General features: G+C 39.7%; 2 protein-coding genes and 1 long non-coding RNA gene across 3 annotated transcripts; all 3 read left to right on the top strand.

Moving 5' to 3' along the window:
• Positions 1-9,721: 9,721 nt before the first annotated feature.
• Positions 9,722-11,682, top strand: LOC126631275 ((R)-mandelonitrile beta-glucosyltransferase-like). Its single transcript, XM_050301447.1, has 2 exons — positions 9,722-10,272; positions 10,491-11,682. The coding sequence occupies exons 1-2, from the start codon at positions 9,762-9,764 to the stop codon at positions 11,429-11,431; spliced, it is 1,452 nt and encodes a 483-aa protein (XP_050157404.1). The 5' UTR covers positions 9,722-9,761; the 3' UTR covers positions 11,432-11,682.
• Positions 11,683-12,188: 506 nt separating this feature from the next.
• On the top strand, positions 12,189-34,583 carry LOC126632925 (uncharacterized). The gene is made up of 5 exons (XR_007626881.1): positions 12,189-12,562; positions 18,170-18,243; positions 33,908-34,006; positions 34,112-34,490; positions 34,567-34,583. It is a non-coding gene; the product is annotated as an uncharacterized LOC126632925 (long non-coding RNA).
• Positions 34,584-38,023: 3,440 nt separating this feature from the next.
• On the top strand, positions 38,024-39,926 carry LOC126631182 ((R)-mandelonitrile beta-glucosyltransferase-like). The gene is made up of 2 exons (XM_050301346.1): positions 38,024-38,595; positions 38,750-39,926. The coding sequence occupies exons 1-2, from the start codon at positions 38,106-38,108 to the stop codon at positions 39,679-39,681; spliced, it is 1,422 nt and encodes a 473-aa protein (XP_050157303.1). The 5' UTR covers positions 38,024-38,105; the 3' UTR covers positions 39,682-39,926.
• Positions 39,927-57,884: the final 17,958 nt, after the last annotated feature.

Here is a 57,884-nt window from a genome sequence, read left to right as displayed (position 1 = left end):
CCAAAACATTCAAACCCTTTCTCAAGCAACCTTTTTTTTTACAACAAAAGTTTAGTTTACATAAGCCAAATGAGTGATAGGTTTAGACAAATATATACAGAAGCAAAGAGGTTAAACACAGACAATTTTCACTAAAACCAGAAAATCAATATTTACATTTCAAAAGTTGATTTTCTAATTCGAAGCTTTTAGGTTGACAAGCTACAACCGCACACCTTAGTCCAACTCTTCCATTGTTTCTCGCACAGCACCTGAAAAATGTAGGGGTGACCATCACATACGATCATTTGCCCCCCCCTTGGGAGGCACCCTAGCTAGGTTTGAAAATAGATATACCATTGCACTACGTATAAAGGAAATAATTTGCACAACAAAATGCTTTGGCATGAGTTAAAATTTATTTCATGCTTATAATTAACTATAGTGGGATCCCTGCATTCCATTCGTCCTGACAACCGAACACGTGGCCAACTACCATACCTAATATAAATTCTCAAGTAATAACAACACAAGGTAGGGTAGTGAGAGTGTCCACTTACAACTTATATCACATAGACAAAAGTACCCTCCCCTTACAGTTAATGGTACAAGTGTGTTTGTAGCTTAAGGGATCGAAGCCCAGGGTAGTCACACATCCCATTTCGCTCTCAGGTCGTCATTACAATTTAGAACTACATAAATCGCATGATAGAAAAATCAAACTCTTTTCCCTAACATGCAGTTCTAACACAACAACAAAATTCAATGCATAGCTTGCACACATCCACATTTACATACATAATACATACTGAAAACCACTACTAACCAGGGTGTGAGTCCCCCTACTTGATTTTCCAAGCTTCAGGTAATAACTCATTTCACAATTGTTCACTCTGATCTCTTGATCTTGCTTAAGCCAAGAAAGTACATAATTCAAAAAAGAACATATCTATACACAATTCACATGCACCAACATAAGCTGACATGTCTCAATTCCATTTGCACAGTGCATGTATATCCCCAAAATAACCAGATCCATATTTAATCACATGAATCGCAGTTTAATCTTCCTTTCCATGAAACCCATTCAGGAGCCATATATCAAACGCCATCCAAAAACCACTACACAATTGAATTCTATAACTCCAAATCAAGTAAAATTTTACCTCAATCCTCTTCGGTAATACTGTTTAACCAGCCTTGAGACTTCCAAAACTCTCAATTCAACCATATAGCACTTCAAACATGAATTTTTCAAAGTTATTAACATGAAATCCGCAACCAAAATATAATTTCGAATCTGCAAATAAGCTTTGAATTCTTACCTTCATCTGTAATGCTCGACGTTGTGATCATAGAGGCGAAAATGGACTGTAGTTTTGATGTTTAGAACTTAACTTATGCATTTTTTTCTTTCTTCGACACCCAAAGAGAACCCATAGCTGTTTCTTCCCTTTTACCCATTTTCGAAATAGTGCAATGAACACCAAAAGATGAAGGACCATCTTACAAACACGTGTTCTCCATTTTTTTACACACACTCATTTTAACCCAAACAAACCTTTTCAAGCTCTGGAAAGCTAAATATGTATGTCTGGGGTTTTACAAACAAAAATGGTATCAGAGCATGGTTTATAACATGTTTTAATAAAAATAAAAAATAAAAATATTTGGTATTTCACAATTTTATTTTTTTGAGACATTTGTTTTCTTTCAATATACATTTTCTTGAGTCATGCATTTTGTTTCAGTTTATTGATTTTGTTGTCAAGATGCCGCCACAACCTAAAGACAACCCTTGCACACATCAAAGTGCCCCTGAAGAGCATCATGTCGATTTGCCCAACTTGTAGCCAAACCCACAAGTTAATGCACAACAAATGGCTGAGTTATTTCAAGCCTTTTTGGCTAGTCAACTAACAAACCAACGAAATAAGGAAGAAAAAGAAAGTGAGTGAGAAGCTAACTATCTCGATCGTTTCTTGAAATTGAAGCCTATGAAGTTTTGCGGTACACCTAATTTTGACAAGGCGGAGACATGGATCAAGAACATAAAAAAGAAGCTTGATATTTTGAAAGTGCCAGCTAAGAATCGAATTCAGTTAGCTACTCTTGTAATGGAAGGTGAAGCCGACTAATGGTGGGATACTGTTTGTGATCAAAATACAGATAAAGAAATGACTTGGGATGATTTCAAGCAACATTTTTATGAACGATACTTTCCGGTTGCTTTGAAACAAACAAGAATTAAAGAATTCTTTGATCTAGAGCAAGGCAATATGACAGTGGCTGAATATGTCTCTAAGTATACAGAGTTGGGAAAATATGTTAAGGCTCTAGTAGCTAATGAAAATACGAAAGCAGTAAAATTTATGTTGTGCTTGAAAGATGGCATCAGGAGGTATATTGTGGGTTAAGGCACAAAGACTTATAGGGTGATTGTAGATGCTGCTTATGCACTCGAGCAAGATCATTTCAGCTTTTTGAAGAAGAAAGCCTCAGCTGGTGGATCTGTGGGAAACAAGGGTAAAAAGAAGGTGAGAAAAGAATCTGAAAGTTCAAGTGGCAGTGGAAGACCAAGCAAAAGGCCAGCTGGCCTCAAATGTTATTCTTGTTGTGAATTTGGGCATATCAGCCCAAAATCTCCCAAAAGAGAAGGCTCTGGTTCTGTAGTTGTTAATCAACCTCAAGTTCAGCAAGGAGCTAAAACGGAAACAGTTCAACAACCACAACGTAATTAGTAGGCATCTTAGAAGACTAACCAAGGGAACCAAGGTCGAGGAACTAGAAATCGTGCACCTGTAAAAGAAAGTGGCAAAGTGTATGCTTTGACTGAAGATGATGAAGCTACCGCAAATAACAAGATGGTGCTGAATGGTACTATTATCTTCTCAAATACCGAGGCCAGAATATTGTTTGATACTGGTGCATCACATTCATTTATATATGTATGGTTGGCTAGTTCTTTAGGGTTGAAATCTGAACCAGTGACGAAACCTTTAACCCTAATTGTACTGTTGCTGGGAAAATATCTATAAATTAAATCTTTCGGGGGTGTAAGTTGATGGTGAAAGATCAAGTTCTTACAGCAGACTTGTACCCTTTAGAAAAGATGAAGTATGAACTAATTCTAGGAATGGATTGGTTAAGAAAATACCAAGCCCAAATTGATTGTGGAAGGAGAAAAGTCAGAATTGTGACCCCTAAAGGGAAGGAAATCTCTCTAGGGGTGAGTGAAAGCTGCACGACACCGAGTTTATTATTGATTAATTGTTTCAAGAACAATAAGGTATTATTATGTTATGCACTTATCGTGTCTACTAAAGAGAAAACCAATAAGTGGAGGATGATCCCTATAGTAGATGAATTTCCTGAAGTGTTTCCAGAAGACTTACTAGGTGTTCCGCCACATCGAGAAGTGGAGTTTAGAATTGATTTGGTACCAGGAACTGAACCCATATCTAAGCCAGCATATAAGATGTCACCGATGGAATTGAAGGAACTTAAGATGCAATTAGAAGAGTTAGTTCAGAAAGGATTTGTAAGAGAAAGTACTTCACCTTGGGGAGTACCGGTTCTATTTGTAAGGAAACAAGATAGGACCTTGAGATTATGTGTTGATTATCGTAGGTTGAATTTGGTGACAATAAAGAATAAGTATCCTTTGCCAAGGATTGACGAATTGTTTGATCAACTTGTTGGGGCACGGTACTTCTCAAAGATCGACTTAAGGTCTGGTTATCATCAGTTAAGGGTTCAAGAAGAAGATATTCCTAAAACAGCTTTTCGCACTCGCTATGGTCTTTATGAATTCGTTGTTATGCTGTTTGGATTGACGAACGCACTTACTGCATTCATGAACCTTATGAATCGTCTGTTTCAACCTTACTTGGATAAGTTTGTGATTGTTTTCATCAATGACATTCTTGTGTATTCTAAGACTCGAGATGAACATGAGACTCATTTGCGGATAGTTCTGTAAACTTTACTAGATAACCAACTCTATGCAAAAAGTCAAAGTGTGCTTTTTGGTTAAGTGAAGTGCATTTTCTTGGGCATGTAATTTTTGGAGAAGGAGTTTATGTTGATCCAAGTAAAATAGAAGCGGTGTTGAATTGGGAAAGACCTAAAAATGTCTTTGAGATTCGAAGTTTTCTTAGGTTAGCCGGATATTATTGAAGGTTTGTAAAGGACTTCTCCAAGATTGCAACTCCATTGACTTGTTTGATGAAAATATGGGTAAAGTGTGCATGAAGTGAAGATTGTGAATCTGCATTCAAAGAACTTAAGACAAGGTTAACTACTACTCCAATACTAGTGTTGCCAAATAGTAATGATCCGTATGAAATATTCACAGATGCGTTGGGAAAAGGATTAGGAGCTGTGCTGATGCAAAATGGAAGGGTAGTTGCTTATGCTTTGAGACAGTTGAAAACACATGAGAAGCATTATCCTACTCATGATCTAGAGTTAGCTGCTATAGTTCATGCATTGAAGAATTGGCGGTGTTATTTATACGGTAGTAAATTTTATGTTTATTCAGATCACAAAAGCCTCAAATACTTGTTTACTCAACGTGACATGAACTTAAGGCAAAGGCGATGGTTGGAGTATATAAAAGATTATGACTTCGAATTGTTGTATCATCCTAGAAAGGCCAATGTAGTGGCTGATGCGTTGAGTAGGAAAATAAGAAGTACATTGTCAAGTTTAATGTTGGCTGAAAATGACATGTTTGGAACTATTGAAGAATATGACATTGAGGTTTTGGGGGAAGGTGTTCTGACTAATCTTCAATTGGAGCCTCAATTAGAACAAGAACTGATTGCTAAACAGAAGGATGATCTAGAAATAGAGTTGTTGAAGCAAAAGATAATATCCAGAAAAGTATCAGAAGAGTGGAAAGTTTATGAAGATGGTGGCCTAAGATATAAAGAAAGAATGGTTGTGCCTAAAGATAAGAGAGTAAGAGAACGAGTACTGAAGAAAGCTCACAATACTCGATTTGCAATGCATCCAGGAAGCAATAAGATGTACCGAGATTTGAAGATAAGTTACTGGTGGAAAGGGATGAAGTGAGAGGTAGCCAATTATGTTAATAAATGCTTAATATGCCAACAAGTGAAGATTGAACACCAAAAACCATCTGGTATGCTACAACAATTGGCTATTCCAAAATGGAAGTGGGAGAGCATTACGATGGACTTTATTACTGTTCTACTGAGCTCAAATAAAGGGTATAATGGAGTTTGGGTGGTTGTGGATCGACTTACGAAGAGTGCTTATTTCTTGCCCATGAGGATGAATTCGCCTATTGATTATTTTGCTAAGCTCTACATTGAGTGGATTATTTGAATGCATGGAATCCCTAAAACAATAGTTTCTGATTGAGACCCTCGATTTACTTCACGTCTTTGGGAAAAGTTACAAGAGGAACTGGGTACAAAACTCAATTTGAGCACGGCATACCATCCATTAACTGATGGATAATCAGAACGGGTCATCCAAATTTTGGAAGATATGTTGAGAGCTTGTATTTTGGATTTTGGAGGAAAATGGAGTGTACATCTTCCACTTGCTGAATTTGTCTACAATAACAATTACCAAAGTAGTATTGGTATGGCACCCTACGAGGCTCTATATGGAAGACCTCGTCGATCACTGATTTGTTGGGTTGATATAGAAGATCGAATAGTTTTGGGTCCATAGATCATAAAGGAAACAACTGAGAAGGTTAAGCTTATTCGTGATCGACTCAAGACTGCACAGAGTAGGCAGAAGTCTTATGCAGATAGGAGAAGAAGACCATTGGAATTTCATTCTGGTGATTTTGTATTTTTGAAGGTGAGCCCTCGAAAAGGGATACATAGATTTGGAATGATAGGAAAATTGGCACCTAGATATGTTGGCCCCTTAAAGATAATTGGAAGAGTAGGGAATGTTGCTTATAAATTGGAGCTGCCACCTCAACTTGGTCATATTCATAATGTATTTCATGTCTCCCAATTGAAGAAAAGTGCTCCAGAAATTCAGCACATTAAGCCCTGGGTGGACTTGCCGTTGGAGCCAAACGGAACATATGTTGAAGGTCCAATTTGTATTCTTGATCGAGAAATAAAGAAGCTCCGAAATCGAACTGTACCACTTGTCAAAGTAAAATGGTAGCATCAAGGAGTTGAAGAAGCTACATGGGAGTTAGAATCAGAAATGAAGCATAAGTATTCCCACTTGTTCGAATGACTCTGCAAATTTTGAGGACGAAATTTATTTTAAGGTGGGTGGAATGTAAAACCCCAGACATACATATTTAGTTTTCTGGAGCTTGAAAGGGTTTGTTTGGGATAAAGTGAGTATGTAAAAAAAAAAAAAAGAAATGGAGAACACGTGTTTGTAAGATGGTCCTTCATCTTTTGGTGTTCAATGCATTGTTTCCAAAATGGGTAAAAGGGAAGAAACAGCTATGGGTTCTCTTTGGGTGTCAAAGAAAGAGCATAAGTTAAGTTCTAGACATCAAAACTACAGTCTGTTTTCGCCTCTATGATCACAACATCGAGCACTACGGATGAAGGTAAGAATTCAAAGCTTATTTGCAGATTCGAAATTATATTTTGGTTGGGGATTTCATGTTAAGAATTTTGAAAAATTCATGTTTGAAGTGCTATATGGTTGAATTGAGAGATTTGGAAGTCTCAAGGCTGGTCGAACAGTATTACTGAAGAAGATTGAGGTAAAATTTTACTTGATTTGGAGTTATAGAATTCAATTGCGCAGTAGTTGTTGGATGGCGTTTAATATATGGCTCCTTAATGGGTTTCATGGAAAGGTCGATTAAATTGCGATTCATGTGATTAAATATGGATCTAGTTATTTTGGGGATGTACATGCACTGTGCAAATGGAATTGAGACATGTTAGCTTATGTTGGTGCATGTGAACTGTGTATTGATATGTTCTTTTTCAAATTAGGTACTTTCTTGGCTTAAGCAAGATCAAGAGATAAGAGTGAACAATTGTGAAATGAGTTATTACCTGAAGCTTGGAAAATCAGGTAGGGGGGACTCACATCCTGGTTAGTGGTTTTTGGTATGTATTATGTATGTAAATGTGGATGTGTGCAAGCTATGCATTGAATTTTGTTGTGTTAGAACTGCATGTTAGGGAAAGGAGTTTGATTTTTCTAGCATGTGATTTATGTTGTTCTAAATTGTAATGACGACCTGAGAGTGAAAGGGGATGTGTGACTACCCTGCGCTTCGATCCCCTAAACCTCCAGAGGGTCTTATACAAACGGACTCGTACCATTAACCGTAAGGGGAGGGTACTTGTGTCTATGTGGTATAGGTTGTAAGTGGACACTCTCACTACCCCTTGTTATTACTTGAGAATTTATTTTAGGTATGGTAGTTGGTCGCGTGTTCGGTTGTCAGGACAAATGGAATGCAAGGATCCCACTATAGTTAATTATAAGCATGAAATAAATTTTAACTCATGCCAAAGCATTTTGTTGTGCAAATTATTTCCTTTATACGTAGTGCAAAGGTATATCTATTTTCAAACCTAGCTAGGGTGCTTCCCGATGAGGGCAAATGATTGTATGTGATGCTCACCCCTATATTTTTCAGGTGCTGTGCGAGAAACAATGGAAGAGTTGGACTAAGGTGTGCGGTTGTAGCTTGTCAACCTAAAAGCTTCAAATAAGAAAGTCAGCTTTTGAAATGTAAATATTGATTTGCTGGTTTCAGTGAAAACTGTCTGTGTTTATCCTCTTTGCTTCTGTATATATTTGTCTAAACCTATCACTCATTTGGCTTATGTAAACTGAACTTTTGGGACTTTTGTTGTTAAAATAAAAGGTTGCTTAAGAAAGGGTTTGAATGTTATGGTTTTCACTTAAACTCTGATATTTATTTGATATTAATTTTATAGGCCTTACGTATTTTAAAGATACATGAGAATTGTCATGTTTTAAGTTTGGAACATACAACTCTCATGCGCTTTTAAGATTCGTGGCACTGTCGCATTACTTTTTTTTGGGTCGTGACAAAGGTCCTCCAATCGAGCAACTCGTTTGGCAGCTGCACTTGCCAACTCGAGGGTGCGACACTTCCAATGGGCTTCAACGCCCCTTCCCTCCTTGGTTTTCGTACTTTCATGTGATGGACTCCCTTGTCCTCCGTCATTGGTAGTCTGAAGATGGCTACTCCATTGCCCTTCTATGACTCCACTTGCATTTGTTCTCTCTTCCAAAAAAAAAAAAAAAAAAAAGAAAAAAAAATATTGGCATTCCCCCTTCAAGGATGAGTTTATTTCCTCCTTGCATATATTCATCATAGAAATTTCATAATCAGAACTGTTCAATTTCTTAATGCTTAGTATTCAAATTAATCTCCCGAGTTCTTTCCTTATTTTGTGGATTCTTTCGCTGTTAAAAATTATTTGTTTTAAGGATAAGATCATACCAACTCAGAGGATCCATCAAAACTCTAAAGTTAAATGAGTTTAGGTAAGAGTAGTGCTAGGACATGTGACCTCTTGAAAAGTACTCTTGTAGCATGCCTTCTCCTTTTAGTTTGAGGGATGATGATTCTCCACTGAGCCGTATGGTGAATGATACTAAATCTTGGCTATGTTCACTCGATGACTCGAGTGTTTGTCATGTTCATCGATCTACAAATATGGCAGCTCATAAACTAGCTAAACTGGCTTTATATTGTAACTCTTTTGGTCTGAGGAACTCCCATACTTTAATTGAAGATGTTCTACTTGAAGATTGTAAAAGTTTTGATATTGAATATAATGATACCGTTTCTCTTAACAAAAATTATCTTAAAGAGAGGTATTAATAGGCGATTTTATAAAAAGCACTTGTCCGTATTCTTCTTCTTAAACCTGTTTAAATTTATTATATTTAATTTAAGCACTTCAATAACAAACACTCCCAAACGTGGCAAGGAGAAATTTTTTATTGTGACCAGAACACGAGTAGTATATCACGTATTTTCATATAAGTTGTGGGAAATTGTATTTTTTAAGTTATTAACTTTTTAACACACATATCTCACCATTTGTATAGTGATATGTGTTGTACCGCCCCGTGTTCTAGTCACATTGAAAAATCTCTCCGTGCCAAGGACTTACAGTTGGAGAGATTTTTCAATGTGATTGGAACACTGGGTGGTACACCACATGTCACTCTACAAATGGTACGATATATGTGTTAAAATTTAATAACTTAAAAAATACGTGGTGCACCATCCATTTTCCGATAACAATAGAAACTGAAGGTCATGGCTTTAACTTGGCATCTTCATTAGTGATATCGAACGAAAGAATTTATAATCTAGGCATGAAACATGGGCAGCATTTTTCTTCTGAAACTTTCTGGTCATATGGCGATTGCATATGCAGCCAGCCACACATTTCATATATCCTCATGTCCTGAGGCATGCGGGGCAATTATATTCGTTTAATATTTGCTAGCCAAAAGTCCAGTGCCACACAGTTCGTTTATTGTTTAAATATTCACAATATCATATAATTGGTCTGTGCAATGGTTAAGATATACAATAATTGACATTGAAATGGGAGGCACTGATATTATCGCAGGACACAAGCACCAAAATATGAGTCGTCATGGACACATGGGAAGAGTAGGAAGACCGTTAGAAATTATAAATGACATCCAAAGCAACGCTCTTTAGTTGAGCCTCTACCACTATAAATTTTCAGGTACGTATTTCCACTTAGCTTTGTGTTTGATATTCCAGAGAGACACAGAGAAATATGGCTTCAATTTCTTTGAGACAGAAGCCACATGCAGTTCTTGTACCATTCCCGTCGCAAGGACACATAAACCCACTGATGCAATTAGCCAAAGTCCTCCACTACAAAGGGTTTCACATAACATTTGTGCACACAGAGTACAACTACAGACGCCTCCTTAAATCCCGGGGTTCCAACTCTCTTGACGGCCTCCCCACCTTCCGATTTGTGACCATTCCCGATGGCCTCCCTGCAACTGATGCCAATGCCACCCAAGACATACCACTCTTATGTGATTCCACTAGCAAACACTGCTTGCCTCACTTCAGAAACCTTTTGAAGAAGCTCAGTTCTTCGCCCGATTCGCCTCCCATCACATGCATAATTTGTGATGGTGTCATGAGCTTCACTCTTGATGCAGCCCAGGAATTGGGGCTTCCTGCAGTTTTTTTCTGGACACCAAGTGCTTGTGGCTTCATGGGCTACGTTCAGTTTCACCGTCTCATCGAAAAGGGTCTCACTCCATTTAAAGGTATATATTAATAAAATTTGTTGAGCAGGTAATTAAGTTGGAGATAATATCAATGTGGATTATATAGTAATGGGCTACTGGACCATCTCTGAAACATTGATAAAATTCATACTGAAAAACCCAACTAGTTTATTTCTTTCCGAGTCCTTTTCTATTGATACTTGATTAAATGTTTTGCCAACTTTCTTATATATATATATATATATATATATTTGCAGATGAAAGTTATTTTACAAACGGGCATTTAGATATAGTGATCGATTGGATACCGGGCATGAAAGATATCCGTTTGAAGGACTTGCCAACCTTCTTGAGAACAGCAGACCCAAATGACATCATGCTCAACTTTCTGGTGGCTGAAACGGAGCGAACTAAAAAAGCTTCTGCTGTCATCTTGAACACTTTCCATGACTTGGAAGATGAAGTTGTAGATGCACTTTCGACTCTGTTGCCGCCTATTTACTCCATTGGACCCCTAAATCTACAACTCAAACAAATCCCAGCGGATAACGAGTTGAATTCGATAGAATCGAACCTATGGATAGAGGAACCAGAGTGTCTTGAATGGCTTGACTCGAAGGCACCCAATTCTGTTATTTATGTCAATTTCGGAAGCATCGCAATCACGACAAGAGAGCAGCTAGTTGAGTTTGCTTGGGGAATTGCAAATAGCAACAAGACCTTTTTGTGGGTTATTAGGCCGGACCTCGTTAGGGGGGAATCATCTGTGATCCCAGCTGAGTTTTTAGAAGAGACCAAAGAGAGGAGTCTATTGGCAAGTTGGTGTCCTCAAGAACAAGTTTTGAGCCACCCGGCTATAGGAGGGTTTTTGACGCACAGCGGATGGAACTCTACTCTTGAAAGTGTGTGTGGTGGAGTGCCTATGATTTGTTGGTCTTTCTGTGGAGAGCAACCAACCAATTGTAGGTACAGTTGCAAAGAGTGGGGCATTGGATTCGAGTTAGGGGATGATGTTAAAAGAGATTATGTAGAGGGACTTGTGAGAAAGTTAACGGAGGGAGGGGAGGGCAAAGAGATGAAGAAGAAAGCCTTAGAGTGGAAGAAGTTGGCAAGGGAGGCAACTACTTGTCCGAATGGGTTGTCTTTCTTGGCCTTGGACAAATTGATTAACCAGGTGCTTCTTTCTTCAAGAAAATGACAAATTGGTTAACCAATCTTCTTGTTTTTATTCTGTATTTGGATCATATAGTTCCTGATAGATATGGTATTAGTTTTTTTTTTCGAATTTTCGAGGCAGGTCAAAATGAATATGTATTTGTTCGATCAGCGATTTCATCATCATTTGTGCTTTTGTAATAATTTCTATATAGAGGTAGTGGTTTTAATGTGGAACATGTCATCCGCACTTTGAGGTGTTAATTATCATCTATATATATATTTAAAGACAAATGGCACATGAATCATAATATGACATTAAGTCAAATCGAGTCAGCCTTAGTATTTGAGATTATTCATAATCGGATTACTCACAAATCTTATTCAGATAATCAAATTAGATGTTTAAATACATATCGTATTAGTTATAAAATTCGATCTGTTGACATGTCTAGTAAAGGAGTAAAGCTAATAATAATAATAATAAATTAAAATGCCATACTAGACGTAACTAGTTTACATGTCTTGTAAAAAAAAAAAAAAATAGTTGGGTTGACCTCTTCCAAATGTAAAGAGAATGAAGCTGCCAAATGTGCATGTAATGGCACTAGTTTGTAGTTTTTTGATAGATTCGAGTACTTTGGTATACCAGGAAAATCTATTGAGCTCTTGTTAATATGGATAAATTACTCTCTTCTAAAACTCAGCGAAGATTACTGTTTATTAACAGTGCGCTTCCCGTTTGGACTCTCATTTTCTTCACGGTTTTAACCACTTCTCAAAAATCGTGCAGTGAATTGGCGATTTTACCCATGGTTGACGCGTGTTGGGCATCCTTAACACATGATGTCGAGAGTGCCTTCCAGCTGCTTTTCGCTCCCCAATGAAGCTTTTGTCCCCGCTGCCCACTTGTTGGTCATCAATCAAGCTTCATCATCCATCGTCTTTCCATGCGTCAGTCATCTTCGAATGTTTGGTTTCGATTGGATCTTTAGGATTTTCCTTTGGTTTCCATTTGTTTCTCTCACAAACCTGACCCTCTCTGTTTGCTTCCACCGGTCTTCCATTTGCTGCGCCGATTCCAGTTTTCTTTACTAATTTTCAGAGAAACGAACTCTGTGTTGCCTATTCGTCCTCATTTGAAGAAGGTTTCTCAAGTGGTTGTAATTTCATGGTAAGTTGGATTAAAGCACCTTCAAATTTTGGGTGCATTTGAGAAATTTTTAGGTTTTTTCTTATTCTTGAAAAAATCTTGGTTAAGACTAAATTAGAAGAAAGAATGCTTTTCAATGATTTTGTATTCATCTCATTCAAAGGTATATATACAATCATATACAATCCTATCACAATAAAGGAAAGAATAATTACATCCTAAACTAGGAAACCAAATATGGTAGGAATCCCACAATTGTAGGAATCCTAATACAATTCAACACTCCCCCTCAATTTGGTGCATAGATGTTGCACATGCCCAACTTGTCTAGAAACCTCGAAAACTTGTCACTTGAAACCGCCTTAGTGAGAATATCTGCTACTTGGTCTTCCGTTCCTATGGGAGGAACCTCAATTATTTTGCTTTCCAACTTCTCTTTAATAAAGAACCTGTCAACCTCTACATGCTTGGTTCGATCATGTTGCACTGGATTATGAGTGATATCACGAGCAGCTTTATTGTCACAAAATAACTTCATCGGCTGACCATGTTTAACCCCCAAGTCTTCTAACAGAAACTTAAGCCATAAGATTTCACAAATACCAAGTGCCATACCTCTAAATTCGGCTTTCGCGCTTGACCTTGCTACGACATTCTGCTTCTTGCTTCTCCATTTTACTAGATTTCCCCCCAACAAAGGTGAAATACCCCGATGTCGAGCGCCTATCATCCGTCGATCCTGCCCAGTCTGCATCTGTATAGCACTCAATTCTGAAATGCCCATTTTTCCGAAACAAAATTCCTTTACCAGGGCTTCCTTTCAAGTAACTCAATATTCTCATAACGGCACTCATGTGTTGTTCTCCTGGATTATGCATATATTGACTAATTACACTTAATGCATGAGCAAGATCCGGCCTAGTATGGGCCAAGTACATTAATCTTCCTACTAACCTTTGGTATCTCCCTTTATCAACAGGTACTTAGTTCTGATCGATACCCAACTTCACTCCTTCAGCCAACGGAGTAGCTATTGGCTTACATGCCGACATACCAATTTCTTCTAGGTCAAGAACATACTTCTTTTGTGATAGAAATATCCCGGGCTTGCATCTTGACACTTCAATCCCAAGGAAATATTTTAACGAACCCAGATCTTTCATTTCATATTCCGCGGACAAATACTTTTTCAAGCTGCTTGCTCACCAGGGTCGTTACTAGTCACCACCATGTCATCCACATATACAATGAGAGCTGTAACCTTACCGTTCTGGCATTTCAGGAATAACGTGTGATCCCAATTACTTTGCTTATAACCGAATGTTCTCATGGACTTGGTAAATCTACCAAACCAAGCTCTCAGAGACTGTTTTAACCCATACAATGATTTCCTAAGCCTACATACCTTTTGTTTCCGTATGTCTGGATCATTGCACCCTGGTGGAAGGTCCATGTAAATCTCCTCGGTTAGATCTCCATGGAGGAATGCATTTTTTACGTCAAACTGTTGCAAAGGCCAATCTAGATTTGCTGCGATGGACAGTAGAACACGGACTGTATTGATCTTTGCCATTGGTGCGAACGTATTAGTGTAGTCGATGCCATATTTCTATGTATATCTCTTTGCCACCAATCTTGCTTTAAAGCGATCCACCATTCCATCTGCTTTGTATTTCACTGTATAGACCCATTTGCATCCCACAGATTTCTTTCCAGCTGGTAAGTCAATAATTTCCCAGGTAGCATTCTTCTTCAACGATCTCAATTCCTAGTTCATTGCATCTTTCCAGCCGGAATCTGCTAAGGCCTCCTGCACACTGTTAGGAATAAATACAGTAGATAATTGATGTACAAATGACTTCTTTGATTCTGACAGGTGACAGGTAGACACATAATTATTTAATGGATATCTCACTCTTGAATATGAATTTGGTTCACTTACAGAATACTTATGTTTACACTTAGGATCTGCTTCATAAGTCGATTTAGGAATACCTCGGTTAATACGCTCTGGAAGGCGGCGAAGTGGAGGTGCATCCGGTGTAGAAGACGATTGGTTATAAGAATTAACAGATGACGAGTTCATACTTTGACCTGATATAACATCCGGAGAAGCATTCTGTGATAGTTACTACTCGGTGCTATTGACATTAGTGTGTTGTTGTGGCTTGGTTCCATCTAAAACAGTGGGCTGCAGCCCACTTTCAAGCCCAAAGCCCGTATGACCTGAGGGTTGGTCCTGCATATACCTTTCAAGCCCAACACCCGTGGAACGCGTGGGCTGGACAATATGCTGATTTGTTGGTTGCGGTTGATCACCTACAATTGTGCGTTGCTGCTCTTCATGTGCCGTGGGCTCCAAATGTGAAGACTGCCATTACTGCTCTTTGTGCAACTCATTGCTAGCCACGGGAAAATAATCAAGGGTCAGAACTTCATTGTCTCAGTACTCCCCCTGAAGTGAGGACTCGGATGATCAAAAAAACATGTCCTGCTCATGGAAAATCACATCTTGAGTGATAAACATTTTCCTACTCGAAGGATGATAGCAACGATATCCTTTTTTAGTAATGGCATAACCCAAAAACACACAACAGAGGGCTCGAGGCTCAAGTTTATTGTTCCGTTGAGGAGGATGAAGGTGAACAAAAGCAACACACCCTAAGACCTGGGAGGGGGGAAGATTTGGAGTCGATGGACATCTCGTATAAGACATGAGAGTCTAAAATGGCGTATGGAAGTTGATAGTACGAGAAGGAAGACGATTAATAAGATAGGTTGTGGATGTAAGTGATTCACCCCAATAATGTAGAGGCAGATGTGCCTCAATGAGCGAAGCACGAACCATCTCTAACAAGTGTCTATTTTTGCGTTCAACCACCCCATTCTGTTGAGGAGTATACGGGCATGTGGTCTGATGAACAATACCATGTAGTTCAAGGAAGGAACGAAGTTCCATATTAACATATTCGTCGTCATTGTCACTTCTAAGAACCTGGATATTCATGTTGTACTACACAGCAACCATTTTATGGAACTTTTGAAAAGCCAAACTAACTTCACTTTTCGACTTTAACAAACTAACCCAAGTCATTCTTGTACAATCGTCAATAAAAGTGACAAACCAGTGAGCACCATCAAGAGTAGCTATTTTTTACGGACCCCATACATCAGAATGCACAACCATAAAAGGAACCGAACTTTTATTTAAACTGGGAGGAAAGGAAGTTCGATGGCTCTTCGCCATTTCACAAACATCACACTTAAACTAAGAAACATCATTCTTTATAAACAAACTAGGAAATAACTTATGTAGATAACCAAAAGAAGCATGCCCAAGGCACCGGTGCCACATCCAGATGTCCGACACTTTATTATTATCCCCTTGAGAATCAGCAACGGAAAGAGCTTGAGTCAGCAAGCCAGAACTACTGGTTGTCAACTCCAGGTAATAAAGCTTCCCTCGTCTAATACCATAACCAATCGTCTTCCGCATCTGGATGTCCTTAAAAACACAAAAATAGGGCTAAAAACAACCAAACAGTGTAAGGCAAGGGTTATTTGGGCAACGGATAACAAATTATGATTTAGAGAGGGAACCACAAGAACAGTGTCAAGTTTCATGGTATCAGAAAGGGAAACAGTGCCTTCCCAAATAACAGGGACGACATTACCATTAGCAACATTGACTACGGTTTGTGTGGAGGTTTTTAGTGATGGAACCTGTCTAGAATCACAAGTCATATGTTCAGTAGCTCCGGAATCAATTATCCATGTATTATTCGTAACAGAAGTAGAGGTAATTAGTGCCTTACCATCACTACCTGTCGCAGCCATCATGGCAGATGCCTTGTTCACCATCTAGTCGGAATCACTTTTGGTTTCGGCAACGGAAGCTCGAGATTTGTTGCACCAAGGATCACGAGTCTTATCCCAATTTTTGAGATATCCAATCAGCTCAAAACATCGACTTTTGGAGTGTTTCGTCATGCCACAGTGTGGGCACTTACCTTGGGGACGATCCCTGCTTGTCTGGCTAGGGCGAGTTGGTCCTGGTCGGTTTTGTGACCCGTCTCTGTTCGACCAAGAGGATGATCCACGAGCCTTTGCTGCCATGGCAGCAGGTTCACTTTTTTCAACTTCTATCTTCATTGCTTCCTTCCGATCAGCTTCTCGATGAACATATGCATAAGAAGCTTGAAGCCCAAACGGGGGATCCTTCCGCAACACTTCTCCACGAACCTGATCAAACATATCATTGAGACCACCAAGAAACACATAGACTCGTTGTCTCTCAATGGATTTGTGAAACACTTTGATGTCGTTTTCGCACTCTATGGATACTTTATTAAAGTGATCCAATTCCTGAAAAATCTCAGTTAGCTCCCCGAAATAGGTAGTTAACGGTCTGCCATTCTGACGAAGACGTGATGCCTTCTGATTCAACGAATAAATTCTAGCCTCGTCATTCTTATCAAAGTAGGCTACCTTAAGAGAGTCCCAAATTTCCTTTGAAGTAGACAACCGAATGTACCGTTTCATAATCTCAGGCTTCATTGATGACACAAGCCAACTCTTAATTTTTTGATCTTCAGAGAACCAATCATCATATTTAGGATCGTCTTCGTTAGGTGCCTTGATAAACCCACGAAGATATCCCATCTTCTTCCTTCCAGCGATATGGATTTGAATGAGAGGAGCCCACAAATCATAGTTCTTCTCATCCATACCATACCAATATTAAAGCTTGAATTTTCAGATTGCACCATAATTGGAGCTGCAACAGGAACCATCATTAAGCCGGTCCCCTTTTTTCAGCCATGTGTCTCGCTATCGGTATAACTCAACCTGCAGCTTTGGGGTGAAATCTGGAATAAGAGAATAGTCGGTCAAAAAAATTGGGCAGCAATGACAAGTCGCTCGTTGCAATTGGTCGGGTAAATAAAACAGCAGATCAGAAGCACAACAAAACTGTGCTGAGCACAGCAGATACGAACCCAGGTAGGGTTCGGTTTTTTCCCCTTTTTTTTTCCTAACTTGGCTCTGGTGCCAAGAAGAAATAAGGCTTTTCAATGATTTTGTATTCATCTCATTCAAGGGTATATATACAATCATATACAATCCTATCACAATAAAGGAAAGAATCATTACATCCTAAACTAGGAAACCAAATATGGTAGGAATACCACAATTGTGGAATCCTAATACAAGTCAACAAAATTGAGCAGCCAAAAGAGAAAAAATAGGGGAAAAAAGCCAAATCTGGAAAAAAAAAAAAAGGGGGCTGTAAATCGAAGAAGCTGAAGAGAAAAAGAACTAGGGCGTTAAAGGAGTAGCCAAAAGAGAAAAGGAAGACAAGGGAGATAGAACAAGGAAGAAGGTGGTGTTTTGTTTTAGCGTGTTTTCATTAGCCCACTATTCATAATCTCTATTACCACATCATTGCATTTTGAATTTATGATTAGAAGTTAAACGTTATAATTTTATTTGGTAATTGAATAAATTTGTGTAATGTAGAATTTTTTGTTGGAGAAGGGTTACCTTTGAATTGGGTTGTTGTGTTGGTTGATGTTGCTTCTTTGTTTATTTTTATGTTTTCTCACCGTTTTTGCGTCAAATGGAATACAGATTGAAGAGCTTAGAGGTTGGGAAGTAAGCATCTTTGATGGCTCTATTTGATAGTCTGAGTCTTCATATTCCAAGTTTGCTGACTAACTATTTGATAAAATGACTCATTTTGTTAAATTTCAATGTGTATTTGTATTGATTAAAATGTGTACTGATATTACAAGTGAAAGGCTCTTATAAAGAGCAAGGCAACCACTAAACAACAAAACAACAAAACAATAATATCCTTAGATTAAGGAGAAAGAACCGGAAGGTGAGGAAGAAAAGAAACAAAGGGAGGAAAGAGAGCTCTACACATGCAAGTGTCAGAGAGTTTTCAGTGTACATGCAAAGCAAAAGTATGCAATAATTCCAATAATATTTTTCCTCTAACACTGTTAACTTACTTTGTTCCTTAAAAGATTGTTAAGCATATCGTATTCAGTGATCTCTGGACAATCCTTATATATGCATTGTATTTGTATATTAGTTTCACTTAGTTGAAGGTATTGAAAAACTCCATTTAATAGATCTAAAATGTGTATTCCTTTAGGAGCCGTTTGATAATCGTTTGGTTTTTAGTTTTAAGATTTTGTTTAGATTTATTTTTGGACATTTACGATAACTTTACTTTAGTATATGTAGATTTAATATTACAATTTAGTATAAGTTTATATTATTATCTTCTTCTTAGGTCTTCAAGCATTTAGCTTCTTCGAATATCATTTTTGAAAAAAACTGGAGTAGTTTGTTGATGCACAAAATTAGTGACGACTTTGGTACAACAGAAAGTGTTAAGTTTGTGAACTTCGCTAGATTGCTTCGGTCACTAGTGTGGATAAGTATGTACATGGATAGAGACAGGGAAGCAAACACAAGATGTACGTAGTTCACCCAGATTGGCTACGTCCACGAAGTAGAGGAGTTCTTATTAATTGTGAAGGGTTTACACAAGTACATAGGTTCAAGCTTTCATTTAGTGAGTACAAGTGAATGATTTAGTACAAATGACATTAGGAAATATTGTGAGAAAATGATCTCTATTTATATAAGAGAGTTTCTAGTTTCATTCAGACATTGACACGTGTCGTGTTGTGATTGGCTTCTGATGTTGACATGTGTCGCGCTATGATTGGCTTCTGATGTTGACACCTGTCGCGCTGTGATTGGCCTTTTGGTTGGAGGGAAACTCTTCTGGATCCTTGACGGTATAACGTTGACCGGTGCTCAGTAGTTTCGGGATTGGTCAAGTATGGTACAAACAGTGCTCCCAAAGTTCCCGAGTGAGGGAAGCTCCTTGGTTAGGGACTTGCAAGATCCAAGCCATTGAGTAATCATGAAACTTCTAAGTACCGAAGTGTTGTATCATTTTCACTTGCCTTATCTGTCTCATACGTAGATGTGGCATCTTCTCTGGAAGTACTTTTCCTCCATCCAGGGGTGGTATCTTTAATCGATGAAGATGCACAAGGTAATGTATCAATTTCACTTTAAGCTTACTTGTAGTTTCAGGCTTGGTTAAGTGCGATACAAAACCCTATAGTAAGAGTCCCCCAAGTCGCCGAGCTAGGAGATTTGCCGAAAGAGGTAACAGACAAGGTAAGCAATCAGACTTCCAAGTAAGTAACCTGGATCGAAGGTTTGACTTCGGCTTCCGGTTGATTGTTCTCTTTCTCCTTGTGTCGTAAACAGCAACAAGGATAAGGAGAAGCAAATGGAGAAGAGATGATATGAGATACTTTTGCTTTTAAAGTAGTAACTTTCCACATGCTTATTCTTGAACTGGGCTGGAGGGTTTTCTGGTTTCTTCCAGAGTATAAGGCCGACTCAAGAATTTGAGGGTCAAAACAAGTCCATCAAATCAAGAGTGCGTTCGACCTTGATGATATGGGATACTTTTGCTATTGACGAAGTAGTAGATGAATCGGCATGTGTTCTGTTGCGCTTGTCTCCACATGTTTCCTTGTATCCTTTTCACTTGCCTATCTGTTCCTTAGGCAAATGTGGTATCTTTTCTGGAAGCATAAAATGTTGAAGATGAGTACTCGAGAGCAATGCCAGGTAAGTAATCAGGCATGGGGTTCCAGGCAGTCAGTTCCTGATTGAAAGCTTGATTCCAAGTGCTGACTGATTGCTCTCTTTCTCCTTGGCTTGCAGGTAAGAACAAGGGCAAAGGAAAAGACAGGGAAAAAGCATGATATGGGATACTCTTGCTTTTGACCCTTATGATATGAGATACTCTTGCTCTGGTATAGCTGGTTTGCATAGGTATTATTGGGGGGGGGGAAGAAACCTATGTATTTTGAGAGGCTTCGTTGGGAGTGCCCTCTCAGATATGAGGAAGGGTTGAGCATTTTTGCAAGTCTGCCTGTCTGTGGAGGATGGAGGTCGACATATATAAGAATCTCCCTAACAACAAGTAGTAATGTTATTCCTTTACCCTTCTTGGTCGTAGCAATGTAGTGGGAGCTGCAAGCTTCACGTGTTTTAACTTTGTCAGAGCACTTTGAAAAAGTGGTATGTGGTATCAGCAAAGCTGATGTTGCGTGTGAAGATTGCAGACAAGCTTTATCCAAGGAAATCTAGCTCTCGAAGTTCGGAGAGCGGTGCCTCTTCGATTTTCGAACAAGCAATCATGTCGAGGATCTGGCTCTCGAGATTCAAAGAACGGTGCCTCTTCAATTTTTGAGAAAGCAATCTTGTTGGGAGTCTGACTCTTGAGATTTGGAGAGCAGTGTCTCTTTGATTTTTGAGAAAGTAATCATGTTGGGAGTCTGGCTCTCGAGATTCGGAGAGTGGTGCCTCTTCGATTTTTGAGCAAGCAATCTTGTTGGGAGTGTTTTCTAGAATGTGAGTAAAGGTTAGGCATTTTTGCCAGTCTGCCTTGCCACGAAGCATAGAGGTTGACACACATTGGAACTTTCTAATTATCAAGCGGTGGTGTTGTTCCTTTACCCTTGTGGGTAATAGTAGGGTAGCTGGATCTTCAAAATTTACGTGTCTAAACTTTGTCAGAGATCTTTGGCAAAGTTATCTGTGGTACCCGATGAGCTGATGTTACTTGTGGAAAGTGGTGCCTCTTCGAAATCCGGAGAGTGGTGCCTCTTCGATTTTTGAACCAATGGCCATGTTGCCCTTTCTTTTATAAAGGCACCAATTGTGTGCAAGAAGTACATTCAGAGAGTTATTGCTCGTAGGAATTTTCCCCTTACTTCAGAGATTTACTGCACCTCATTTCTCCTTCATCATTTCTGAGAATGTCTGGCCCATCCGACCGTCGTTTTGACTTGAACTTTGGTGAAGAGGCAGCAATGCCTTCTCAAGACAACATATGGCGCCCATCCTTCTCATCTCCTACGGGTCCTCTTACCGTTAGGGACTCTGTAATGAAGAATGATATGACCGCTGCGGTGGTGGCCAGGAACCTTATCACTCCCAAAGATAACAGACTATTTTCCAAACGGTCTGATGAGTTGGCTGTTAAGGATTCTCTGGCTCTCAATGTTCAGTGTGCAGGTTCTGTGTCTAATATGGCCCAACGCCTATTTGCTCGAACCCGCCAAGTTGAATCATTGGCGGCTGAAGTGATAAGTCTCAAACAGGAGATCAGAAGGCTCAAGCATGAGAATAAACAGTTGCACATGCTCGTACATGACTATGCTACAAACATGAAGAGGAACCTTGACCAGCTGCAGGAATCTGATGGTTAGATTTTACTTGATCATCAGAGGTTTGTGGGTTTGTTCCAAAGGCATTTATTGCCTTCGTCTTCTGGGGCTGTATCGTGTAATGAAGCTCCAAATGATCAACCTTCGGTGCCTCCTCCTTCTGGGGTTCTGTTTAGTTCTGAAGCTCCGAATAATCACCTTCTGGTGCCTCATCTTTCTGGGGCTCTGCCGACTGCTGAGACTTCTCCTGAGCAACCTTTGTAAAGGCTCCCTCTTTTTTGTTTATTTTGATTCATGTATATGTACATATTTGTAACTTATTGGAGATATCAATAAACAAGTTTTACTTCATTTCAACGTATTGTGTTAAATACACCAAGGCCTTCTTCACTAAGTTCTTTGAATTTTTCCTTTTGTTAAAGCTTGTATGTTGAAGTTTTGTGAGTGAAGCATGTAGGTTGAGGTAGTGCTCCCTTAATTTCCCGAGTGAGGAAAACTTCTCGTTTGGAGACTTGAAAAATCCAAGTCACTGAGTGGTCGTGAGACTTCCGAGTATCAAGGTGCAGCAGCATATGGTAGGAGTCCCCCAAGTCTCTGGTCGATGAAGTTGACGAATGAGGCATTTCCTTTCTAAGTGGTAGCCCAAAACTCCTTCTTCATATATATTTGTTATGAAAGTTGTTAGGCCCAAAGAAGAGGAGGCCTAGGCAATTTTTTTTTTTTCGAAATTTTTTTTTTCTATTTTTTTTTCGAATTTTTGAATTTTTGAATTTTCGAATTTTTTTAATTTTTGAATTTCTGAATTTTTGAATTTTCAAATTTCCCAAAAAAAAATTAAATATATATATATATTTTAAAGCTTTGTAGGTGAAGCTTTGGTGTTGAAACTTTGTAGGTGAGCTTTAAGGTTGAAGTTTTGTTGGGCACCATGAATTGATTTTGCTTCACACTATCTTGATCAAGATAGTGTGAAGCTTCTGTAGGTGAAGTTTTTGTGTTGAAGTTTTGTAGGTGAAGCTTTTGTGGGTCAAGCTTTTGTAGGTGAAGCTTTTGTGGGTCAAGCTTTTATGGGTCAAGCTTTTGTGGGTCAAGCTTTGTGGGTGAAGCTTTTGTGGGTCAAACTTTTGTAGGTGAAGCTTTTATGGGTCAAGCTTTTGTGGGTGAAGCTTTGTGGGTGAAGCTTTTGTGGGTCAAGCTTTTGTGGGTGAAGCTTTGTGGGTGAAGCTTTTGTGGGTCAAGCTTTTGTAGGTGAAGCTTTTGTGGGTGAAGCTTTTGTGGGTGAAGCTTTTGTGGGTGAAGCTTTTGTAGGTGAAGCTTTTGTGGGTGAAGCTTTTGTGGGTGAAGCTTTTGTAGGTGAAGCTTTTGTGGGTCAAGCTTTTGTGGGTGAAGCTTTTGTGGGTGAAGCTTTTGTAGGTGAAGCTTTTGTGGGTCAAGCTTTTGTGGGTCAAGGCTTTGTGGGTTAAGCTTTTGTAGGTCAAGCTTTTGTGGGTCAAGCTTTTGTGGGTCAAGCTTTTGTGAGTCAAGCTTTTATAGGTGAAGCTTTGTAGGTGAAGCTTTGTAGGTGAAGCTTTTGTTGGGTACCATGAATTGATTTTGCTTTACACTATCTTGATCAAGATAGTGTGAAACTTTTGATAATTTGTAGTTGTCCTCCATTGATGAAGCTTTTATTGGTGAACCTTTTGTGTTGAAGCTTTTGTGGGTGAAGCTTTTGTAGGTGAAGCTTTGGAGTTGAAGCTTTGTAAGTGAAGCTATGGAGTTGAAGCTTTCATTGGGTACCATGAATTGATTTTGCTTCACATTATCTTGATCAAGATAGTGTGAAACTTTTGAGAATTTGTAGTTGTCTTCCATTGATGAAGCTTTTGTTGGTGAAGTTTTTTGTGTTGAAGCTTTGTAGGTGAAGCTTTGGAGTTGAAGCTTTTTTTGGGTACCATGAATTGATTTTGCTTCACACTATCTTGATCAAGATAGTGTGAAGCTTTTGAGAATTTGTAGTTGTCCTCCATTGATGAAGCTTTTATTGGTGAAGCTTTTGTGGGTGAAGCTTTTGTGTTGAAGCTTTTGTAGGTGAAGCTTTGGAGTAGAAGCTTTGTAGGTGAAGCTTTGGCGTTGAAGCTTTCATTGGGTACCATGAATTGATTTTGCTTCACACTATCTTGATCAAGATAGTGTGAAGCTTTTGAGAATTTGTAGTTGTCCTCCATTGATGAGGCTTTTGTTGGTGAAGTTTTTTGTGTTGAAGCTTTGTAGGTGAAGCTTTGGAGCTGAAGCTTTTTTTGGGTACCATGAATTGATTTTGCTTCACACTATCTTGATCAAGATAGTGTGAAGCTTTTGAGAATTTGTAGTTGTCCTCCATTGATGAAGCTTTTATTGGTGAAGCTTTTGTGGGTGAAGCTTTTGTGTTGAAGCTTTTGTAGGTGAAGCTTTGGAGTAGAAGCTTTGTAGGTGAAGCTTTGGAGTTGAAGCTTTCATTGGGTACCATGAATTGATTTTGCTTCACACTATCTTGATCAAGATAGTGTGAAGCTTTTGAGAATTTGTAGTTGTCCTCCATTGATGAGGCTTTTGTTGGTGAAGTTTTTTGTGTTGAAGCTTTGTAGGTGAAGCTTTGGAGCTGAAGCTTTTTTTGGGTACCATGAATTGATTTTGCTTCACACTATCTTGATCAAGATAGTGTGAAGCTTTTGAGAATTTGTAGTTGTCCTCTATTGATGAAGTTTTTTTTTTTTTTTGGGAATTAGAAATTTGAAAATATGGGAGAGACAACATATACAAATTTTGCTTCCACACTGTTGAGCAAGAGATTGTGATGCAAGCCACACCTTGTAGTAGTCGAAGTTTTGGATGAACCATATAAATTGAATTTGTTTCGAACAGTCTTGAATTTGCTTCGAAGGTTTGAGAATTGTCGTTGCCCTCCATTGATGAAACTTTTGTTGACACCATAAATTGGTTTTGCTTCACACTGTCTTGATCAAGAGTGTGTGAAGCTTTTGAGAATTGTGGTTGAACTCATTTGATGAAGCTTTTGTTGGAGCCATAAATTGGTTTTGCTTCACACTGTCTTGATCAAGAGTGTGTGAAGCTTTTGAGAATTGTGGTTGAACTCCTTTGATGAAGCTCTTGTTGGCACCATAAATTGGATTTGCTTCACACTGTCTTGATCAAGAGTGTGTGAAGCTTTTGAGAATTGTGGTTGCCTTCCATTGATGAAGCTCTTGTTGTTGGCACCATAAATTGGTTTTGCTTCACACTGTCTTGATCAAAAGTGTGTGAAACTTTTGAGAATTGTGGTTGCCCTCTATTGATGAAGTTCTTGTTGGCACCATAAATTGGTTTTGCTTCACACTGTCTTGATCAAGAGTGTGTGAAGCTTTTGAGAATTGTGGTTGAACTCCTTTGATTAAGCTCTTGTTGGCACCATAAATTGGTTTTGCTTCACACTGTCTTGATCAAGAGTGTGTGAAGCTTTTGAGAATTGTGGTTAAGTCCTTTAATGAAGCTCTTGTTGGCACCATAAATTGGTTTTGCTTCACACTGTCTTGATCAAGAGTGTGTGAAGCTTTTTACGAGTTGTAGTGTTTGCATTGTTACAGAGGGGAAATGTTTGAAGCAGATGCAAGAGGGCTGAATAGCTTAATCTTCATATGCCATGCACTGAAGTTGTTGTTGGCTTGCAATAAGACTTTGTTGGTGACTATAACTCTTGTTGGGCATAAGTGCTCATTTAGTTAAGTTGTCAAGCTTGATGGTTTTTTATTATTTGTGAATGCTTGGAGTTCACATGTACAGGTTGTACCGCTCGTCTTCTGGTAGGTGGAATGAATGGTAAGTTGCTTTCATCACTTGGTTGGTGGTACGAATGTGACTTCCTTCTTCCCATGGTTGGTGGCATGAATGGCAAGTTGCCAAATGATATTAGAGTACGGGTTGTACATTTCATCACTTGGTTGGTGGCATGAAGATGAGTTCTTTCTTCACCTGGTTAGTGGCATGAGTGGTAAGTTTCCAAATGATATTAGAGTACGGGTTGTACATGTCATCACTTGGTTGGTGGCATGAAGGAGAGTACGGGTTGTACATTTCATCACCTGGTTGGTGGCATGAAGATGAGTTCCTTCTTCACATTTCATCACCTGGTTGGTGAGAATAAGGGCAAGGTGTCTAGGCACTATGTAGCAAGTGTCGAATGACACAAAATATGTTGAACCCTTTCAAAGCACAGTTGGCTTATGTATGAATGTGTTGGAATGTATGATTGAACGAATATACTATGAAGCTGTTCGTTTATTTTTACAGTCTTGTTGACATATACTTCGACTTTGTTTCATGTTGGAAGCATTCTTGTTGAAGTGTTGAACCCGAATGTTTCATTGCTAGGAATGTAAGAGGATTAGGATCGAGTTGTCTAAATCACCTCTTTATTGAATTCATGCCAAATAGTCTTCGTTACATAGGATGCCGAACGGTTGAAGCTTAACAATTGTACAATGTACGTTTACTTGTAATATTACTTCAAGTGATCATCATTCCATGGATGGCCAAGGGTCTTGCCATCGGAGCTTCTAAGCTTGTAGAAGCCAGGGCGACTGATGCCAACAACTTCAAACGGTCCATCCCAGTTTGGACTAAGTGTTCCTTCACTTGGGACTCTGTTGCAGAGTAATCTTTTCTTCAATACCCAATCCCCCACTTTTGAAAGAACGAGTTTGGCCCTTAAGTCATAGTAGTTGGAGATGCGCTGCTTGTAGGCGACATTCCTCAAGTGAGCTTGGTTTCTGTGTTCCTCGACTAGATCTAAGTTCAGGGTAAGTTGTTTGTCATTGTCGCTTTGCACGTAGTTTTGGACTCGAAATGTTGCTTGCTCAAGCTCAACTGGGACAACTACCTCTGTACCAAAGGCAAGTGAGAATAGGGTTTATCCTGTTGATGTCCAATATGAAGTGCGCTATGACCAAAGAACTTGAGGTATAAATTTTGGCCAACAACTTTTAGCCTTGTCCAAGCTGGTTTTCAAAGTTCGCTTGATTATTTTGTTGATGGCTTCAACTTGTCCATTAGACTGGGGATGAGCTGGGGAGGCAAAACATAAGTTGATGTTAAACTTAGAGTAGAACATCCTGAACTCATTGTTGTCAAACTATCGCCCGTTGTCAATGACTATCGCATTGGGAATGCCGAATCTGCAAAGGATGTTCTTCCATATGAAGTCTTCTATTTTTGCCTCAGTAATGGTTGCCAAGGGTTCTACTTTGGCCCACTTTGTGAAGTAGTCAACTGCAACGATTGCATAGCGAACCTTGCCTTTCCCTGCAGGCATTGGGCAGATCAAATCAAGTCCCCATTGGGCGAAGGGCTAAGGGCTGATCATAGGAGTGAGTGGCTCGGGAGGGGAGTGAGGAATAGTTGCGTAGTGTTGACACTTATCACATGAGCGGGATATTCTGATGGCATCTTGGTGGAGGGTTGGCCAGTAATATCCTTGGCTAAAAGCCTTGTGTGCTAGGATCGAGATCCAGCATGATCTCCGCAGACTCCTTCATGTATTTCCAGAAAGACAGTTTCCGCATCTGCGGGCGTAATTCCGCATCTGCGGGCGTAAGGCATCTTAGGTATGGTAGGTTAAAACCCCGCTTGTAGAGTTGGTCATTATTGATCAAGTAATGGGTAGCCTTGTATCGAATCTGCTTAGCTTGGACTTTGTCATTTGGAAGGGTGCCATGAGCAAGGAATCTATAAATCGGGGTAATCCAACTATCTCCTTGTTGTAAGTTGCACACTTCTGCAGCCATGGTGTTTGGTGCTGCCAACAATTCGACCTGAATTTTTCTCCAAATCTTGTCTTCCACCACTGAGGCGAGGCGAGCCAAAGCATCTGAATGACTGTTTGCCGCTTGAGGAATTTGGGTGATCTGGTAGTGAAAGTGCTTAAGTAACAATTGTGTTTGTGCCAGATATGCTGCCATGGAGCTATCCTTAGCGTCAAAGTTGTTGGTGATCTGGTTAACCACCAATTGGGAGTCACTGAAGATATTAATTCGTTTAACCCCAAGGTGTTTGGCCAAACATAAGCCTACTAGGAGGGCTTCATATTCGGCCTCATTGTTCGACGCCTTGAATTTGAAACGAAGAGCATACTCCATCGCCACTTTGTCAGGGGTCGTAAGGACTAGTCCTGCTCCACAACCCTATTGGTTGGACGAGCCATCAACATATAGACTCCATGCTGGGGGCCGTTGGTTCTATTTTTTGAGTTTCTGAGGGTAATGAAACTACTTCTTTAGGCGTAGAAACAATGTCAATAGGATATGTGAAGTCGGCGATGAAGTCTGCCCTTGCTTGGCCCTTCTCAGCTGGCTATGGTTGGTAGGAGATGTCAAACTCACCCAATGCTATCGCCCATTTGATCATTCACCCGGAAGTGTTAGGACTTTGGAGTATTTGTCGAAGATGATGATTGGTAAGCACGATGATGGAGTGTGCTTGGAAGTAAGGGCGAAGTTTTCAAGGAGACATGACCAATGCTAGAGCCAATTTCTCAATGTTAGAGTATCGTGTCTCCGCATCTTGTAAGGCCTTGCTAGCGTAGTAGACAGGCCGTTCGACATTACCATCCTTTCGAATGAGAACGGAACTTACTGCTGAAGTCGATACTGATAGATAGATAATGAGAATGTCACCAACCTCAGGTTTGGAGAGCAAAGGGGCTTTACTCATGTAGTCTTTGAGGTTCTTGAATGCCTCAGCACATTCATCAGTCTATGTATTGTACTTCTTACTTCCCTTAAGTGCTTTGAAGAAATAAGCACATCTGTCTGTGGCCTTAGAGATGAACCTAGTTAAGGCTGCCACCTTACCAGTAAGGCTCTGGATTGCTTTGATCTTCTAGGGATTAGCCTCAATGCCTCGTTGGCTTATCATGAAGCCTATGAATTTGCCAGAGCCTACGCCGAAGGCACATTTGTTGGGGTTCAACCTCATTCGATACCTCTTCAGAATGGTGAAAGTTTCAGATAGGTTGGTGATGTGTTGGTCAACATATTTGCTCTTGACTAGCATATCATCAATGTAAACTTCCATGCTCTTCCCAATCTGTTCCGCGAACATTGAATTGACCAGTCTTTGATAAGTCGCTGCTGCATTCTTTAGGCCGAAGGGCATGACTTTATAGCAATATAGTCCCCTGCCAGTAGTGAAGGCTATGTGTTCTTGGTCCGGAGGGTTCATGAGGATTTGGTTGTATCCTAAATAAGCATTCATGAAGCTCAGGAGTTCACACCCTGCCGTAGAGTTTATAAGTCTGTATATGAGAGAAAGAGGAAAGCTATCCTTCGGGCATCTTTTGTTTAGGTCAGTGTAATCGACACACATTCTTCATAAGACCTTTTGGAGCAGGAGACTTTCCTTGGCCAGATTCTTCTTAACAAGGACAACATTTGCTACCTACGTTGTATAATTGACTTCGCGGACGAAGCCTATGCCTTTGAGTTTTTTAACTTCTGCCTTCATTGCCTCGTACTGTTCAACGTCAAAAGATCTTCGATTCTGTCTCACTGGCTTGGTCTTGGGGTCAATACTTAAGCGATGACAAATTATATCGGGAGAGATGCCTGGCATGTCCTCGTATGACCAGGCGAAGACCTTAGTGTTCTCTTGCAAAAAAGAGATCAATGTCAACCGAATAGGTGGTAACAAGGTGGTACCAATCTTCACCATGCGATCTGAATAATCTTTTGAGAATAGAGACCTTCTCCAACTCTTCAGCGGGTTGTGTTTGCTGGGTGAAAGAGTCAACTCGAGGATCGTCGGGTTGACTGTTGCAACCGTGAAGATCCAAGTTGGCTTCGTCTGGGCTGGTCTTTATGACTTGGTCATGTATAGAAAGGGTTTCCTTGGGCACAGACAGGTGCTGTTCCTTGACCGAAGTGTTGTAACATGATCGTGCATTAAGTTGATCTCAGCTGATGTAACCATTGCCATAGGGAGTTGGAAATTTCATCAACAACATATGTGTGGATACCATGGCCTTGAGGTTATTGATGCCTGTGCGTCCGAAGATGACATTGTATGCCGTTGGGCAATCAACCACCAGGAAGTTAGTGGTAATGGTAGGTATGTAAGGGCCTGTACCAATGGTGAAAGGTAAATGTATGCTCCCCAAAGGTTGCACGATATCACCAAAGAAGCTTATCAGAGGGGAAATCGAGCAGTCGAGCAAATGTTCAGCTACATTAAGTGCCCTGAAAGCTTCGGTAAACATGATATTGACCGAAGCCCACGTGTCTACCAGGATTCGTCGTACTTCAAAGTTGGCTATGTGAGCTTCCACGATTAGTGGGTCATTGTGAGGGTAGATGATACCTCTTTCTTCCTCAGGGTAGAAACATATTGGATCCCAATTAGGCTTTTGATACTTACCTCCCCTGATGTCTTTCACGTGAAACACTTGGTGGCCAAACCTTAAAGCTCGATCACTATTTTTCATGGCCTTGTTGGAAGATTTAGATATGGGTGTGCCACCACTTATGGAATATATCACATTTAGCTGGCGTTGGTTACGGTTACCCCTTGGAGGGTGAAGTAGGAATTGATCAATTTTTCCTTCACGTGCCAAAGCTTCAATATGATCACGAAGGGTGATACACTTTTCGCCGTCATAGCCGTTATGCTCGTGGTAGCAGCAAAACGTGCCCGTGTTCTTCGTGGGCTTGTAATCTGGGTGCCTCGGCTTTGGCTTCGGTATCAAGTGTGCTATGCTGGGGTAAATGGCCACGCATGTGGTGTTCAAAGGTGTGTATGCCTCATACCTCAGGGTAGCGACTATCCTGACACGTGCTTAACCCACTGTGTTGACTGCCTAGGGTCGGGGATTATCATGGCGATACCCTTGGTTATCGCGGTAATGTCCCTTACTCCTTTTACTAAAATGAGACTGGTGAGGATGGAAATCTTTCCTTTTGCCCTGAGATTGATATGTTTGTTGACTTGGTAAAGTATTAAGTAAGGCAGGGGGAGGCACCGCTTCTGTTTGGAAGGTCGAGGTCTTCTCATTTGGTTGGATCTGGCTTCCACTCCTTACTTGCTAATAAGGGGTGGTTGTGGGGGGTTTCCCTTGATATGTCTTTGCCTCAGCGGAGGCATGGTTGTAAGCCTGTGCCATCACCACAGAGTAAGTCTTCCAAGTGTTGGCATTAATCATGTACTTGAAGAAACAATCACGTAGGCCTGCCGTGAAGGCCTTGAGGGCGGTCTTGTCATCTGCCTCAGCTCAGCGAGAATACTCATGGCTGAAACGACCAGCCTACTCTCGTAGTGACTCGTCTGGCTTCTAGCGAATAGTGTACAAGTCATCTGCAGAATGCAAGCGATTGGTCTGGAAGATGTGTTGAGAGACAAACAGTTTCCTCAGTTCCTCAAATGAGTCTACTGTCTCAGGTGGAAGATGGCAATACCAGTTTAGAGCTCTGCCAAAAAGGGTGAAGGGGAAGAGAAGACATCGCTCTTCGTCGCTGTGCATCCAATATGCCATGGTGGACTCAAAGAGGTTAAGGTGTTCAATTAGGTCCTCATTGTGAGAGGGCCAGGCCTGGGTTGGTTCCAGTCAGGTATCTCCGCCTGATGTTCGACCTTCAACTTGTTTACTTCCTCAAGGAGCTGTAGGACAATGGGGTCTTGAGTGAAGTCATGTACCACTGGGATTTTCTTTCGTAAGTCTCTGTCGCCTCTTGGAAGTAGGAAAGTTTGAGCAAGGGCGTGTGATTTCTCCTTGGACTTGCCGTACTGACTTCTAGGGTGAGTCTATCGGAATACCTCAGAGTCCCTTGTACCTTCATGTTCCTCTAGGACATATCATTCCTTCCCTAGATTGGCAGCTGGCCTGGGTCGTGGGAGGGGACCGAGTCTTTCAGAAACCCTTGGGTCATTGATCTTTGAGCATATGTGGAGGGGATTCTCTCGACGTTGCTTTAGGAAGTCTCGGCAGTCACGATAAACGACTTTCGATCCTTCTAACCCTTCTGTAAGGAGGCGTCTTCCTCCACTTCTCCTGCTTCGGGTCGAAGCAGCTGGGTTGAGAGAAGTTTCATGTTGATCAATGTTTTGATGATTAACTCACTCCTCATCAGGGATACCCATGTCGAAGGAAGGTGACCCTCTGTGTTAGGGGTCACCCAGATGATGGTTAATGTCCACAAGGGCAACAAGTAGCGTGTTTGAGTATGCATAGTTTCATGGAGCGTCTCAAAGAGCTTCTCATACTGCTCCTGGAGGACCTCATTCTTCACTGTTATCTTGTTGTTTTGAGCTTCTAGCTCATCGACTTTAGCTTGCAGAGCAACCCTCTTTCTTTCCTTCTTTCGTTGTTTCGCACTAGGTGCAAGAGGGGTGTCATTTTGTGTGCTGTGGCTTCCTTCGCTCCTCATGTTTGAGAGGGATGCCTGGTCAAAAGAGAGTGTACGAATGGTGGAAACCAGCTTGACAAAGCTGAAGAGAGTGGGAATAAGTGTCGTTCCCACAGACGGCGCCAAATGTTGATGCACAAAATCAGTGAGAACTTTGGTATAACAGAAAATGTTAAGTTTGTGACCTTCGCTAAATTGCTCCGGTCACTAGTATGGATAAGTATGTAAATGGATAGAGACAGGGAGGCAAACACAAGATGTACGTGGTTCACCCAGATTGGCTACGTTTACGGAGTAGATGAGTTCTCATTAATTGTGAAGGTTTACACAAGTACATAAGTTCAAGCTCTCATTTAGTGAGTACAAGTAAATGATTTAGTACTGACTTCTAAGGCGAGTCTGTCGGAATACCTCAGAGTCCCCTGAACCTTCATGTTCCTCTAGGACATGTAGTTCCTTCCATAGATTGGCAGCTGGCCTGGGTCGTAGGAGGGGACCGAGTCTTGCAGAAACCCTTAGGGTCATTGATCTTCGAGCATATGTGGAGGGATTCTCTCGACGTTGCTTTAGGAAGTCTCGGCAGTCACGATAAACGTCTTTTGATTCTTCCAACCTTTCTGCAAGGAGGTGTTTTCCTCCACTTCTCCTGCTTCGGGTCGAAGCAGCTGGGTTGAGAGAAGTCTCATGTTGATCAATGTTTTAATGATTAACTCACTCCTCATCAGGGATACCCATATTGAATGAAGGTGACCCTCCGTGTTGGGGGCACCCAGATGATGGTTGATGTCCACAGGGGCAACAAGCTCGTGTGTTTGAGTACGCATAGTTTCGTGGAGCGTCTCAAAGAGCTTCTCATACTGCTCCTGGATGACCTCATTCTTCATTGCTATCTTGTTGTTTTGAGCTTCTAGCTCATTGACTTTAGCTTGAAGAACAACCTTCTTTCCTTCATTCTTTCATTGCTTTGCACTAGGTACAAGAGGGGTGTCATTCTGTGTGCTGTGGCTTCTTTTGCTCCCCATGTTGGAGAGGGATGCCTGGTCAAAAGAGAGTGTACGAATGGTGGAAACCAGCTTGACAAAGCTGAAGAGGGTGGGAATAAGTGTCGTTCCCACAAACGGTGCCAAATGTTGATGCACAAAATCAGTGAGGACTTTGGTATAACAGAAAGTGTTAAGTTTGTGACCTTCGCTAGATTGCTCCGGTCACTAGTGTGGATAAGTATGTAAATGTATAAAGACAAGGAAGCAAACACAAGATGTACGTGGTTCACCCAGATTGGCTACGTCCATGGAGTAGAGAAATTCTCATTAATTGTGAAGGGTTTACACAAGTACATAGGTTCAAGCACTCCTTTAGTGATTACAAGTGAATGATTTAGTATAAATGACATTAGAAAATATTGTGAGAGAATGATCTCTATTTATAGAAGAGAGTTTCTAGTTTCATTCTGACATTGACACGTGTCGTGTTGTGATTGGCTTCTGATGTTTACACGTGTCACACTATGATTGGCTTCTGATGTCGACACGTGTCGCACTGTGATTGGCCTCTTGGTTAGAGAGAAACTCTTCTGGATCCTTGACGGTATAATGTTGACCGGTGCTCAGTAGTTTTGGGATTGGTCAAGTATGGTACAAACATAGTTCATTTTATAATGTTGCCTAACTTCCTTTTCATTAAAGTGGGATTTTCGAGAGGGACTAGTGGATCTTTGTAAAGGAACTTGGTGGGAATTCCTTATTACACTATTCTTTGTCTCAGAAGTTGTGAATTATATGCAGGTATGGATGTTGTCTTAGTTAGATCGTTGTTTTAAACAACCGACTCATTTGTTGCTATTACTTTTCAGATTTTACTTGTGTAGACATTGACTCTTCATTTTTCAGATGGTCAACAAATTGGATGATGAAACCATGGCAATAGAACTTGCTCCACCTGATTTTAAAGAGGACCCTGAACCTTAAACCATAAGGTAATATGCTCTGTCTCAATTTTACAGAGCTCTTTCATTAGTTTTTTCTTGCTCCTTTTTAACTCTTGACATGATTTCAGGATGTTGGAAGAGCCCTCTTCCGAGCACATGTCGAGGATCAACTAAAGGTTAACATATTTGTATATTTATTATTTGTTCATTGAATAAGAATCAGATAATGGTTCATGAACACAAACTGATTTTGGCATATATACCGAATGAGATAATGTCTAAGTCTGACCTGCTTGTAATGCCTCATCCAGAATTGCCACTAGCGCTTTGGATCAAATGACGTATGTCGTATAGCATCTTATCTTTGCACATCATGTCGCTATTATTTAACTCCTAATTTACTTATTTTTATGTTAGGCTGGTGAAAGGCTTTTATAATTACACAAACAAAATGATGCAGCATTGTTCACATATTTCTTCCCAATGAGATGGGTTGGAAGATCAAGCTGCCAACCACTGTTCAGTAGTCAAAGCACTACATTTTTGAAGTACATCGGTAAAATTGGATCAACTATATTTTGAACAACTCTTTATATGTATATTGGACTTGTCAACAACTACTACATATTTTATATAAATACTTTGTACATGTTTTATGTTTATAGTTTTTACATATTTATGTACAATGCTTTTAGTCCTTTATTCTAACGCTTGCTTACATTACTTAGAATCCATTTGACATTATTTGGAGCTCATGGTTTTATAGCAAGGATATATGCTAGCATGAATGCATGCATATATTATTTACTCTTCAATTAAAAATAGAAATTCCTAAACGATAATATATACTATGAATGCATGCATATTGTTGGTACAAGAAGATTTCCGTGGGGAAGGGTCCTCGGCATCTCAACACAGCTCCTTAAGGAATTAGCACTTTGGATGTGTAGTCGAGCTCTTGCTTGTTGATGTGCTACAATTGAGGACAAAGTTAGTTCTGAAATGTGCCTTTATCGGGCCTTAGGTGTAAGCCTTGAGGCTCGCAATCAAAACTAAGTGCTAGGCGTGCCACTGTTATCTCAATATAGCCGATGTATAACAAGTGTGTTTTAGTAGATTACTTGCACCTCAAGTTACTCGGACTTTTTGTTATTAAAGGATTGTCGTGGATGAGTTAAGTCTACATTAAGTTCTTTTTCTTGCCTTGTGACCAACGATTTTTAGTTCATAGTCTTGTATGTTCGAATGAATGGACTCTAGATCCCCTTTAAGCCATTTAGCCGTTTGCTTGGTTCTTGATTAATTTTAATGATAACATATCAATTAAACTAACCAGATCCAGATGCAAAATTTTAAAATAGTCTATATTCATTATTTAATAATTTCGGGCTAAAATTTTAACCCAGAACCATTAGATCATAAAACTGTGTCTAGGTTAAAATCTAAAGTTTCTGGATTAAAAAAAGTTTTAACCCAAGATTGGAGATGGTCTTAGAGTTCTAAAAGTTTTATTGTGCTTCAAAGTATTCCATATTCTGCATATTTTTACATGTCATGTTCCTACTATAAGTACAGGTAGGGCACGATCTACCAGAGTAGGATTCTCTTTCATTTTTCTCTCCTTCTATTTGAACAGTTACAATTAAACTACGTCAACATCTTATATTAATATTTTTATAAAGAAAAAAAGCAAAATAAAAAGTATAAGAAGAAGTGTGATAAAAAAAAAAAAAATAAAAAAAAATAAAAATAAAGAGGTATAAGAAGAGGGAAGGTAAAGAGAGGAGGATACAAGGAGAGATAATCCTGCTTTCGATCTACCGTATCTAAGTGGGACCGCGCATCTTTCGGTCAGCTTCGTAAAAGAAGAATCAGGATCCTCTCCTGAGCAAATGGAGAGGATCCTCCTGATCGGGTCCATCGGACCGTTCAAAAGTTATCCAACGGCTATAATTATTATAACTTTTAATGGAGCTTCCTGTTTGTAGCCGTTGGATAAATTTTGAACAGTTCGATGAATCCGATCAGGAGGATCATGTCCATTTGCTCAGGAGAGGATCCTGATCCGTAAAAGGAAAACAAAATATGGCACATGAAGAAGTGAATAGGGTTGCAGGGCAGCATATGTTTCTTCTGCGGTTTGTGGGCACAGTGGCAATATTCACATGCAGCCACACATTTCACACGTCCCAGATCACAAAGGATATGGGATCGCGCTTATCAAGGCTTCCCTCGTGGGGTATCCTCTGTGCTGTGACATGTGTGACGGTGCATGTCTCATCGACCTCGTGAACAATTAAATGATTCTCTAGTTTTCATCCTCCCTTGTGAAAAACATTGTAGACTTAGAGGAGGTGGATTGTCTGTCCACTCATTTTCATACTTTCTTCATACTTTTTTGTGATGTGTAATTACGATTAAGTCATGTTAATATTTTATATAATTTTTTATAGAAATAATAAATTAAAAAGTAATAGGAATATAAAATATTAACGTAGCTTTACCGAAACCACACAAATAGGAAGGTATGGAGAGAGTATGGAAATGGAAGGGTAGACAATCCACCTCTTGTAGACTTAGGCAATTTTTTACACAATTCATTAACACGATACAACGATACGATAATAACGGATTTAGGTCAACACGATAATTAATTGGGTTTTTATCGGATCACACAATAAGAACTTATTAATAACGGGTTCTTAACAGGTTTACACGAGAGTGACACGCAAGTAACCCGTTTCAACACGTTAAGAAAAAAGTTATTTTGATGATTTTAATTTTTTTAAACTACTAAAAAACTTACTATAAAATTCAATAGCCATAGTGTCTATGTGTGTGTATATATATTGTATATTAAATATATATATATTATTGTATTATTGTTCTATATAAATTTTAAAAATTTGAGTTTTATTTATTTATATATTTTTAAAGTATACAATAGGCAAAGAATGAGATTAAAAAATTATAACACACATTAAAAATAAAAATATCAAATAATTTAAAAATACTAAATGCATTCAAAAAATTATAATAATTAATTTACAAGTGTCAAAATTGTAAATACGAACGCTCGTAATCACATCCTCTATGGTTTGAGGATGGGTCTATCATCCCTTGAAATTTGAAACCCATACAAACCCTCATGAAACGCAACTCCCTTAATTTCGCATATCCTTGAACATTTGATATTTTGTAGTAATATATTAATGTTTTTTCATTAGGCTCTTATTTTAGAGTGTGTAATACTTAAAAGGCAAATGTTTTATTTATTTATTTTTGAAGTAATATTTATGTGATAATGTGGTATGCATACACTAACTTCGCATTATGGTTTCCATTATTTTTGGGTCAAATTATGTTTTTTATTTTCATTATTTATTTATTTAAAATATATTTTCTTTAACAGGTAGGTTGAGTCATATTACCTGCTAATTTTAACAGGTCAATTTCAGGTTAGTCATATTATCCGTTTACTTTAACGGGTATTATACAATACGACCTGTTAAGATATCGAGTATGTCACACAAAAGACACGAATAAGAAAACTACGACATAAATGCCATGATTTTCAAACCACATGTTGTTTGATATTTACCATAAAAATATAGGTCCATTTTAAAAGTTATAATAACTTTAGTCGTTGAATCAAATTTTAAAAGTCTGAATTATTTGCTGAGGAAGATTAGTTGAAATGGATCCGTAGGATTCCTTTCCCTCATATTTCACATCGGGACTAATAGATAAATCCTAACCATCCCATGCATTGTGGGCGACACATGCATTGAGTACGGAAACTGCCGCCCTGCCACGTTCATTAGGATAGCACTTGGCAACCTTTTCACCACTATAAAACTGCAGGCAAGAAGAAAAGGTCTCATAGCCAAAAGCATCCCAATTTTCTCAGATTTGTGTCTGATTAGAGAAAGTTAAGAGAGACAGAAAAGGAGAAAATGGGTTTAACTAAGCCACATGCAGTTTTCATACCATTTCCAGCACAAGGTCACATAAACCCCATGCAGCAATTAGCTAAACTCCTCCACTACAAAGGCTTTCACATAACATTTGTCAACACAGAAGTCACTCACAAGCGCCTTATTAATTCCCTAGGTGCCAACTCCCTCGACGGCCTTCCCACCTTCCGATTCGAGACCATTCCTGACGGCCTCCCGGCAAGTCATCCCCGGGACGTGCCATCACTCTGCGTTTCCACTAACAAAACCGGATTGGCGCCATTTAGAGAGCTTGTGAAAAAGCTCAACTCTTCACCCAATTCACCACCTGTGACTTGTATAATTGCTGATGGTGTCATGACCTTCACTCTTGATGCTGCCCATGAATTGGGAATTCCTGAAGTGCTTTTCTGGACAACAAGTGCTTGTGGCTTCTTGGCCTACGCTCAGTATCACCGTCTCATTGAAGAGGGTCTCACCCCTCTTAAAGGTATACTACTACTCAAATCAATCTGACGTTGCAAAAAGTTTGATGTTTTCGTTGAAAACTACAAACTAAAAACTGAAATGATTATCAAACGGTGACAATGTTTTTCAAATAGAATGTTAACTCATCAGTGATATTTCTTGATTTGACCTTGCAGATGAAAGTCATTTCACAAACGGATATTTAGATACCATGGTAGATTGGTTGCCGGGCATGAAAGACATCCGTTTGAAGGACATGCCGAGCTTCATTAGAACCACAGACCCAAATGATGTCATGTTGGAGTTTATGGTGGGTGAGACAGAACGGACCAAAAAAGCTTCAGCTGTGGTTTTGAACACATTTAAGTCCTTTGAGCAGGAAGCTTTGGATGCAATTTCTAGTTTGTTTCCACCAACTTACTCCGTCGGACCCCTAAACCTACTATTCAGTCAGATTCCGGAAGACAACGAGTTGAAGGCAATTGCGTCGAGCCTATGGACAGAAGACACAGAGTGTCTCGACTGGCTCGACACCAAAGAACCTAACTCAGTGGTTTATGTGAATTTTGGAAGCACCACAGTCATGACAAATGAGCAGCTAGTTGAGTTCTCTTGGGGACTTGCAAATAGCAACAAGACATTTTTGTGGATCATTAGGCCTGGCCTTGTTGCTGGAGACACAGCTGTGGTTCCTCCGGAGTTTTTGGAAGAGACCGAGGGAAGAGGTAAGTTGGCAAGTTGGTGCCCTCAGGAACAAGTTCTGACGCACCCTGCCATCGGGGGGTTTTTGACGCACAGCGGATGGAACTCTACCCTTGAGAGTTTGTGCGGCGGAGTGCCGATGATCTGCTGGCCTTTCTTTGCGGAGCAGCAGACCAACTGTAGGTACGCATGCGAACATTGGGGAATAGGCATTGAGATAGAGGATGAGGTGAAAAGAGATTACATTGAAGGTCTCGTGAGAAGATTGATGGAGGGAAAAGAGGGCAAAGAGATGAGGAAGAACGCTTTGGGATGGAAGAAGAAGATAGAGGAGGTCACTAGCCGTAAGGGGTCATCTGTTTTGGATTTGGACAACCTCATTAACCAGGTCCTAATTGCTCCTTGAAATATGGATTTCATTAGAATATCCATAAATCTTATATTTTTTTGGTTGAAACCGTATATCTTATCTTTGGTAAAAATAATGTTTGTCATTCTTTTTAACAAATAAAATGAGTGCTTGATCAGCAGTTTCGTCACAATGTGGCAAGGTAATTGCTGATCAATCTACCTTATAAATAAAGGGGCACTCTATGTTGTATTGCTGGAATTTTTCTGAGGTGATAATGCAGCCAAACATTATTCTTTTCATTATTTTACTCTTTAGTGCGTAATCTTTCACATATTTACGGATATTGAGGATCCTCGTTGAATATACTAGATCCATACTTATTCACATTTTACTTTAAGAGTATTGAAAGACGGCAAATCAAATTACTTAATTATATTCATCTGCAACCATAGGTTTATATTTTTGTTATTTTTTAGACAAATAATTATTAGAAATCCGTGAAAATCAAAGCTTTAACCAAAAAAGGTTCAAAATATTCTATTTAGTCTCAAGTGCGAAATGGGTCTTATAAGAAATCATATCTCTCAATAATGTAGTTTCTCCCGTATTTCAGGCAATTGTATTTGTGTAGCTCATCGTCGAGCCAAGCTAGATTTATCTAGTAGTAGCTCTAAAATTTGGTTTGAGGATCTTCTTTTCTTTTTTTTTTAAATTTTTAAATTTTTAAATTTACTATAATTACGGGAGGGGGATTTCAAAACTATTACAATACTTGAAAGGAAATGGGAGTTTCAAATCCAAAATCCATAAATAGAAACTCAATAATTTGTTCATTAGGATATTGAACCACACGCAATTTGAGGATATCCTTGATGTTATAAGGAATGTCTCATCCAAGATTCAAATTGTACATAATTCCACTTGATAGAAGAGTTTTTCTAGTTACACCACAGGTCCACAACACACATCTAGTTCACCCGACACGTTTTTTTTTCGTTTTTTCACTTTTATGTGTAAAAGCCAATTCTACCCTTACTTGATAAATTGAAAAGAACAAAGCTTGGTTGCTTTATATATAATAGGAAGTCTTGCTAAATTGCCCATGTGGCTACTCACGAGTTTAAAACCTGTACAGTACTTTTTTTCTTTTTCTTTTTCTTTTTTCTAAAAAATTTATACAATATATGCAGCCGCATGGGCTATTTAGCAGCACTTCTTGCTCGACAACCAAGCTTTGATCAACTGAAAAACTAAATAGTACGTATTTTTTGTTTTTACAATAAGCAACAAAGTGATATTTCATTGAACTTCACAAACAATTACAGAGGTTGCCAATCGAGTACATAAGCTCCAATGACCAAGAAATTGATCTGGACTAATTTGGGCAATGAAACACATTACAGTAAACCCATATATGGCTACCACAAGCACTCCCTGCCCTACAAACGTCACAAGTACAAATGTGTCTCAAAAACATGATTGACGCAACAGATCTACAATAGCGACCACATAGGTCATCGAACAAGTGTGAGGCCACATAAAGTCATCGTTGAAAGAGGAGACCACAAACTCATCGCTTAAAGCAAAGACAACATCAAACCACCGCCACCATACGAGCAGAGCGAGGCAACAAAATCAACTACACACTACTCTGAGAAAGGAACCACTGGTTAGTCCATCACAGCGATTGGGACACAAACCAGGGCCACACCTTCACCGCATTAGTGAGCTTCGCTGCGTCCAAAAGTAGATCAGGTCGCACAAGTTCAAGATGTGGCTGCACAAGAGAGGAGTTACCAGATGTGGTTACACAATACAACGACACTTAATTGAACAGCTAAGACAGCGAGTTCCCTAGATCTGAGCGAGCAAGGATGAGAAACCACCAAATCAGTTGAGGAAAGTGTCATTGCCACATAATTAAGCTGATGGAAGTGGAAAGCAACCCACCAGTAGCCACGAAATGCACCATAACCGCAAATCAAGCTCAAAATCAAGGAAAAGACCTTGAAACTGGCAAGGCTCAGATCTGGATAGAGGCACAAAGTCATGGACACACTATTCACAAAATGGTGGGAAAGACCTGGGGAAGAAGGAAAGGTGACACGCTCGACCCCGATATCCTCCAAACACCAAGGTAGACACGTGTTGGCCGACACTTGAATGTGACGAAACCATACTTACATGCATGAGAACTATGAAGAAGGAATGAAGAGAAATAAAACTCGTAAATTTAACTATAATGAATATGCAATTGTGGAACATGTTTAAATGCATACAACTAAACCAGAACATTGAAGAAGGAATAATACACAAATGTACGAACAAAGGAATGGGTCCTACACTGAAAGGACTCGAAGTTACCGATGCGGGAGTGCCTCGACGCCGGGATTGTACGCCTCGAGTCTAAATCCTGAGGGGGCGCAAAACAAAACATGAGTGGACCAATTTATATATAAGTAGTAATAAAACAATTATTCTTCAACGTACTAACCCTCAAAGGTTATGAAAACTCAATAATATAATATGTAATAGGTTTTCCGAAAACCTTAGAATTCCATAAAACCTTCGTAAAACATATATTATATATAGTGTGCTTGGTAGTGGTATCACAATTGCTCGAAGGCACTACATCTTCCGATCGAAGCCATATAAATATCTTCCGCTCGTAGGAACTACAACCCCCAGCCGAAGCCAATATAAGTATCTTCTGCCCGTAGGCATTACACCCTTCGACCGAAGCCAATATAAGTATCATTTGCCCTAGGCACATAGGATGAGTAATCACTAAGTAAGCACATAAAATCGTGAACATAATCGTTCCAAAATATATCTCATCAGAGCTTAGTAGCTCAAACATCATATCATAAATCATATTCGTGAATATCTCAATAAACGTAAATCCAGTGAAGCATGATATTTCAAAAAGTGTAAAACCAATTTATTCATAAACGTTTCATAAAACGTAGCCATTAAATCATGCTATTAATGTATGCATTTTTAATAGTAAAATCATACATTTTAGAAGGGATCCACTCACAAATACTCTGCTGTCGAAGAGAGCCGTGTAATTAGCGAAGACGGAAACGCCATAAACAAATGCACCTAAGCACATAAAGGGATCAATTAATAAAACTATACTAAAATGATTGAATTTGGGAAAATAAAAGTCGGATTTGGAATTAGGGCTTCGAATTACCCTAAGAAGAGTCCTGGGTAAATTTCGTAAAAATCAAAAAAAAATCAACACATAATATTTCGAAGAATATTCCTTGATGAAATATTCCCTGAATGAATATTCCCTAACAGAATATTCCATCCGGGTTGGATTCGGTTCCAATTTGGGTCGGGTCGAAATTGGGTTTGGGCTAGGTAGCTGGTTGGGCTTGGCTAAATGTTGGGCCGGGTTACTAGGACTGGCCTAGGTTAGTTAGGTCTGGGTTAAGTAATAGTGTTTCTTCGTAGTTTCGACGACCAAAACATGTAAAAAAGAGTTAGTCTTCAACCAGAGACGAGGGAAGGACGATTAAAAGGGTTAGAACCTTACCCTCATGTCAGGAAGTCAAGGAACTTGTCGGAGATGGTGGCTCTGTCGCGGTGGTGATGTTGCAGGGTTGAGAGAGGAGTTTAAAAAAGTAAGGAGATGATGGTTAATGCTTAGAACTCGTCAAAACACGACGGTGGGTACGGTGTTATCCTCTGCTTTTATAGAGAGAGAGAAAAAAGAGAAACGAGAAAGAGTTGAGGAAGAGAAGTGAGAGAGAGGACCTTATGGGGAAGATAAGAGAAAATGGAGGGAAAAATGGGTCGGGGGACAAAATAAAAGGAGTGGGCCCCATAAGGCACACTAATTAAGACCCATAAAGCAACCATTTCAAAAATATCTAACCCAACCATAGGAGAATTACCAAATTACCCTTTCGTTTCGTAAAGTTTGGGACGGGTCGTTGCAATCTACCCTTGTTAAGAAAATTTAGTCCCCGAAATTTGAAATAACTTACTATACATAAATACGTCGAAGATAGGAATATATATATATATATATATATATAAAGAAGAAATCAAGTCAGAGCGGTTACATAAAAGAGAATATGCCACACCATCGCAATCGGGTTGCAATGATTCCTCTTTCATGCCTCCAAGCTCCTACCTTCTTCCCTCATTAGTATAAAAATAGTAATAAACTATATAAGGGTGTAAAGTCAAAAATATATAATGACGTAAGGTCACGAATATGTATGTATAATATGATAACGTCAAAATAGATGTGTACCAAAATAAAGGTCAAAAACTCGTACTGAACTTAAAACTGAAAGTGGAGATGACTCACCCAAACATTTGTAACATCAAAATAGAAATATATAACTATAATAAGGTACGTTAAAATACTTGTATTGAAAAAAAATCAAAACTGAAAATGGAAGTGTGTCTGGCCCAAGTATTCGTAACATCACGTACATCGAGGATAGGTGTAGGCGTCATTGGGTCTAGCCCCAACAATAACTAATCAGTAACAACTACCGTAGATGGGTTTACCTGTCCACTTGCTTAACGAACCCAACAATAAGCCATCGATATTACAGTTGGCCGCTTGCGATATCGACAACACATTGTTATCTCGCTAAGCAAGTAGTAATTTCCGTAGGGTGCAAAATTACCATTCGTCTAACTCCAAGTCGACATCATCAGAAGCACACAGTTTCCCATGTCAAAAATTCAAACGTTCGAATACCAGTTCGCAAAAATCTACTGTCTAACCAGTGTTGCCTGTAGAAATCCTCGTGCCATCTCTCAAAAAGTGCCATACCCAAACCGAAAATAAAAACTATCATCATAAGAAATTCTAACAGAGATTCGTGCAAATTCTAATCATCCTGAAACCACAGAATGAGCAAACACGACACGTCTTCCAAGGTGTGGATAGCTTGTTCAGACTGTCCAACATTCTATGAATGAAATATGGTATTGGATAACAACTTAGTACCTAAGGTCTTCAAGAAAGCTTCACAAGACTTATGAGTGAAACGCGCATCATGATGAGGTACAAAAGTGATGGCATCTAGAAAAATCAAACAATGTGATTCACAAAGCCTAAGCGAGCTGATTCATTAAAATTTCTCTCGGATTTAGCAATGACTATATCGAGAAGGCTAAGAGAACACTCAAGAATTTAAGGGTCAATGTAAACACAAAAATTCTGTAACGAATAAAACGAGAACACATGTACAAAGTAGATTTGTATTGATGAATTTGTTGGGTTACAATCTCTGTTTACAATTTTCCTCTGTTTCAGTCTTCAAATTTGATGTAGCTGTGTAGGTTTATGATCCAAGGGTCGTGATGACTTGATCTCAGATGAACAATTGAATGATTGCTTCAAGTTTTGAGCTTGAAACAATGTGTGGATAGTCTTCACTTCGGTTTGTGTATGACATGCAGCAAAGGTGATGTTGATATGAGATTTTGTTGATTCAAGGGTCTTGGTGACTTGATCTTGAATTGAACGTTGTTACATGTTTTAAGCTTGCAACAAAGTCTTGAAGGAATTGGCACAAGTGGTTGTTGATTCTTTAAGGGAATGTTTTAGCTTTGGTCTAAAGAAAGCTTCGCCTTTGGTTGTAAATTCTTTAAAAAGAGCTTTGGCAATGTATTAGTCTTCAAAGATTTGGCAGAGGTTCTCCTTTTGTGAGAATTTCGACCCTTCAATGTAGAAAATTATCAACCTTATACTTGTATGAGGACCTTGTATTTATAGACTTCTCAAAACTTGCCTTTTGGATTAATTTGGCTTGGATTTGTGTCTTGATTCATCCATGTGAGAATTTAGGCATGTTTTATGTCTTAATTTAACCCACTTTCCCTTTCTTGGCCGAATTATAGGGCTTTCTTGCCTATTTCGTGAACAATCTTCAATTCTTGCTTGTTTTGTGAAGATGCTTTAACTTTCTTTCCAGTTTTGGGAGCAATTTGGGCTCTTTGTCGATTTTAAAGGATTTCTTCCCTCTTTGCCGCATTTTAGGAATGCTTTTGAGCTTCCTTTGCTTGATTTGTGATGCTTCATTTGTATGCAACGAAATTTACATGTCTACAAATGCCCCCACTTCAAGGCGCGTTGTAGGCATGTGCTTGTCACATGTAGGAAACATGTTTTTAAGTCCTGCAATGTGAATGTTCTAACTCAAGGGTCGTTGAGACTTGATCTAGAATTAGTTTGCTTCTTCAATAGCCGTAGAGGCATATTTCTTGAACATAACATTTCTTCAAGGGCCGTTGAGGCGTATCCCTTGTTGGCCATGTATAACATTGCCCTTTTTGCTTTGGAATTTGCTTCCTTCGTTTGATTAGAATGTACTTCCTTATTTTAATTTTCCTTTTGCTATTTGGTATGTATTTTTCCTATAGCATTAGGAAGCAATTGACCCCTATTTTTAGGACAATTGGGTGTGTGTTTTTGCCATAACATACCCTTGCTGTGCACTGCCACTGTGCTTGCGGTTGTGCCATGCCCTATTACTGCTTGCTGCAGTGTGTAATTGCTTCTTGGAGCTTGTTGCAATGTGTCACTTTTTATGTGGTGATGTGCAAAAGATTACAACGAAGTTACACTGTGTAGTGCCTTTTGGTCACAGTTTTCCTCGGTCATGATGTTGTCGTTGAGTGCAAGAAACTGCTTGCGTAATCGCTGCGGGGTTACGTAGCATTTTGGTTTTATTTGCTACTGTAGTGTGCTTTGAAGAATCGTCTTGTAGTTGCCATCTTTGCTGCGCTACTCAAGCTTTGTGGCTGATTTCTTTTCGTTGTTGTGACTTTGTCATCGTCATCTTTCAACGCTCAAGAGGTTTGCTCAAATGTCTTTTGCTTTAGTGAAGCAATTTTTTTTTTTTGCTTCTTCTTGCTGTGCCGCCTTATGCTTATGTTGTTTTATTTGTTTTTTGTTTGTTTTTGTTGCATCCATGTATTTTTCAAGTACTTTAAGAGCAATAGCATCACCATTCTTGCAAAGGAAGGTGATTTGCAAGATAGAGAAACAACGTTGAAGCTTTCTGGGCCGTTGACTGGCCCTAAGGTGCTTGTTCTTCCTACAAAAGACAACTTGATGCATATCAAGTCATGGTCTTCTGAAGTATCTTAGGAGGTGATAGATTTTGGTTGACCATATACGAAGAAGAATGTGTGTACATCGAGGATTCTGATCTTGAATCCGTAGCACCATGTTCGTGATAATTCACCGGCTTTGATGTGAAAATTAACTTGACACACAAATTAAACCCTGTTAAACATGTAATTGTAGTATTAAGAAAGTAGGGATCCTTCTAGACCAGGGATTAACTAGGGCTGCTAATCAACGCAAATAAGACTCAAAAACACTAAACTAGACTCTATAGACTTAAAACTGACTCAAAACACTCAAAACTGCAAAACTAAGTTAAAAAGACTCAAAACAGACCCCAGGGAGCTATTTGGACGAATTTAAGACTAGTAAGACTCAAAACACTAAATTGGACAGATTTAAACACTTTTCTAACTAATCTAAGACACTTAATTAAAAGGAGGATTGATTTGGACGAAATTTAACTAATCTAAACAAATTGCAAAACAAAGTAAATTAGGTGATTTGAATGGTGAAAACTTAGCCAAAGGATCCTTCTCCACACATGACATATGCATATAAACTAATTTCCAGTATTGTTCCCTTAGATTATGAATGACAACACCCCAAGTTAACCGTGACAGCACAAATTAACCATCAAATTTTCCTTAACTCATTGAATTGGACGGGATACACATCACAACCAAATTATCCTTCTCAAGTTCCCTAACTATGAAAAGCATGATAGAAAAACATATCAAAGGTCATTAAGTTCTTTGAAAACCATAAGCATTGACGAGGCATTCGCAACTATGAAAAACATGATACTCCTGCCAAGGATTTACTTAACATAATCATGACTAGTGACTTCCACTACTTGTGAATATAAGTTCATAACGATTAGGTGAAACTCCCTTATACTTTAGCATCAAGTTTATGCATGCAAACTAAGTATACATCCTTAATCAACATACATAAACAAGTTTTAATAACTCAGATAAGCAAATCACATTCAAGACTCAAGAAACAATAATTGGATGTAATCAATTCATATAAAGCATATAATCATGGCTTCGAATTCACCTCTAACTAAAAAGAACTTAGTTCCACATGTCTTTAGAAACTGAAATAAACATTATAACCAACATTGAAACAAATTTAAAGATAGAAAGAACTATGTACGTCCCAGCAACTCCAATGGCAGATTCGAACCCTCCTTGGATTGCAAGCCACAACAGAAAACTCCTTCTTCCTTCCTTGTTGCGCTACTTGATGAATCTCTGAGAAATTTGCGTGAATTGTGGTGTAAAATGAATATGGGGGTGGTGATCTGATTTGTGCGGTAGAATGATGTATTTATAGGCTAGGCACGCATAAGGCTGAGTAGGAATAGGATTGTGTAACCAAAACCCAAGTGGAATGGGTTAAAACAATCAGAAACCAAAGGGAATTAGGCTAGAGCTACAAGACACAAATTCCTGCAAGAAAAGGGATAAATTCGGCCTAATTCAAGAGGGAAAAAAATTAGGGTTTGGCAGAAATCCAAAAGGAAAAGGATTGCAGATTCTAGAGCTTCTAGAAAAGGGGGAAGCGCCAGATTTGTAGGGACTTCTAGAAAGAGTGTTATGTGGCTGATTTCTAGAAGAATGGCCTAAAACATGCGGCACCAATGTAGGAACATATAAGACTTCTAGAAATCAGGTATTTAGGTCCCTTTGCAGCTAGATTTAAGGCATGATAAGATTAGGATTTGATTAGATAAGATAAGGTTAGTTTGGATAAGATAAGGTTGGATAACATTGGATAAGGTTTTGGATAATGTTCCTTCTTTTGAGTTGATTCCTTATCTTTTTTATCTTGGATTTATTTCTTCAACTCTTTAGCACATTCCTTGACATCTTTGGTCTTCAAATTCGTCCACCCATCTTGCTTCACTCATAAGCTATCCATTTGATGCCCAAAATTGCTCCAAAATGCTCCAAATTGCACTTTCTTGCCAACTTTGTCATTTGGACCTACAAACACACGAAAATAGCTTAAAACACTAAAATAAGCACAACCTAATTATGAAAATGAAAGAAAACAAGCTAACTAAGTCGCATAAATATGCTCCTATCAGGCTTCGTTTGAGCTTCTTGGTGATCTCATTCATAGCGGAGCTATGACTTGGAATGGCATCTTGTCTACTACTAGAGAAGCTATCTCTATTGGGTTTTATTAGGAGTGGCTTGAAGATGTCTTAAGCCGATCTAAAGATGTGCTTACCAACGTGGGCCTTTATCACAATGTGTACGAATCTTTGTTTAGTTATGACCGCCATCATTCCGTCCTTCATGCGTTCTTTGAGCATTGGTGTTTAGGAACCAACAGACTTCACATGGCATAAGGGGAGATGTCGATTTCACTTTGGGATCTCCACAACATAGGAGGCTTGCCAATCCAGGGTAAGTTTTACAACGAGGATTTTCCTAGCGTGGAGGAATTTTCTCATTGCAATGGCCGAAGATTGCTATTTGTTTTAGGCGTATCGCAAGCTTTCCTATAAAGCTCAAAGTAAATCAAGCGTGAAGATTTCTTCATGGATCCGATTTTGGTATTAGGATGCCTAGAAGTAGAAGAAGCCTTCAAAGAAAAGTGGCTGCAACAAGACCACTAAACCAAAGGGAGACTCAGACCCATAAGGTGCCATCGTTTAGCTAGGCGCCGTGCCTTTGTTGAGTTGAAAGTGTTTGTGGATCTTGGTGCAGCGTCAGAGCACGTGGAAGAATCTTACCTAGCCGCTTTCTTATTTTATTGGCTTTGTAAGTTTGTTTTCCCCAAAGACGACATCAAATTTATCCGCCTCAGAGTCTTCAAAGTGGCTAGCAAGATGGCTGCAAGTGAATATTTCAGCCTTGCTATTCCGTTTTTAGCTAATATTTATGATGGCTTAAGTGTTGTTTAGAACTCGGCAAGCACCGAAGATCGTGCTGCAGTACTTCCCTACCACTATGTGTACGGTTGGGTGAGTACTTTGGCACTCATTGTTCTTTGTCGACTTTGGACAAGTTGGGGCCTTCTTCATCAACTTCAGCCATGTTAGGGCCTTTCATGATAAGGTATTCTGGAGTGTTTTCTGCAAAGAGCCTTGATGATTTACAGGCGTAGGTATTGTTTAGAAACTGTGAAGGTTTGAGAATGGACCATCTAACAAGGGGTTGGCTTAACGGAGCGAGGCCTCATAAATGATTCGCACCTTCGTTTCTCATACTTGTCTTATCTTACAAATCTTTGGTTGGGGTATTTTTTTTTACGGCAAAGAGACTGATGTATTGTTCAGCCGTATAGCCTTTATCGTTTCATCATGCAATTTGGTTCTGTCCAACATGTGTCAAGCAAGCTAAAGGAAAATGCACAGTCGGAATCTTTGCAAGCCGTATATATGCATTGGGAGTCTTGTACCTGTGCATGCACAAATGTTTCTATCACCCTGCCGGCCAAGGACGAGTTCAAGAGTAATCTAGTGACCCATGCCTATGTAGGTTGGTGGTCAAAGGTACACCATGAAGACTTGGGGACGGCAAGTGGCACCAATTCTTCTCGTTCACGCAATGATGCACAAAGAAAGGGTTGTTCTGCGATTCCTACACAGCTAGCACCTTTCAATTTTACGAGCGCAGTTCCTTTGCAAGATAGACCTACGGCTTTAGCTCTTCAATGCCCATGTTTGTCTTTTCAGCACTCGGATACTTCTGAATAGGCGGGTGACAAAGTTGACTCGCACAAAAATGAACTTATTTTGATCCAGCGTCAACAAGTTTTGAACAAGCGACCACTTAAAAGTGTTATGGATAATTGTGATGTCACTTTTGGTCATAAGAAGAAGAAAGTGTTTAGGCCTCTTCAGTTTGATGGTTGTGTGTCTCTTGAGAAAGATGTATGTATTTCTTTCTTTCTTGTTATTTCTTCTGCTTTTATTGGTTTAGCTTTTGTTTCTAACATCTTTCTTTGTCTTTTTTAGGTTGGGTCCTCTTGTTCCTTTGATTTAGCGCACATGGGCGTTCATTCCTTTATGGAGATGTTATTTGGAGGCAACCTACCTACGGACAAGGAGATTGGGGATCTGCCTGGTGCAGAGCTTGCTACAAATCCACCAAGTTACCCAAGTTTGTCGTGTGTATGTATGGGTATGCAGGAGCCCATCATGCGTCCAACACATTTGCCAACTAGTTTCGAGATCTCTCTTAGATAGATAAACCTTAGTGGCACTGAGCAATTCATTCATCACATCAACCTTTGTGCGGCTATAGATATCAAGAGCCATATTGAGAAAAGGTTGCAAAGTGCCTATTGGAAGACCTTGCGTTGCTTAAGAAATACTTATCAAAACTCGTTTCTGCAATCGATAACTTTAATGTTGATTCTTCACTTTTGAGAGTCAAGATTGCTGAACTTATGGCTACCTCAACTAAGTATTCTTCTTTGCATGCTGTTTCTTTGAAGAAGTTGAATCCACAGGTTAGAGCTCAGCAACTTGTGGCAATAGACTTATCAATTACCTAAGTTTTGTCTTCTCAACAAGTTGCTTCGGGGGGTTATCAAGCCACAGAGACTTCTTTAACTTTCGTCCAAGCACATCTAGAAGCGTTGGTGTGAGAGTGAGAGCAGTTGGAAATCGAAGCATCACAACTTCAAGGTGTTTTCTCGAAGCAGGAAGCTACACTTTCCCAACATCAAGAGAAGATTTTACGCCTAGAGCAAGAGAAAGGTGTGGCCATGGAAGAGCCTACCTTGTCTCCCACCGATGTGGAGACTTTGAAGACTTTGGAAGGCTTGCTTAAAGGCCGTCACCATAGCTTTAGGGACATAGCTTTCAAGTAATGTCTTCCATTTTTATGCTTTAAGTCTTTTTACTTTTGCTTACTTTGTAATAAGGTTTGCAGCTAAATTCTTCCTTTAAAGAAATAAAGTATTCACATTTTGAATTTGCTCTTTATTCTTCAAAGTGTTTGCGTTTTGTTGCTGATGTGACTGTACTTGAAGTTTTGAAGTTTCAAGTTACCTAAGTACCCTCGGTTGAGGAGGGATCAAGTCATGTCATAGTTCAAAGGAACGATGGATTATTTTTTTATGGTGATTTTGATTTTTACTATACACAGTTTATGCTCTTGTGGGTTAAGAGCATTGAGTGTCACTTTTAAGCTCGTGTGAACAGGGAGCATTAAGTGTCGCCTTTTAAGCTCATGTGAACAAGGAGTATTGTACCGTGCAATTTAGGCTCATGTAGGCGAGGAGCTTTGTGTCGTGTATAGTTTAGGCTCATGTAAACGAGCATTGCCTTTTTGTTTTAGGGGTAGTATCACTTCAAGAATCTGTTGTTGATGGGGCCAATCTTAAAGTCGTCTTTCACCATAATTAAGTAGGCGTCATTGGTGTAGACCTCGTGTATTACGTATGGTCCATCCCACTTTGATGTGAACTTGCTTTTTATCTTGTGAGTTGTGATGATAAGCCTTCATAATGCCAAGACAAGATCTCTAGTTTGGAAAGACCTTGGGCGGACCTTCTTGTTGAATACCTTGGATAACCATGCTTGGTAGCATTCCAAGTGTTGTTGAGCTTCAAGCCTTCTTTCGTCGAGTGCTTCCAACTCTTGAAGTTGTAACTTCCACATTTTCTTCTTCAGTCAAGCCTTCTTGTATAGCCATCCTTAGTAAAGGGATTTAACTTTCGAGCGGCAGAACAGCTTTCACGCCATATACGAGAGAATAAGGCGCAGCTTGGGTAGGAGTTCTATGTCTCGTCTTATATGCCTAAAGTGCTTCGCTTATTCTTCCGTGTCAGTCTCTCTTTGTTTGGCCGATCACCTTCTTCAAGAGGTTACACAGTATTTTGTTAAATACTTCCGCAAGATCGTTGCCCTGAGCATGATACATGGAAGGCTTGTGCTACTTAAACTTGTCTTTCTCCAAAGCTCGTCCATGAGTCGATTGGAGAACTATTTTCCATTGTCGGTGATAATGTAGCGAGGCACACCATAATGGTGGATGATATGCTCCTTGATGAAATGGATGATAGTTTCTTTCTTGACTTCCCTTAGAGGTACAGCTTGAGCCTACTTGGAGAAGTAATTCATTGTGGCTAGGATGTAGGCTTCTCTAGTAAATGATTTTGGTGTGATTGGTCCCACGACGTCCAATCTCTATGCATCAAATAGCTATGAAGCAACCGTAGGGTGTAATGGCTCAGGCGGTTGATGTATGAAGTTGGCATGGAATTGGCAGGCTTAGCATCTTTTGGCGTATTCCAGGCAATCATTTACCATGCTTGTCCAGTAATAGCCTATTCTTTTGAGATGGAAGTGTTGCCTTGGTCTAGACTGATGCGCTCTGCATATACCTGAGTGTGCTTCTTTCATGGCTTAATTAGCTTCTTCCCCACCTAGGCATTTTAGAAGTACTCATTCAAAAGAGCATCGGTAGAGTGTTCCTTTGTAGTAAAGGAAGCAAGGTGCTCGTCAACGTTTTTCAGAGCGGTGTTTAGGATCGTTTAGAAGCTTTCCATGCTCCAAGTAGTTAATTAGTGGTTGTCTCCACTCTTCAATGATGAATGGGATCACCTATCTTTGGCAAACTGGTATGTCTGCAACTTCATCTTCTCCTAGTGCCATACTTGAGGTTAAGTTAGCGAGAGCGTCCTCCATTTGATTATCTTTTCTTGGCAAATGTTCTAACGTCATAACCACGAACTTTTGTAGCAGTTAAGTTGCTAGCCGAAAGTATGGGACGAGATCATCTTTCCTCACTTCATATTCAGTCAAAAGTTGATTAATTATAAGCTTGGAATCGCCATACACTTCTAGCGTTGTGATTTCCATGTCGATTGCCATTTGGAGTTCAATGATCAGGGCTTGGTACTCAGCGACGTTGTTGGAGCATTGCTCGCTTAATCGGAAGGAATTGGGTAGTACTTGTCTTTGTGGCAACATGAATACTACTCCAGCTTCCACTCGTTCGTTCGTATGGATCCATCGAATAACATTGTCTATGTCGAGAAGATGTCGACGTTGAACACCTCATTGTTAGGCAAGTCGCTTGAGATTTTCCAATCGGCTAGGATTAGATGATCAGCAAGAAAGTCTGACAGTGCTTGTCCCTTGATGGCTTTAGCTGGGACATAGATAATCTCGTATTGATTGAGAAGCAACACCCATTTAGCGCCTTGTCAGAACGGGTTTCGACATAATGGACTTGATTAGGTCAGCTTTAGCAACCAAGTGGATAGTGTAAGCATGCATGTAGTGTCTTAGCTTTTGTACCTCAAAGACTAGGGCAAGGCAATTCTTCTCAATCGATGAGTAGTTGAGCTTGGCACCAGTGATAGTCCTACTTGGGTAGTAGAGTGCTATTTCCTTTTGGTCTTCATTTTCTTGTGCCAAGAGTGCTCCAATAGAACCTTCTTGTGCGGCAATGTATAGGATTAGTGGTTTTTCAGGCACGTGTGCTCCTAAGATAGGTGGGCTTGCCGAATACCATTTTATGCTCTTGAAGGCATTGTGGCAGGCGTTATCCCATATGAATGGAGCGTCATCTTCATGAGTCGACTAAAGGGTTGACAGCATCCAGTAAAGTTGAAGATGAAGCGTCTGATGAAGGCTAGCCGCCCTTGTAGACTTTTCAGCTCATGTAAGTTCCTTAGTTCAGGCATGCTTTGGATGGCCTTGATCTTCGATTGGTCTACTTCAATGCCACGGTGCTTGACAATGAAGCTGAGGAATTTCCCAGAAATGACTCCAACTGCACACTTCAATGGGTTCATTTTGAGGTTGTAGTGTTGTAATTTGTTGAACACCATTCGTAAATCCTTCAAGTGATTAAATCTCTTTTTGTTGTTAACAACTACATCGTCTACGTAACATTCTACATTTTTATGTAGCATGTTGTTGAAGATCTTCTGCATTATGCGTTGATATGTAGCCCGAGTGTTATTCAAGCCAATAGGCATTACCTAGTAGCAATACATACCTTTTGGAGTGCGAAAGGCTGTTAGTTCCTCATCTTTGAGAGCCATACAGATTTGATTGTACCCAAATGAGTCATCTATGATTGATAATGCCTCGTGGCCAGTGATTGGGTCTACCATGATTTCGATGATTGGCAAGGGAAAGTTATCGTTCGAGCAAGCGTCCTTGAGGTCTTGGAAGTCTACACAAACACGTATTTGTCCAGATTTCTTAAGAACAATGACAATGTTAGAGATCCACTTAGGGTAGTGCTCCTTTTGAATAAAGCCTGCTTCGATTAGCTTGTCAATCTAGGCCTTAATTTGTGTGATGAGCTCGGATCGATAGAGTCTTTAAGTTTGCTTTATCGGTCATGTTCCATGCTTGACTGCAAGATGATGCACGGTAATGGTAGGGTTAAGGCTAGGCATTTCCTTGTAGGTCCAAGCAAAGATGTCTTTATACTCGAATAGCAGTTGGTAGTACTCCTCAATCTCGTCCACACTTAGCAGTGCAATTATGAAGATAGGTTTTGGTTCCTAGTTTGTGCCTAAGTTAAGCCCATTGAGATCATCAACTGTGGCTTACCCCCCATCCTCGAGCTATGGTCGCACAACAGTGATGTATTCCTCAGGGATTTCATCTTTTTTGTCTTTTTGGATTGTGATGTAGAAGATGTCTTAGACTTCTTCTTCAGTGCAGTCCTCTTGGGCTTGTTGACGATGGTGCGCCTCATTTCCTTTAGTGGTCCTTTTATGTCAACCTTCAAGGTTGCTTGGCACTTCATCCTTGAAGGAATCGAGCTTAAAACGTCATCTTTTTATGCTAGACCGTCAAGCTTTTCTTCCTTTGGCATTGTCTTTCTCTTTCTATAAGGCTTTTTGGTTTCTTCAAGTCTTTCCAAAGCCGACCATAGCGGAAGAAAGCCAGCAGTGTTGCTTTGTTTCTTAGGTTTTGACAACTTTTTGAAAACAGAGCTTTAGGATGTTAGCGTGTTAAGCCTCTTGAAGACGGATGTTCGGTCTTGACCACTGATGCGATCAAGTGCCGAAATTCTGTGTTTTAAATGATTTAGCCTATTGAAGACTGATGTTCGAGAGGCAGTTTAGGCTTCTCTTAATCTTGTTCAATGCTCACATTGATATGATGAGTGCTAGTATTTTTCGCTTTGCTTGAAATCTTCACGGGTGTATTTGGTGTGAAGCCAAGTCCAGCTTTGTTGCTGTCAACTCTGCAACCATGTTTCTTCAACTTCTTTTCAGTCTCGATGAGGTCATGTTCTTTGTTGTTGACGATGTTTGAAACCTTCTTTCCAAGGTTCGAAGGGGAGGTGAAATCGTACCCAGCCTTTAAATCTTCACGGGTGTATTTGGCTTAATCGTACCCAACCTTCCAAGATTTGGGTCGAAACCTTCTTCGGTCCTCTTAGTTGGAAAAGTGTTTGGTTTCACCCCCTTTGGTAGGGGTTTTACGAAACCTTGCGGTGGTTTTCAAACTTTAGTGTTGCCTAGCTATGTCAGACATAAAACTACATTTATCTTGAGCAACTTTGCATCGTCCTTGCATAGCTGTGTGTTGGTTTTGCTTGTTCCAGTTTTGAATGGGGATTGTCCATTCTTTCTTCTCAACATTGGGATATATTGGAATACGGGTGTGTTTGGTCATTTTGAGGGCATCACACTCTATTTGGTTGTTGTGGGTTTGGCAGGCTCATCATCGCCTTTGTTTGACGATGGCACAACTTCCCTTTCTTGCTTTTTAGGCACGGCTTGCCACTCTTATTTCTTAAGTGTGGCTTTGCATGTGGATTTGATCTCTTTTAGAAGAGATTCGGGTACCATGCCTTTATCCATGTAGAACTTGGCATCCGCGAAGTGTGATTCAGCTTTAGTGAATGGCTTGGTGTCGCCTTGTATCACCTGTACTCTTTCTTGGTAGAACTTTAAGCATTGATGAATGGTGGATGACACTACTGCATTCTCATGGATCCAAGGCCTTTTAAAGAGAAAGTTGTAGGAAGTTCTTGCATCAATTACATGGAATAGGGTGCCGATTGTCATCTCCACTCAAATCGTCCCTATCGCTCTTTGTCCTCGTTGGTTAAAACCTTAGAATAGGAGGAGGCTTCGGGATAGTTTATCCACCTTGATGCCGATTTTGGTCATTGTTGACTTTGGCATGATGTTTATGGTTGACCCACCAGCCACAAGCATGTGGTTGATTTTGTTCTTTCTCACGTACCTAGAGACGAAGAGAGGACGGTTGATTTCATCATGGGCGGGACAACATGTGGCATATTCATGTGGCCAAAGCTTCAAACCTTCATCCTTGCTTTCTTGCACCTCGTGGTTGTTAGGACTCGTCGGGACCACTACTAGTGTTTTTCGCATCTCCTTTAGTAATCATAGTGTTTCCTCGCTACTAAAGTGTGCCAACATGCTTTCTTTGGGCGTAAAGGTCTTCTCTTCCATGATAGTAATAGCTTTTCCTTTTAAGGGTTCTTCTATCTCCACTTCAACCATATGATAGGTAGCGGTAATGCATTGTTGGAAGAAGTTTTTTGGGAAGTAATCATGCAAGGAGACTGGAATGCGTGGCTCTTGCTCCATAAGTTCCCTAGCATACGTGGGCTTAGAAGCTCTTACGTTTCTTTTGGGATTCCTACTATTGCGATGGCAGTGCTTTCTCCCTTGTTCCATCTTTAGCCTTGTGGCTTGTGGTCTTGGCTTCCTTGTCCTGTTGTAGTCACCAATGTCCATCCTTCTTCATCATCGGTAGGTGCATTTTGGTTGCTTGCACCCAGTGATGGTTTTGCAAAAGGTGTCGTGTAGCTTGAACATGGACGGGAATGGTCAGGCGATACTTGGAGAGGCACGAGATCAAAGGATCCAAATGTAATTGTAGTAGTATGTGTTGTGGCCATGTCTTCAAGGTTAAGCTTAATCTGCCTTTTTGTGTTAGCTTCATGATGAGCTGCTTGAGGATGAAACACTTACCTACAGGATGACTTACGATACGATGCTATTTGCAGTACCTAGGATCGTTAACCCGATTCATCTCTTTGAGGCTCTTGCATTCAAGTAACTCATCACCTTCTTTTTTAGCAAGTCGTCTTGCATTGCAGCCACGTCAGAGTAAGGAAAAGGTATGTCTTCTGCTCCAGTTCCCTCAAGGTATTTTTGTATC

The sequence above is a fragment of the Malus sylvestris genome, chromosome 8, assembly GCF_916048215.2.
Source record: "Malus sylvestris chromosome 8, drMalSylv7.2, whole genome shotgun sequence".
Classification (NCBI taxonomy): Eukaryota; Viridiplantae; Streptophyta; class Magnoliopsida; order Rosales; family Rosaceae; genus Malus; species Malus sylvestris.
This window is presented reverse-complemented; position numbering and strand designations above follow the sequence as displayed.

What these genes read in the sequence shown, in the direction of transcription:
- LOC126631275 (XM_050301447.1), top strand. Translation starts at nt 9,762, where the DNA reads ATGGCTTCAATTTCTTTGAGACAGAAGCCACATGCAGTTCTTGTACCA. An exon ending in GGGTCTCACTCCATTTAAAG is followed by an intron (nt 10,273 to 10,490) that starts GTATATATTAAT and finishes ATATATTTGCAG; the next exon opens with ATGAAAGTTATTTTACAAAC.
- LOC126631182 (XM_050301346.1), top strand. Translation starts at nt 38,106, where the DNA reads ATGGGTTTAACTAAGCCACATGCAGTTTTCATACCATTTCCAGCACAA. An exon ending in GGGTCTCACCCCTCTTAAAG is followed by an intron (nt 38,596 to 38,749) that starts GTATACTACTAC and finishes TTGACCTTGCAG; the next exon opens with ATGAAAGTCATTTCACAAAC.